At 48.0% G+C, this 59,909-nt stretch overlaps 3 protein-coding genes across 10 annotated transcripts; all 3 read left to right on the forward strand.

The window, feature by feature from the left end:
* The first annotated feature begins 1,116 nt into the window (after positions 1-1,116).
* r3hdm1 (R3H domain containing 1) lies at positions 1,117-35,094 on the forward strand. 8 transcript variants are annotated; one of them, XM_079296168.1, is made up of 27 exons: positions 1,117-1,174; positions 8,453-8,612; positions 11,910-12,111; positions 14,319-14,336; positions 14,941-15,030; positions 17,390-17,513; positions 18,514-18,592; positions 19,606-19,665; positions 19,840-19,980; positions 20,121-20,229; positions 20,418-20,513; positions 20,884-20,909; positions 21,187-21,240; positions 23,200-23,426; positions 23,527-23,796; positions 24,260-24,390; positions 24,732-24,845; positions 25,575-25,937; positions 26,023-26,149; positions 28,136-28,293; positions 28,402-28,535; positions 30,138-30,241; positions 31,152-31,339; positions 31,918-32,077; positions 32,618-32,715; positions 32,826-32,910; positions 33,755-35,094. In XM_079296168.1, exons 3-27 carry the CDS (start codon positions 11,950-11,952, stop codon positions 34,027-34,029), a joined length of 3,393 nt encoding a protein of 1,130 aa, XP_079152294.1. In that variant the 5' UTR covers positions 1,117-1,174; positions 8,453-8,612; positions 11,910-11,949; the 3' UTR covers positions 34,030-35,094. The 8 variants fall into 8 exon arrangements, 7 of the variants coding, with proteins under 7 accessions (XP_079152294.1, XP_079152296.1, XP_079152295.1 ...); XM_079296170.1 differs by having other exon boundaries at positions 28,405-28,535; XM_079296169.1 differs by having other exon boundaries at positions 24,735-24,845.
* A 487-nt stretch (positions 35,095-35,581) lies between these two features.
* LOC306797312 (uncharacterized protein) lies at positions 35,582-37,970 on the forward strand. The gene is made up of 3 exons (XM_079296612.1): positions 35,582-35,723; positions 36,270-36,364; positions 36,468-37,970. The coding sequence occupies exons 1-3, from the start codon at positions 35,600-35,602 to the stop codon at positions 37,743-37,745; spliced, it is 1,497 nt and encodes a 498-aa protein (XP_079152738.1). The 5' UTR covers positions 35,582-35,599; the 3' UTR covers positions 37,746-37,970.
* A 10,033-nt stretch (positions 37,971-48,003) lies between these two features.
* Positions 48,004-59,635, forward strand: rnd3a (Rho family GTPase 3a). Its single transcript, XM_079296607.1, has 5 exons — positions 48,004-48,280; positions 48,652-48,739; positions 56,144-56,253; positions 57,182-57,316; positions 57,493-59,635. The coding sequence occupies exons 1-5, from the start codon at positions 48,131-48,133 to the stop codon at positions 57,739-57,741; spliced, it is 732 nt and encodes a 243-aa protein (XP_079152733.1). The 5' UTR covers positions 48,004-48,130; the 3' UTR covers positions 57,742-59,635.
* The last annotated feature ends 274 nt before the right edge of the window (positions 59,636-59,909 follow it).

A 59,909-nucleotide genomic window follows, 5' to 3' on the forward strand; every position in this document is an offset into this window, starting at 1 on the left:
AGAAGTCAGAGAAACAAGCTGTGGCTACAGTAAATGAAAAAAGTCCTATGTTTAGTGTATTACGCACTTAATATACCTCAAAATAATAAGAATACATTTATAATTCCATGTAATTGCAAAAAACACAAATTATATTTAATAGTTAATTATCAACCAAAACCACCATATACCTTTTAAACTTTATATACCTTTATTTAAAATATTTAAACTTAAATAAATCAGCGATGTATTAGCGGACCGAAAGAACAAGTTGCCAGTTTAGGGGAAAACATCTACTTAATACTCACTTAAGTATGCAAAAGTTATAACCACCTAAAGAAGTCAGGTTGTAGCGCATGGCACTGGAGCTAGCAACTCAAACCGGAAGTAAACAAACGTGCCTATAGAAATAAAAGCACCACTCGTACTTAAACCCACAGATTCATTATTTTATATACCGGATACGCATTCATGTTGTATTTGACTCTCGTACCTAGCTACCATGCGAGATGAAAACACGTACCGTTAGATGTGTAGAGAGGAGGAAACTAGCAAGCTAACATAAATGCTCTGCTTTTACGTAATGTGTGCTATAGCTACATGTCACGTGCTGCTCTAAGCAGAGCCAGACAGACACATGCCTCGTGACTCAGGAGCAGTACTCGGTCACTTAACAATACACGTAAAAGTAGTGTGCTGGTAAAGCTAAATATCTTTTGTTGGTGTATGCGTGGTTTGCCTACCCGGTGAGACGGTGCAGAGAAGCGCAGCAATATAGTTGTTAATGAAACAGCGGACTGAACTGAATCACTAAAAAAAGTTTCGCGGGAAATGTAAGGTTCACTCGGTTTAAACCACCGGGGCAGCACGCAGTCAGTCAACGCTGAGTAGTCAATGCAACTTCCTTGCACTTTACGAACTAATGTCATCACAAATCACATAAAACAATGAAAGGCGTCAATGTTCAATGATATGTGCAAAAAATGACGAAATTGTCAAACAAACCGCGAGCATGCGTGCTGCCACAACACCAGCAACGACGAGACGTGACTTATTTCCAACACCCTACGTATCGGACGTGAGGATCTGACGCACTGCCAGGCTGCTCGACTCCTCCGTGTCTCCTTCACTCCGCCACAAACACTAGCTACTTCACCCTTGGTTGACGGCTGAGCACCGATTGTAAAGCAAAGCGGTAAGGCAACATTAGATATCTGCAGTATCTTGTCTTGTCTAACCGGGTTGTTGTAATCATGTAACACGAGCTCCTTACCAGTAAACATCTCTCGTGCTACTGCGGGACAGCGCAGGTCGCCCGGTGTTTAGCCGTTTTTAAGCGTAATGGTCGTTAGCTTAGCACAAGACACGACACAACGCCAAATGTGGCTCACAATGTTGCCTTTTGCTCTTCGGCTAAACGCACACACCTCGCAAGAAAACGCCGTCTCCAAAATGTATGCGACCGTTCTTACATTCGGCGTTCGTCCGAAAAAAAGCAAATGGCAGCAGTTGAATGATAAAGCGTAATTCAATAACTTTCAGGCCTGGTACGAGTGTTTCTCTGCTGCTAATATGCGGCAACGAGCAGTGTGCACTCACGGTTAGCCATTTCAATACATTGAGCTTTCATTGAGCTGTTACGCTGCTTGTGCAAATGTCTTATCGGCCGAATTTTAGTTACGTGTGTCAATTATCAGATTGAAACGTCAAATGTTGTCCGGGGTTCGTGGCTTCGACGGTACCGAGGAAACGATAAAAATGGCCAAATTTGTAATGGAGTCTGGTGCCACGAGCTCGCGGTGTAATAGCGAGCGGACAAAATCGCTATAAACGATTAATCAAATGCATTTTCTTTCCATTCATTCAGCACACCTTATTTCTGATATGAAGCCACTCATAATGGGGTCTTCGTGGCAGATACGTGCTTGTCAATGAGACATTTTAATGGTCGATGGAAGACTACATAGAGAAACAAGTCTCACGCTAATTAATCAAGCCCACGTATTAATAAATGGCATATGACGCTAAGTAGTTTACCAAATAAGGGCAAAAGGCGGTTAATATTGTGTTTCTGCAGTGACATAAAATGCATCTATCACTAAAATAGGCTTGTCGCATGAAATTTAATTGTAAATATGAGTTTTAAAAAAAAGAATGATGTAGTGCTGCTTTGCACACAATCAACCACCAACACATTTGATGGTTTTAATATTAATAAAATAAAAATAATGCCTTTTATATAGTAGCATCTTAACATTGACATATACAGTAGTTGAGCAGATCTCCATGAGAGATTATAAAGGTGGACATTGAAACCTGATTAGAAGTAGATTTATGTTCGTGAAGGCACCATAAATCATACATCTAACAACTCATTTTTGATACACGTGTATACTAAGTGACCCACGCCGGCTGTGATTCCGATGCACTGACCCCGACTGTCATCTGTAGGCTTGATAAGAGACGGCACCGAGAGTTTACAGGTTGCCACCACTGATGGTATCGTTTTCATGAAGGCACCAGCGGAGCCTGGTGGGTGGAGAGTGGATGCTGGCTCAGTCCCTCCGGCTGCTGTTCTGCAGAGTGGAAAGAGATGATGCGTTAATCTTTGCCGGGGCTGGCGGACTCCGCCGCTGCACATGCCGCCGTTGCGTGTTGTGACCGTCATTTCGTGTCGGCTAATGTGGAACTTCCTCGTGTTTGAGGGATGTGGTGATGCAGATAAATGTGGGGTTTTTTTGTCACAGAAAAAGTACACAAAATCTTCGCTCTAATTCTCGTGCGATTGTCTGCCCTCGGTGTCGCACCCCTCCAGAGGCTCAGAATAAACGCTAATAATTGTTTGCCATAACCGTTTTCACCCCGCCGCCACTCTGTTGACCGTTCATTACGCAGGTTAGGGCGCATTTGGAGCTGATGACATTATCAGATATTGAAAGGGGGGGGGTTGAGGATGCTGTGCAATAGCTTTCGCCCAAGATGTGGGCCCCAACGGCTAAATAATTCATCGCCTCCCAGGGAGGGTGGGGGGATCTCTCCCGCTCCCATAATATTTGGTCCGGGCCATTAAATAATTCATCCGCCGATCCGTAAATTGTTTGTCCAATCGGTAACCTTTTTTCACGAGATTAAGGGGGATAAATAAATTCATCAGAGGCCACGGCGTAACGAACGGGAGTCGCGAAACGGTGCCGGTTGCTAAGTGACAGCGGGAACTTTTTTTTTTTACGCCCACCGTGTTCGCTGTTAATGACCTGAGTGACGGAAAGGACAGAAAACACAATCACGATGTGGCGGTCTCCACTTGGGGACACAGGACCTGCTTGCGAACCCCAGCGTCTTTGACAGCCTGTCAGTCACTTTGCGATGGAAGTGCGTAGATTATCTCCAGAGTGTGTCTTTGTTACGCGTACAGACCGAATTCTTGGTCTTTAATGACATAAACAAGCCACGTGAATTCTGGTGGGGGCTTGATCCGATTCACCCCCCCCCCCCCCCCACCGTTAAATCGTCTAAAGGCAGATTTTGGTGAACTGGAGGTGGAGCGGTTTTGATCGTGCACAAGCAGCTGCTCTCCTCCCTCACTGCAGTCAGCGCATTGTTCTCTAGCTGCTCCGCGGAAAAAGCTTGTGTGAGATTTGCCGAAAGCCGAGTGTCTTTATTGCAGTGTTTTACTCGTCTTGTCTGGGTAATGGGTGGGTGTTTCAGGTGGTGTCTCTCTCTCTCTCTCTCGCTCTCTCTCTCTGAGTCGGTGGGATTAGCCTTGCGTGTGAGGAGCAGGGTGCCAGCTTTAATGGGAAGGTGGCCCAGTGAACAGCTCGGCCTCTCAGCGCCCAGCGCCTCCCCATCGACTCTCCACCTGGTCTTTGAGCACCTAGCTGGCCGCGGACGCATCGATCCCGTCCCCCCATCCTCCTCCCCCGTTTGTCTTTTTTTTCCTCCCTCTTACCGCTCTACCTCCCACCCTCCCCGTTTTTTGCTCATCTTCCTCTCGTTCTCCTTCCATCCGTCCCATGTCCCTGGCTGCCCTTTCCTCCTCCTCTTCCTCCTCTTCCTCCTGCCCCCGCCTCCATCCTAAAGCAGAGTGGCTAATGAAGAGCCCCATTTAGCCGGTGACTTTGGTTCAGTCGGCGCTCCGTAGCGCCGGCCGGCCTCGGGCCGCCGTGACTGGCTGTTGAGGCTCTGACATCACACGGGGGCCAGCTGTTGATTTGCCGCTGTCTCCAAGGCTGGCTGGCTTGATGGGTTGTGGCAAGTAGACTTGTGCTCGCGCAGCACTCTCCCTCCCTCCTTCCCTCTCTCTCTCTCGCTCTCTCTCTTTGTGACACCCACTCTCCCTCACCCTCTCCCTTTTTACACTCCCCTCTCCCCGTGTTCCGCTCTCACTCAGTCGAGCGGGCGAACAGGAGGCAGCAGGGAGCTGCCGAGGAGCGAGCTGGGAGGCGACTCCAGCCTCCTCTCCAGCAAATAGTGCCTCCTGTACAATGGAAACTAAACGGTTGAGTAGCAGAAGGGATGGAGGGCAGAGTTGCCGGGGCAGGTAGGTCCTGCAGCTTCCAACCTCACGTGCTTTTTATTCATTTGTTCATCTTCATATTTCTTGTTTATTGTTTAGTTCTGCTTTTTCAACATTGTCTTTGTCGTATTGATTTTTCTGCCTTAGGTGAGCGCTTATTGTATTCTTGGTAATCCATGAGAAAATCATTTTCTGCTCCCTTGTATACCATCGCATGGCAGCGAGCTAGTAAGCGAGTGTTCGGCCGTGAGATCCGGCGAAGCCGTCATCGGTGGCCGCGTGTCGGCTTCGCCGAGCCAGAGCTCCCCAAATCCCCTCGCCCCGGCTTGCCAACGCTGCCTCTGCTTTTCATTCGGAGGATAATTAGCCGAGATCAGCCAATAAGAGGCTTCGCTTCCGCATTGTTCTCCAGCCAAGCTCGTGCTCTCTCTCTCTCTCTCTCTCTCGCGCTCCCCTGTTTGTTCTGCAGGTGTTGACTGCAAATGGACTTTTAATGAGTCTGGCAGACTTTTCTTTTGCTTTTTGAGTTATTCTCCTCTCATAGGGATCCATAGATTAAAACTGCTAGACTTGCATGTTAGTTTTTCAGTGTTTATTGTTCCACCCCTAATTGCCTCGATTGATATTCCCTGGAATCTCTCCTGTGGGAAAGGTAATGGATTACCTTCGCTCTGCTGTGGATTTAATTTATTAATGCCAGCTGACGGCGCCTCTAGCCTCATGCGACCCGGAGGCAGAGCGAGAGGCGCAATTAGAGGCTCATTTGAGCCTGTTTGTTTTTTCCGGCGAGTTCAGTCTGAGCCATTAGAGGCAGTTCCTTAAAAACCGCCGCTCGCCTCGGTCACCTCGGAAATCGAGGCAAGCGGCATGTGAAAGCGATATAATTTCATACGCTTTTACACTTATCGTTTTTTCAGGTCCAATTACACAGCTCCCCTGTCAGCGCTCGCCTCGCTTCGCAATTAGCAGGAATGGCTCGAAAAAAGGGGAGATTAGTCACTCAGTTTAGCGAAACGGCGAAATCAATTCCGTCGCAGCGTCACGAGTGCAAACCGGCATCAGCGAGCTCATTAGCTGTTTATTTGATGTCTGATTTGTATCAGTTTGCGTCCTGCGCTCCATCGATTCCACTCCAATTAATTGCGTAAAAATGTAAACGCGTGGCATCACTTGCTGTGTTAGCCTGTGTTTAGGAAATGTACGATTTCAGAACTCAGCCGAAGCGTGAGTGGTATTTGTTTTCTCCCCAATCTGGAGCAGGTGAGGTGACACCGAGCTGCAGACCCCCTTCAGCCACGGCATCACCTTTTGTATTCGAGTCGCTGCTTTTGTTTCCCCCGATACTCCGTTCAAGTTTTCTACATCTCTGCAGACAATATCACAGCTGTTTGAGGCTCCGCTTTCCCAATTTTTTTAATGTGACGCTCGCAGTAACAGCAAAAAAAAGCTCATCGACGGCAATACAGCGTGATTCTTTTTTTTTTTTTCAAGGTGCGAGCCACTTCTCGCTTAGAAATCAACGGCGGATTTGCTTCCTGATCCTTCAGAGGCTCTCGAAAGGTGACTGCTACCCCCCCTCCCTCCCTCGTGCTAGGGATGGAGTAGCAGATAGAGGGAGGGAGGGAGGGATTGAGGGTCCTCGACTTCTGTTGAGCCGCGTTTTTAGCTCCGGACAAGAGCGCCGATCCACGCAGGGCAGAACGGAGCGGAGGGAAAGGTCACCCCTTTTGCAGGAGAGAGAGGGAGAGAGTGAAGGGGCAAAATAAGTGTGTTGAAGTGTGCTTGCTCGCCTGTTCCCGTGTGTGCGTGTGCGTGTGTGTGCGTGTGTGTGTGTGTGTGTGTGTGCGCGCGCATGTGTGCCATCACCAGTGGGCTTCGCCGTGATTGAAAAATTTCTCATCAGCTCGCCGCCGAGCGTTAAGAGCCCGGTGTATGATTAACTCGGCTCAGTTGTCGGCCACCCTCATGACCCCTTTGTGCGTTTTTGTTTTTTGAGAATTGATTTCCATCAAGAACATGCACGCAGCGGAGGCTGTGCGGCGTCGATCAAATCGTGTTTTCTTATTGTCTTCCGTTTGATTTGTGCGACTTTTATTTCTATGTATCCTGCATTGCCCCCCGTCTACTTGAGCATCTCTGGGTTTCGACACATTCATGTGTTTGTGCTGGTATTGCGTTCAGGTGTGATGCATCAGTGTGTGTGTGTGTGTGTGTGAGAGAGAGAGAGAGAGGTTGCACAGTGATAAAAGGTGGCGTTAAGGGGCGGTGCAACTCTGAAAGACGCCTCAGGGAGCCTCCTTTAAGGTTGCTGCGCTCTGCGGCGACTGCAATACCAATGAACCACTCCCTGTTCAGCCACAGCACAGTGCTGGAGGACGCACCGGTTCACATGCTGAGTGTGTGTGTGAGAGCGTGTGTGTGTGTGTGTGTGTGTGAGAGTGTGCGTGCGTCCTAAGGTGTGTTTTTAAGCAGCTGAGTACCAATCAAATGTAGACGCTTCCCTGCATCTGTCAAAACTTCTTTTTTTTTTGCAGTGCATTGACATTAGCATTCGCAAGACAAGTCTCCTGCGCACACACACACACACACACGCACACACACAGAGGCTCAGTGTGAAGTCCCGAAGCCCGCTCAGCAGCTCCGGTCATAAAACCTGGAGTGCCGACGGCCGGACTCACGCTGTCAGAACAACTTTTTCACTCTGCGTGCGTTTATAGCTGCAGGACCAGCACTGGATCACAGAGCTGCCCCCCCCCCCCTCCCCTATTTTCTTCAGACATTTAGCCGGCGCTTTTATTCGCAGCGCCTCGAATTTGGCAGCGCTTTTGCAAATCCAGAGCCACGGCAGCGAGACGACGCTCCCGCGTCACGCCAGAGGAGGGAAGCAGGAGGGTAACGATAAGAGGGGGGAAAGATGGAAGCTGTCTAGAGAGCGCCAACGCGCGGTGCTCAATTACCGCCCACAAACTGCGTGTCCTAGGTTGTGTACTCTCCAGATGTAAGTAATTATAGAAATGACATCAACATTGATGGATGAGTCCTGCCTCGGGCCTCGCACTCGTCCGTCTGCCAGCGCCAGGGAGAGACGCGACAGCCCGACGAGGACGTTTTCTCCCCCCCCCCCCCCCCCCCCCCTCACAAAATTTGCTGAAATGCCAAACGGCAGTCGGAGAACTCAACGTTAAGCGGTCCTGTTTAGGTCACTCGTGGTGATCGTGGTTGGTCAGGGCCGCTAAAAGCACCAAATGACGCCACGTCGCTGCCAAGGCCCCCGGCTGCTGCTCCCAACACAGAGCCGGATTTGTATCGATGTTTCGTTACAATGTTTAAGTGAAGCCATATGAAAGAGTGATCGGTGTCACTTCCACACAGCGAGGCCTACAGCTTGTTAATCAAACACGGTTATCGGGTCGGTACTCGGTATCGACCCGAGACCCAGATATCGGGACCTGAACAGTCAGATCGTTGCCTCGCTACACTAAAGCAGTTTGGGGTTTGGACTGCTGGTCAAACAAAACAACACATTTAAAGATGCCACCCAAAGATAGCGCTGCAGTTCAGCTGGAGGGGAATTTGCCAGAAAATAAGAGCTTGTTCGCCGGGCGATTTGCAATTCATGTGCCACCAAATGGCAGAGGATTTTTGAGCTGAGAAATGCCATCTTCCCCCCTCCGCTCCCTGAATTCCTAATGCGCAAGGTTTTTTTTTTACGAGGCTGGCGGGGGGGGTGCCTCAGCCGCACTCCCATCTCTGCGCTCATCAATTATTCATGGGCCACATGCACGCACAGTCCCAGAAATACACACTCCCAACTTTTTCTTTTTGCTCCGACGCGCTGATATCTCAAAGAGTTGCTGACGTCCAGAGCCCCCGCTGTCAGTCCGCTCGACCCCGAGTGTCGGTGCGCCCCTGACCTCTCCGACCCGGCTAACCCCCCCGTGCCTCTCTCGCCCGCAGGTCAGCAGGGGTCATGAGGGCGTCGGAGGCCCCGGTTGCCGTTCAGAGCAGCTGAAGCAGACATGGGCAGAGAAGTCTCAAATGGCACCGGCAGGCTCAGCCTCATCGACCTCACCAGCAGCATCCTCCTTCGCCGCGACCACCACTGGCTACACAACAAGTACGTCACCCTCTTTACTTCTGTTTGTCAAGAATAGGCGGTGAGACGCTCATTTCCTTTAAACCTACACCATTCATTTCTCACCTGATCTGATTCCCCAAATGCACATAGAGCCCTTTTCCCCACCAGTAGTACAATGTTATCAACAAAATAGTTCGATCAAAGATGACCAATACCCAAACAAACATGTTCAGCCTTAAGACCAGCATAGTGACGCCGAGGACTCCGCTAGAAGCACAGTGATGAAGTGTTTCTCAAATAAATGTGCTGTAAATGGAGAAAACTTTGTCAAATGTTAATGGCAGCCAAGCGTTAAACTAGTTTACAGCAATGTGATATGGTTTGTGTATCTTCAAACTAATGGTTTGTGTAGTTTCCCTCCTGCTACATTATCGCATCATGAAAGCAAATAGCACGATATGACATTACAATATTAAGGGAGCCTTTTATATATATGTATATGTATATATTTATATATATTTATATATACATATATATGAAAAATGTGGTGATGTCCGTTTTCCGTCTCGCTCATAAGAGACCAATTTGCGGCTCCTTTTTTAAATTCCCAGCCGTTCCCTTAATGCACCGCTGAGGATCAAATGATGATCCAGATTACTCATGCAGCCAAAAACATCAGGGATTCTGAACAGGCACGCGGCGCAATTACCTGCGCCGCGAGGGACGAGGAGGCGAAGTCGCAATGCATGAAAGTCTGGAGCCAAATTTAGTCCGACGCTCCGGTCCCGTGATGAAATAAGAAGAATGAATGATTCGGCGAGGGAGAAAACGGCGATCCGTCACAAGGCCCGGCTCTTGGAAAGAAAATAAATATAAATTTATATCTGTATATCTGTCCCAAAATTGCAAATCTACACTCGAGAGACTTCACTCATCAAAATGTCAGCGCCAGATACTAAATATTCAAAGGCAGCGCGCGGCGCTCTGGAGTATTAAGCTGTTTTTCCTCTCCGAATGTAAAAATAATGTAAAGCAGCAGCAGCCGGCGTTGCTTTTTGTCAAACCCTCTGACAGGTCATTGAGATTCAACATCTGACTCTCCTGGTGCCCAGCTGCATTCCGGCTAACCTCTTAGCGCCGGCGGAGAGCGCCGGGCCCCGGCCCACAAGTCAATCACTCCCACGTAGAGGGAAATCTGGAACGCTCGCCGTCTCGGCCCCTTTTGGGACGGAGGTAAACGATCGCGATGGTGAGGGGCCGGAAACGCACCGGTTGAGCACAGAGCAGGCGCCGTCGTGTGCGTTTCCAGGTTTGATGTGAATTGCGAACGAGCCCGTTTCTAATTAACCTATTAATCATCGCTCTCGTGTAGCAGATGTCAGCCCCTCCCTCCGCCTGTCTGCGCGTGTGTTTTCGCTGCGTGGGGGCCCGACTGCATAATGAGGGCGCATCGGCAGGATGCGCTCGCACCACGACTTCAACACACGGAGGTCACGGCATTGCACAGTTGTTTCACGCAGCGGGCCATAGGTGCAAAGCCGCAAACGTTAATGAGTTATTTCATTTTTTATTTTTTTTTATTTTTAACTCGCTCGAATTAACTTCTCAATGTTTGAACCCGAGTCATTAAATCAGCCGTAGTCTGGAGTGCAACGTGCATGCTTGAGCTGCTCTTCTTCTTTGGTAAAATCTGAAAGTGGACTCTTTCACCTTCTTCCCGCCTTTACATACTGTGTGCCGGTAATTCACGTTTTTTGGACGACTGCACCCAAAAATTCAATTGGAAACGTTGCCTTTGCGACTTCAAGCTCATGAAAGCACACTTTTATAAAATACCTTTTGTAAATGATGTAGGCTCTTCCACATTTCTGCTGTGGAAGCTGAATATTACGGAAAGGATTTCGTTACCAAATTTAGTTTAATACTAAATCAAACCTTTTAATATGGTTCAGTAGGAGTGTTTCCGTCTGTACACGTCGGGGGCGTTTTAAAATTTTTCCAATTGTTGGTGCTCCAAAAAAAACCGCTTGAAGGCGGTTGGGCGCAGCTCTTGACCCTCCCCGCCTCCTTCCGATACTTCCAAACATCGATGTCAAAGGTTTATTTTGAGTGGAGACCCGACGCTGCAGCCCGAAGCTGTCTCACTGGACACTAACTGTGCCCGCCCCCCCGCTGTGTCTTGTCCAATCGCGTCCATTGTCTGCGGCTGAGCAGCTGCAGAGCCGCGAGGCCGACAGAAAGGAGTGACTGATGATCACAGGCTGTGTGGATGACACAAACCGCACCTCTCCTCCTCCTCGCGAGCCCGCCGGGCGACTTCATAGACCTTCCTCTCGGCGCACATCGAGTTTCTCCGCCAGTGAAGATCGTTAGTCGCACCTGTGTTTCCACCACCACGACGACTCTAAATGGCCGCTATGAAATCATTAGTCGGGCGGCATTCCCGCTGCAGTGTTGTGGCTCGCTCTTTCAAAATAAAACCCGCGAGAAAAATGACACTGAGCGCGCCGCGGATGAGCAGGTGCTTTGCTGCGGGCCTGATTTAATGATGCAGCTTGAACAAGTAAGTTTGATTTATTACTTTATGGAAGAATATCTTATTTCATGTCAAGTTTATCGTCTAATTTGACTTTTATAGACCTTAATGTCATTGTAATACCTCATGTATACACTATACCTTTAACGTAGGCCTGTGTTATTGTATGTAATGATTATGCCGCTGCTTCCTACTCTACAGTATCCACAGATTGTAGAAAAGAAGGGTGAGGACCGTGACTGGAGGATTCTACAGCCGTTGGACACACCCAGGATTCTCAGTGTTATAGTGTTTATGTTTATTTCTGAATGTACAAAGCAATTTGGTTATTTGTGTAAAAATAAAATCTGACAACTAGTGAAACGGTGTATTATTGTGTTGGTATATGCATTCAAGTCTCATCTTAGTCAAAGAACTATTTTCGTCTAGTTTTAGTCAATCGCATGGGAAAAAAGGTCGTTGACGAACATGTTGTTAGTTTTCGTTGACGGGATGAACACTGACCGATATCAAATCTTCTTTCATTATCATTACACGCACACTTAACTTATTTAACATCTTTAAAATGATTTTGTTCAATGAATCATGTGATAAACTTGACTTTGCTCTCTGCTCTCAAGCTATGTTCATCTGTACCAACGTATTCATTGAAATATCTGCTTCAAGCTAATCTCCAATTAAAAACTACTTGACCGTCTCAGAATAATATTTGGTCTCCAACTGTCTGTCCCCGAACATGCAACCAGTCTCAACGTTTTGTAGAAAACGCCCCTCACGGACATTCCTCCCGTCTCTTTCAGGTTCTCCGCATTCGCCAGCATCTCCCAGTAAGACTTTGCAATGAGAATGTCCGACACAGCCGACACTGAAACGATGAAGGTTTCCGAAGCCGCCGACGCGGCCCCGCCCCCGAAGGACAACGCCACCAACTCTGAGCTCGCCGACCAGAGCCAGGGCGGCCGAGACGAACACGGCAGCGGCAACAACAACAGGGACGCGCAGGTAAAGAACTGAATGAGCCGTCACGCAGTCATCTACTCGGGGAGTTTAGAGGAGCGGGAGTGATTTCCACTCTTTCCTCCACACTCGTCTCCATGAAAATTCAGCAAACGTCAAACACAAACTGCCCCGGGGATCTCCTGTCACCCGCGCCGTTCAAGACGGATTTTCTCGGCAGCTTCGGCTGTTATAATAATATTATTATTCCCCGGAAAAGCATAACTGCACGGACTGAAGATAATAATGCGGGGGCTTGACTGCCTCGTGATGGTCGGCCGCTACCGAAACCCGAATGTGGTAAAAGAGCATTAGGTTGTGGAAACTGGTGAATCTCATTTATCCTCTGCGGGAGTGAGAGGGGGGGGGGGTCCAGGGCACCTGAGATCACTTTCAAATAAACTGCTAATTAATTCGGTCTTTTTGTCATTGCAGCGAATGTGCTTTGGGGCCGTGAGCAAATTTGCACTTTTTAATTTGCCCTTTTCAAGTGAAAAGAGGTTTGCACTCACAGGTGGCGAAAACGACGCGCAATGCCTCCCGAGTGAGGAAATCCAGGAGGGGGAGAAGGATTTGGTCTTTTGGTCGCAGCCTAAAAATAGGATTCAGGCCAATCTGACCCTCGTGGTTGGAAGGGAGACGTCAGAGCGAGGGAGACCGGCAGGCAGATAATCTGGAGCTCAAATGCTGGCTTATCTACCGACTTCCTGCGTCTACGTTACCCCCTGGCGAGGAACAGAATGACAGCAACATGGGGGGGAGGGATCAAGGAGAGGAGGAAGGTGGGAAAGCAGGAGGGACGCGGTATTGAGGAATGAAGGGGGAGGGAAGAATAAAGTCATTTGAAAGGCGCATCCATCCAGAACAGCAGGAGCAGAAAGCGAGCTTAAATTTACACTACGTTAAGTTTGTTGGATGAAATAACACAATCCTCCTATTGGAAACATATAAAGTTGACTTCGTAAGCAATAAAACGCACCATTGCTCAATTCAATTCAATTTGCTGCTGCAGCCTTACCTGGTCTGGTATGACCAGCAGCTGAAAGGGGCTAATGATGGCAGATATTGACGTTTATATGACAACGCCGAGCAAAAACGTCATCTCCCCCTTTTTAGAAAACAAATGAGATTTGAGTTTTTGGTCAAAGTTTACACCAAGCAAGTCGCCCTCTTCCTCAATTCTCACCCCCGAAAGCAAAAGCTTTGTCCCTCTCCTTTGCACATCTCACCTGAAATCGACTTTGCATGCACCCCTGTCTCCTCCCCCTCGTGTTTTTCGTGACCTCTTCTTCTGCTCGTTTCCCCTCAAAACTCAGCCTCCGCGGTCACACGGGGATATACGCCGCAGGGACGCGCCGATGCTCCTGACCTTTTCCCGCTCGTCATTTTCCACAGCGGCGGAGGAGCCGAAGTTATTTCCGTTGCGTCGCTGTAAGGGCACCGGTTAAATGCCTGAAATGTTAAGAAATAGAGGAGGTAAGAAACGGGGGAGGGAGGGGGGAGCGGCGGTAGGTGTAACGTGGAAAAGCATTCCGACAGAGGAGAGAAAGGGACTGGGTGACTTTGCCACCATCTGCCTCCAGCGCTCCAGCTCCTGTCCTCTGCGGCAGGACAGGTGGCTGGTGGCTGTCCTACTTCTGCTGACTTCAGCCCTTTTCCCCCCCCCCCATTCTTTTATCTCCTGCCGGCATTGTTCGTTTCCCCACCGGCCCCACGCCGCTCAATTAGCCGGTGTAGCGGTGCGCTCACAGTCCCGGCCCTCTCCCCCCCACCTCCCTCTCCTCCATCCATATGTCCTTTCTGATTTCAGAGGACAGGTGGGAAGGACAGAGGTGTGTGTGTGTGTGTGTGTGGGCGCCACAGTGCAGCCGCTTTGATAGCATATGCTCTGCAGGAAACGCCAAATGCTCAACTTGAGGATTTCATGCTATAGGAATTTTTCACAGATCAATGCGAACACAACAGGAACACACACAAGTTATTTGTCTTCTTTTTTTTGCTCCCTTGGTATGAATTTGTTTAGTTCTTTTTCTGTTTTAAGGAGCAAGTAGCGCACACATGCACAAAATGCAGGCCGGTCATATTTAATTCAAACTTCTCCACTTTCCCGAAGTAACAATCCTGTTTGCCCGAACCGAGCTTCTGTGGTTTGATTGATTTCTCCTCCTGTGCATCCCCCCCCCCCCCCCCCCCCCCCCCCCCCCCATGGACAGGCCGTGAAGTACTCTAAGGTACGGTACGCTCCGACATGTGCATGCTGTGCAGGGATGCTCCAACCCGTGTAATGTGCACTTTGGATTGCGTTGTGTGCTGGAAGTTGTACCCGTGTGTCCTGTCGAGCACGCTGCTCCGGACGATGTTTAAAGACGAGCTGCAACGTGTTGAGATGCCATTACACGAGTGACAGTGGAGGCTGTGGTGTGAATCATGCCTGGGGAAAAAAAAAATGGACATGTCCCGTGTGCTTGCTTGCATTGCTTGTTGATGTTCCCACAGGGGGGAAAAACACGACACAGCCAGTGTTTATGTGAAAGTGAAAGTGCTTACTCCATCTTTTTTAAATTCAGAGTAGTTTGATGAAGTTATCTGCAGCCAGCTGGTCGACAATCATTTCAGCCGTCAGTCACTCGAGGAAAGACTTTTGTCAGCTGAACTGTGAAATGTTGAAACTGTATGGTGTGCCTGCAAGAATCGATCGAGCTCGCCGGCTGTTACTTGTTTTCACTCTTGGCCTGTCACTGTGATGATATTGATTCAATGGTGTGTGGTGCAGGCGTGTGTGTGTGTGCATGGTTTTAACTGTGGCCACTTACCTGCACCCTCCCCCTCCCTTAGTCCAACCCCAGGCTAAAGCTCGTGCGGAGCCTGGCGGTGTGCGAAGAGTCCTTTCCTTGCCCTATCCCTGAGCCTTCAGCAGCACCTCAGGTAACCGTCTCCGAACGACCAGAAGTGTGTTCTCATGAGGGATGTGCTGGTATGCAAGTCACTATCCGGCATGTGAAATATGCTGATGGCGACGATACCCGGAAATACGATAGCTGCTAAACTAGAGGTGGAGCGATTTAGAGAGGTGATTTATTCCCTCAGTAAACATTGTAAACATGAGTTTATGGTCTCAATCTCTAGTTTCAAGTCTTCTTCAATACAGCATGATGTTCATTTAGTACATTATGGTCCATTCATGGAATGTTTTTGTGCAAAAATTGATACCGGCACATCCCTAACTCGCATGCAACCACATCCGGAGCAGAACTCATCCCAGTCATCTCATCCAAACCCCGGCGTTCCGCCCACGTCCCCAAGCTACAAGCCCACACGCTGAAGTGCTGACCAGGGATCAGCCCTCGATTACAGCGGCTAGACCTCCGGTGCTTGATTAGCGGCCTTCGTCTGACAGCTGTGATTAAATACCCGCCGCTCGATGAAAACATCACGTCGGCGAAGTGCAGAGCGCCGACAGCAAGCCGGCCGTCAGTTTGCGAAATCAACTCTTTTATATATTTCTTTCCTCTCTGGAGGAACTTTCTCCATTACATGCCACTCTGCACAGCTCCTGGCATGCTTTCACACACACGCACAGGTGTGTTTGTTCCAGCCGTTTCAGCCAGTCAGCAGCGAGCGTCCCACAACCAGAGGGCGGGTTTTGTTCCCACAGAGGTCCCGCATCGCCTGCGCTCACACGACGGCCCGTATTACCGCCATCAATCATGTCGGGGAAATTACAATTTCCGCACCTCAGCTGTGGAGCACTCTAATTGAATACTCCCGATATTTCCCCCCCCCGCTACCCTTATTGGCCCCGGAGTCGAGACTCCTTCTGCGGCAGACTAACCTGGAGGGGCGAGGTAAAGCAATAAGGAGACGAAGAGGGAGAGCGCCCTGAGCTGTAACGACACCGATATTCATTCAGACCGTGATCCAATCTGAACATGTCCCCGTAGTTTGCATTATTGTCTCCGATGTCGAACTGTAAGCGGTAACAATAGGCTGCACGGATCTAAAGACCGTCCGAGGCATCTTTCCTCCCCGCCCCCCAGCTGTCAACTCCCACTCAACGGCTGACAGTCGAGTTTTTTTGTTTTTGTTTTGAGACTGACAGGGCGTTCATTACATATTCGTCTTCACGCTGCTTTTCCTTTATCTCGAGGTAAATGGGTGTCAGGGAACAAACGAGGCAGCTCGCAACAGCTGCACATCAACCGGGCGGCTTCCTTGTGATGCCGAGGGTGGCATTGAGTAGCAAAACATCACCGCTTCGTGCCAGGGGAGAACAAGAAAGAAAAATAAAAGAATCCTTTGGCTTTGACAAACACACACACACACGTATGAACTGGCTGTCACACAGTTTTTTCTCTCTGTCTCGCTGAGGCAATTAGTCATTTGCGTTCCTCATTAGCATATTACATTTTCACATATAGCCAGGAACGCAGCATCTCATTATCTTGCTCCGCAGCTGTTACGGGGATCGAACTCGTGACCTTTTTTTTTTTTTTTACAACCCCTGGTCATGCGCTGCTGTCCCTCCACCAGGTCACCCTCGTCTCTCCTTCATTCATTCATTCATTTCCCACACACACACACACACCCTGACCTCGGCCTCCCACAGTTGTGCGTTTAATCTACTTTGCGGAGCGCGCCTCTCTTCAGCTTTCCTTTCTGCCTTTTGTAGGATCGGCTGAAAAGCAAAACAGATTCTGCTCTGTGTGTGTGTGGGTGTGTGCGTGTGCGTGTGTGTGTGTGTGTGTGTGTGGCGAGGAAGACTGGGGTAAATCCAGGCCATTTTTAATAGATCTCACCAAAACATCTTCCATTCAGATTGCAGCACAGTCAATTTATTGTATTTCTTTACAGCGGAAAAGGGATTACAGCGAACTCCTTTTCAGGACTGAAATGTGCCGTGTTTTTTCAGGTGTCATAAAAACACACACGCTAATCTGACACAATAATTGCCATATGTGATTTGGAATTAGAGGACTCGGGCTTGGATGAAACCAGGGGAGTTTATTGCCGTGACCTCTTTCGCCCGTGATATTCCTCTAATTAACCTAGAACCTCCAGGCGAGATCATGGAGAATGAAACGCCTCATGTCCGTTCTTCGATCAGAGCACACTCGGGTCACATTTGGTATTTGAAGCTCTTGTAAAATGCTGCACGTGTGTGTGTGTGTGTGTGTACTAACACAGCATCTAATAAACACCTCGGCAAGATCCGTTTCAGGCGTGAATCTGTCCGTTTTCTTCTTCTTCTTTCCTCAATCTGAGTTTATTTTTTCCCGCCCAACAGGATGGATTGCGCCTCCAGCCCTTTGAAAAGGAAGAGCGAGCCGCGCAGGACCAAGCGGAGAAAGAGGACGGCTGCGACAAGGCGGACAAGCCCGAGAAAACGCAGAGAAAGATGCTGTCGAGAGGTGAGGACATGTTGTCGAAACCGCAGCGCTCGCTTTCAGAAGGGTCCGCGTAGATTTTCGGTTGTGAGGAGACCGCTGCCGGGGCGTCACAGTCTCTGGAGCAGAAATCTTCCCATTAGCACCTCGGCTTCCCTTCACATCAGGAACACCTGGGGCCTCATTTATAAACATTGAAAGATGCATGTGATTTTTTTTTTTCCCATCCCAAAAAAATGGAATTCATACATAGAGAACTTCTATTTTTAAACAGAATCACACTCGAGATCTTTTTTTTTAAATATATATTTTTATTTTGGTCGCATATGTCACTTAAAATGAAGCCAGATGCTTTAATGATAATCAATGTCACTTCTCATCTTTATAATTATATCTTCTACCAAAAGTAAACTTTTTTTCTTTTCTTTTTTTCCTCGGTGCCCTCAGGTTTGTCCGAAAGCGCTCCTGCGTTCGAAATGATATCTCATTACGGGCCGATAATTGCCGTGATTCAGTTAATTGCGACGAGCTCAAGGTGTTAAGCAATTATACGGATTCCCACAGGCGGAGTAAAAGGTGTCCGCTTCGCCTCTGCGGAGCAACACCGCTGATGAGGCAGCCGCCAATTAGCCCAGTCTCCCCGCCCCGGCTCCCACCCATGGGTCCCATCCTTTTTGTCGCTCCTACATGAGCTTTTTTTTTTTTTGGTGTCAACTTCGTTTCCCGACCACTTCCTCATTTCTTAAATGGTTCAGCTGGCAGAGCTCACTGCTGCTGATACAATTTAATTTTTTTTCTTCCATATTGGTCACACCAATAAGAACCACCAAATGGCAATGTCACCCTCAGACGCGTGGTCTGACTTCACAAATAGAGAGGCGTTTTATCGTTCATTTGTGGCGATAACGGGCCGGAACGTATTATTAATATTCGTACGAATGACATTATATTCAGAAAATCACGTTCGTAGCGTGTAACTTTTAGGGTGGAATCTCTCAACGTCATGTGTGTCTCTCTTGGTTAGATTCCAGTCAAGACTACACAGATTCAACTGGGATAGATCTCCACGAGTTCCTGGTCAACACGCTGAAGGGCAACCCCAGGTACGCTCCACACCCACACCTCAGAGACCCCCAGGAGGTCCGGTCCCACCTGGAGTACTGAATGCATAGTCTACCTTTACGGATATGGTACACTGTGATGTTTGGTTCTTTGTTCAGTGTTAAGTATTGCGTGTGCTGGTGTAGATGCAAGCATAGACTATTTATTTATTTTACACACATGATTTATTCATCATGGAGTTAATTTTTTCTGAATCTTTGGTTGATGATACTGACCTGGAAGACGTTGAGATCCCTGACTGAGCTTGAATTTCCTCGGTAGTAAAGGAAAGAAAAAGTCCCAAGGGTCTGAGATGATGTGTTCAGGGTCTGAGATGATGTGTTCAGGGTCTGAGATGATGTGTTCAGGGTCTGAGATGATGTGTTCAGGGTTTGAGATGATGTGTTCAGGGTTTGAGATGATGTGTTCAGGGTTTGGGATGATGTGTTCAGGGTCTGAGATGATGTGTTCAGGGTTTGAGATGATGTGTTCAGGGTTTGAGATGTAGTGTTCAGGGTTTGGGATGTAGTGTTCAGGGTTTGAGATGATGTGTTCAGGGTCTGAGATGATGTGTTCAGGGTTTGAGATGATGTGTTCAGGGTCTGAGATGATGTGTTCAGGGTTTGAGATGATGTGTTCAGGGTTTGAGATGATGTGTTCAGGGTTTGGGATGATGTGTTCAGGGTTTGAGATGTAGTGTTTGGGATGTGGGGTTCAGGGTTCAGGGGGGACATTGCGATTGGGCCTTAGAGGAGCTTGATCCCTGCTGGCTAGCATGCTAGCCGTTAGCTTTCTAGCTGCAGTATTCACCAACTAGCCCTATGAAGATACAGAGAAGGATTTTATTGTGCTACTGTCTGCTGTGACCGGGCCTTTAGGGAACTCACTACTACTATCTGGTCATTGATTGTGTTTCTTATGACCTAACAAGGAATGCCATAAATGATTATGAGCCCAATGTTTGCGTTTCAGATGTCTCAATAACAACCTCAATGTGTGTCATTTATCTATTTAGGGATCGAATCATGCTACTGAAGTTGGAACAGGACATCTTGGACTTCATCAGCAATAATGAGTAAGACACAGTGATTTAGATATTATTTAGCAGCTGACCTTACTATTGCCTATGGTCATGGAAGTCTTCTTTTCGTGAAAATTGATCAACATTACTGAAGTAGTGGTGTTGGTGTAGAACAACAGACTTCTACCACGTGGCTTATCCGTGAACCCCCTCGGTGTCTCCCTCCAGAAGCCATAAGAGAAAGTTCCCACCCATGACGTCCTACCACAGGATGCTGCTCCACCGCGTGGCCGCCTACTTCGGCATGGACCACAACGTGGACCCCAGTGGGAAGTCGGTGGTGATCAACAAAACCACCAACACTAGAATGTGAGCCCCTTGCATTACACCGTCCTGAATTTAAACGGAAAAGTTTGCCTGTTGGTGAACATATGTTCGCTGTCAGCGTCTGCTTGAAACTAAGCTTGTGTATCCCCCCCCCCCCCCCCCCCTTCCCCACTCACCGACAGACCCGATCAGAAATTCTCGGAGCACATCAAGGACGACAGGGCGGACGATTTTCAGAAACGCTACATTCTCAAACGAGACAACTCCAGCTTTGATCGCGAAGACAGCACGGTAGGTGTTTTATTTTCGTGTGTGTGTGCGTGTGTGTGTGTGTGTGCGTGTGCGTGGAAGAATTTTTTTTTTTTTTTCTACCAAGCTGTCACTTTCATTTCTGACATGTTGGTAAGAGTGGGACAATCTGGCGTCCCTGACATTTGTGTGTGCGTGTGTGTGTGGGTGTGTGTGTGTGTCCTCGCCAGATTCGAATGCGTTTGAAAGCTGACAAGAGGAGCAAATCGATGGAGGAGAGGGAGGAGGAGTACCAGCGAGCCAGAGAAAGGATATTCGCACATGAAGTGAGAGCTGTTTGTGTAGGCGGGCGGGGGAGGGAGGAGGAGGAGGAGGAGGAGGAGGGGGGGGGGCTTGTTGCACAAATCTTTGTGTCGTCTCTATTCATGTGCAAATTCAGTCGCATTTCTCGCTACCAATTATCGCTGCTGGATTTATGAATTCATTTTTTTCTCTCTGATGTGGAGCCAAATCCATCAAGTCCACATTTTGCAACCAGAGCTGGTTTTGCAGGTGCGCCGAGGTCAACGCAGCGTCGCATATCTTTACATGCAGGAAGTAAAACTGACTGACGCTGTAGCTCAAATGATCATAACGCAGCTTTCAGCGAATGCCAACACGAACAAACTGAATTGTGATTTTCTTTTCCACCCACAGGGAGATCACTTCATACTAGATCGGAGGTAAGTAGTCACATGATCGCTTTGCTTCACCGCTCACTGACTCGTGATTTTGCTCCATCTACTAAGGATGATATATTGTCAGTTAATTGGCCAATAGGAGAGCTGAAGCTCTTCAGATGACTTCTCCTCCTTAAATGATGTTCCATCCTGTTCTTTTTTTCTTTAAATGCTGGATATCTCATTCTCTCTCTCTCTCTCTCTCTCTCTCTCTCTCTCTCTCTCTCTCTCTCTCTCTCTCTCTCTCTCTCTCTCTCTCTCTCTCCCTCCTTCCCCTCAGCGCTCAGGATGAAGGCGCATGCATGAGCACCCAACAGAGGCGGCAAATGTTCAGGTAGGTCTGCCCCCCCACCACCCTCCGTCACACATCGCTCAGCTCCTTTTCAGATGGCTGCGACCGCAGGCGGAGAGAGCCCTTTGCATCGCCGTGCACCTTAATCGGCTTGTTCAGGAAGCAGGAGTGCTGATCTAAGGATTATTTGGGGGGTATTTTCGCCGCTCGGGGAAAGAAGCTTCTGATAAATGGGATTTTCTGCCCGTGTGAGACGGGCTATTGGAACCCCAGAGCTCGCCGATTACACCATGAGTAGGGCTGGGCGATATGGCCTAAAAAAGAAATCTCCGATTTTTTTACAAAAAATCCGATTCACGATTTAAATCGATTTTTTTCCCCCAAAATTTTTTGCAGATGACAGAAGCTGTTGAAAACAATTTTTTCTTTTATTTTGTGATGATTTTCCCAAGTAGGTTGATAAAAATAAAGTGCAAACAAAACCTGAACATTGTAGAAAGGTGCCTGTAGTATACAAAAAGTATTTGGTCACTCTTTTGTTTGCCTGAATCATTTAAATATAAAATTAAATTAAACATAACATTAAATGGCATTAAATAGTAGCCTTCCATTGTAAACAACTGTGCAAATGTAACTTTTTACAGTAAGCTTTTCTAACTGAATACACTGATACAAACACAGCATGAAATAAAATGTATGTGACCCTTTAACATTCACATTTTCAAAAGTGCAACATCTGATCTAACATCAACATAACATATTTTGCACAGTAAATAAGTGCATGTAAACAAAATCAAGTGCATTCACAACATAACCAACAGTATTAAACAGTAGTGCATGTTTTTTCTAAATATTTTTTGCCAGGAAGACAAGCCTGTCTACTACCTCTGGCTTCAGGCATGCACGGTGGCATGTAACAATGCCCCCCCCACACACTGAAAAGCCTCTCAGAGGGGGCACTTGTAGCTGGCACAGAGAGGTATTTCTTTGCTAAAGTACTTAGCCTTGGAAAGTTAAGTTGGTGACGCTTCCACCAGTCAAGTGGATCGGTGTCTGGGTCAACCTGCTGGACCACAGGTCAGTTGTTGCGGAGTAGAATGACATCCCCTCCAGCTCCGCAGAGATCCTTTGGCGTGTACTATTGTACAGCCGAGGCAAGGCAACGTCAGAAAAATGTTTACGGCTTGGTAGCACGTACCTGGGGTCCAAAGCTTTGAGACGGTGAATAAACCCCGGCTTTTCCACGGTGTATATGGGCACCATATCTTTTGCGATATACATCGCGACTGCATCCGTGATGGCTTTCCACCGGGCACTCTTCTTCTCATGCGGAGTACAGTTGGTGAATGTCTCCAAAATGCTGGGTTGTTGTTGTGAGGTGGCGGCGGCGGCGGCCAGCAGTGAAGCTGCTGGCCGCCATTGTTTTAGTTTGTAAACAATGCGCGCGCACTCTACTACGGGAACCCAACGGGGGGGAGGGGTGGGGGCGATTTTCTCGATTTTCAATAAAACACATCGCCTTAAAGCACACATTCGAATTAATCGATTAAATCGATTTATCGCCCAGCCCTAACCATGAGTATTATTTTTGAAACGGCATCGTTTCTTGATCACGCTTTGCAGAGTGCAGCCTCGAGTCATCTCAAGGCTTTAAAATGCAAATACATCCGTTCTTTCTTGTTTTTAACAGTTTCACGCAGGTGTCTGCTTTAGGTTTTGTGTTTTCCATTTATAATATTGTGGCAAAAGATTGGTACAATTTCAGAAAGCCCCAGTGAAACGGTCGTAACAACGGTTCAGTTAAAAGAGGGATTTTAAATCCAATCCTAAGCATTTCATTGGACCGCGACAAAGTGGGCGGACTTAGAAAGTGGCGCAATACGGAGCAACATAAATATGTTAAATATACAAAGAATTGGATTTTTTTTATATATGTATTGTTAAAAAGGTGCACAATGTAATCTAAAAGGGTTAAAATGGCTTTTTTCCATTTGACATCAGGTTACGGGCCGGCCGGTCGGGCGCCAGCCGCCAGAGCAGCTCCGAGACGGAGCCGCGTCACGGCGAGCCGCGGCCGTGGAGCAGCACCGACAGCTCGGACAGCTCCAACAGGCTCGCCCCGCGGCCCGCCATCACCAAGGCCAGCAGCTTCAGCGGCATCTCCCCCGCCCTCGTGCGGGGGGACAGCACGGCCAGCAGCAAGAGCACCGGGAGGCTCTCCAAGACAGGCAAGACGGAGGCGGATCATTTACCCGCAAGAGATGCTCCTCCTCCTCAATTCTGAGGGGACGCAGATGATAATCTCGTTGTTTTCCCTCCTCCCCTCAGGCTCGGAATCGTGCAGCAGCGTCGGCTCCTCGTCCAGCTCGCTGTCCCGTCCCCAGCTGCCTCTCCCGGTCTCGGCCCCGTCCTGGTCCAGCATCCCCAGCGTGTCCTTGATCCACCCGGCCATCGACACCCGAGGGTCCGGGCGCCCCGAGGTGATCAAGAGCGTCCCGCCGCGGCCCCCGTCGGCCGCGGACGCCACCAGCTATTACGTGTTGCCGCTGGAGGCCTCGCGGATCCCACCCGGCAGCGTTCTGGTCAACCCGCACACAGGTGGGTGATCGGGGAAGATTTCTATTTCCAAAACTCACCTTCCACGAAATCACAAAGTCCCACGAAGGCACAGGAATTCTTTTCTTCTTATTTTTCTTCCTCCTGTCCTGTCATTTTCTGGTTTCCCTGTGAAGTATTCATGAGATGGGGACAGGATCACAGATTGGCATGGAGCTGCACTCGGTTTGTCTTTCAGTGTCCACACCAAAGCATGCTGATCAAAATGCACCGAACAGATGGGAGGAATCTGTAAATATTCATCGCGGGGCCAGTTGTAGACTTTTGAGCCGCAGTTTTCAAACGCTGCCAAGGTTGTCTGCTCCCGCTGCCTCTCCCTCTCTCATGGACCACGTCCGGGCGTGTCCGCCGGCAGAATTCAAGTGTTTCCTTCCGTGTGATGATGAATAGTTGGTGTGTTTGTGTACACATTTTTTATTTTTTCTCTCTCTTCTGAATTGGACAGGCAAGCCTTTCATCCACCCCGACGGCAGCGCCGTAGTTTATAACCCGGCCTCCGTGGCCCTCGGCGCTGGCAGGAACCCACAGCAGGGCAAAACCCCGCAGCAGCAGCTGGCCAATCACCTCCACTCCCAGGTCAGTGGGCGGGGCTACATTTCCTCAAACTTTCCTCATTCTAATTAACTTCATGTAAAGTGTTTTCTCTAACTTCCTCTAACCTCACTAACTAATAGTGTTGTATTGGGAGCTGATAGTAGGACGGTAGGAGCTTCACTAAGTTTGATAAACCCCTCCCACCAGAAGCTGTCCTCAGTCAGGCCTCATCCTAAAGGCCTTTTCCCTTTGCAAAAATAGAAGTGACGACATAAAAGGGGTTTAGCAAACGGTCAGTTGAGGCTCCCACCGATTTTTACCAGCGTCCTTCCTCCTGTCTCATCTCCGTCCCTCTGTCCTTCCTTCCTTCCTTCCTTCCTCAGCAGATCTGTCCTCCTCTCCAGCTGTCCTCTGAGCCCGTTAACAACCCAACGGTCTCGTATTCTCTTCCTCCTCCTCAGTTCCTGCCCGTCTGTCCTAACCAACAGTACACTGTGGTACAGAACTCCTTTCTTCCACTTTATTAGTCTCCCCCCTCCTCCCTCCTGTCAGACCTGGCTCTATACGTGTTTATTATTTGCTTTACAAAGTTATCTTTTTCTGTTTGTAAGTTGTGAATTTGACAAGCAGAGTTTGGTAGCCACATTCAGCGTAGCTCTCACTGCATATAACTGGAGGTCTGGAGTCTTATTACTGGTACCTAACATCAAGCATTACCTCGCCCTCTCAAACTTCAAAGCACACCTTTTTATTATGCCGCCGCTCAACGATTCAGTTGGTGTTTCTGATCGGAAAGGTGCATCTGAATCCAGCCGGCGCCGGCGCCCACGTATATGGATCATGCATTCACTTGACCTCATTTCTGACCTGGTTTTAGTGAAAGACATGCCTCTGCGACTAATTACGCCCGTGGAAAGTTCCATTAATATTTAATTCATCACCAGATGTTGGCTCTGAATAATCCATGACTAAAAAAAAACACCACTTTTTTTTCCAACATGTCAGAAGTGACCCGGACTGGCGCACCGCGAGATAAATAGCTCGCTTTTGGACTCTTGGTCCCCGCAGACCCCGGGTCAGATTTAGACTCCCTGCATTTGTTTCAACCTCCAAGCGAGAGTCAATTCAGCAAATGTCTTTTGCACGTAGCCGACCGTATTGATCGGTGTTCTGAGCGTATTTAACGATTAAGACGTTTGTTGACGCTAAACTCTCTCTCTCTCCAGCCCGACGCGCTCAACGCCCAGTTCAGTCACATGACTCTGGCGCAGCCGCCGCCCAGCGATGGCGGGGCCTCGGCGGCGGACGCCCGCCACTATCCCGCCATGTACCACCACCACCACGCCTCCCCCATGGTGCTGCAGGGAGCGCAGCAGCACCAGCAGCACCAGCAGGTTGCTAGCTACATGGTGGCGGGGCCGTCGGGGGGACACCCGGGGTTGCTGCAGGGTCAGCCCGTCCCGCTCCCGACCCCGGGCCCCAACCACGTGTACCCCGGCTCCACGCCGGGCCCCGCCGCTTTCCCGGGGTCCGCGCTGAACCAGCAGCTGCTCCAGCAGCACGCCTACATCCAACAGCCTGTCCAGCAGGTAGGGGGACGTCTAACCCAATCCTCCACGTGGATTCTAACGGTGTCGCACAGCCCTTGAGTTTCCTTTTGTCGTGTCTTTCCAGATGTCGGCGTGCTACTGCTCGTCGGTCCACCACCCGCACTGCTCCGGCCAGCAGCAGCACTACCGGCCCCCCGTCAACCCGCTGCCCTACAACTGCCCTCAGAGCCAAAGCCTGCCCCAGCAACAAGGTATGAACATGGCCGCTTTAAAGAAGACCCGCGTGAAGAGTGTTTTCTCAAGAGATAATCTTAGTTATTTTCACACAATTTGGTTAAATTGGATAAAAAAAATAATCTGTGAGAAATGAGATGGTGAGATCACACTAAGTTACGCTCAGCTACCCGAAAAACACTTCAATCAACATTAAATCTTCTTCAGAGTTGTGTTTTATGACAAAAATGAGCAGGTTACCCTTCATTTCTCGTGACTCTTCACAAGGGAGTCCGACGGACAAATATTTCCCCTTTTCTTTCCTGTGTTTCTTGTTTTTTTTTACGCGCTCACACGTCTCCCCGGGAATCATCCACTTGATTATTCTGTTTTTCTTTTTTTGAGATTGTTAGCTCCTGCTCGGTCTTCCTCACACACGCACGTGCTCTCGCTTAACTGGATGTGATGTTGCCCACGATTGTGACTCTTGTTCGCACGCTGGTGCGCACACACACACACACACACACACGCGCGCGCTCTCTGTAAGTGGCTGCGGCACTATTCTGTCATCTGTCGGCAGCAAATGCGGCTTCCCTGCTGGGGACCTGGGGAATAAGACGGTGGACAAATGAAGCTGACCTACAAAGGCAAAGGACAGCAATTATTTCTCAGGGAAAAAATGACTTCAGTGCCTTGTTTTTACATCCTTTTTTTGTGCATTAATAAAATAAAATAAAAAGATATATAAGACGACTAAAGGTGAAGATATTGCAGCACGGGGTGCGTGCAATATATCAGTAATCAGCGGGGATTCTCTGCCGGCGCAGTCGGGGGTCCACAGAGACACCTGTGAATGTTTCCACCGCCTTGCATCAGACCGCCGCAGGGCTCCGGCTGCAGTCGTGGTCTTTCTGGGAAAGAATGGTATTCTATGCTGAGCGCTTGTCCTCCTTCCTCTTCACTGGTCGGTAATGATTGACTTCATCTGTCATCGCCAGGAGGACGATGCGACGGACCTTTTGTTTTCTCTGAAGGAGCGATGAAAACATCATCACGATTGAAAATGGTGCTTCTCTAATGTTGGGATTTGTTGCTTTTCTTTGTCATCTATGACAACAAAGTGAATAGTTTTGGGTTTAATCTTAGTATAAACTAAATGTCATTGCTAGAACGAATATATGGTAAAGTGTACTTTCAATCAAAGGGGGGAAAAATCCTTTCAAGGATTGATGAGATACATACTTTAAATGTTACTTGGAAACAGTTAAAACGCGGCAGGTTGTCTGCTCTTTGTTTGGGCCTTCCTCTTGAGTTCCTAACGGCCTCCGGGGCCTGACGTCTGATTGGATACCAGAGGGGAATCACGCCGAGCCCGAGAGGCGGGATGCGGGGCCGGGACGCTGTCTGAGAGACCTCTATGAATCTCACAGTGAACCGGTCTCTTTTTCAGCCCCTCACTCCCTCACCCTCCCAGGACACGCGCCCGTCTCAGTCTGCAACAAGGTAACGGACGACCGAGCAGGAACGTCCTTGGTGTCGAAGTCCCAATCTGCCGGCCGGCTGGAATGGAATGAAACGGGGCGGGGGGCGGGGTTGATATTACCATCAATTCATGCTCTGTTTGTGAGCGAAGGTGGGAGACGAGGGTGGATGAAAATAGTCCCTCCCCCTCCTCGCCGAGCACTCTCATTGTCTTGTTGTACTTTTTTCTCTCCCAGGGCGGCAGACTGTAAAGACACCTTCACAAAAGGACGTCCTCTCCTTTTTGTCCATTGGATTAGTGTGTGTGTGTCACGAGGGATGCTATTTGTCAGATGTCTCTTTGTCACCTTGACATTTAAGCGTTCGATTCCTCCTCCTGCTCGACTTCCACCATCTTTCAATCCTCCGCTTCCCTCCTCCTCAAATGTCCCTTTTTTAAATGAATGTGACAATTAACGGCAATGTCTTTGTTGTCAGCGTTCCCGTCAGTGGTCTCCTTTTCATTCGGTCACACGGCGTTGTGCCTTTTTCTCTCACCTCAGTGCACCAAGCCATGATGCCAAACCCGGCGTCCAGCTACCAGGCCATAGTGGGCATGCAGCCGACGTCCAGCCTGGCTCTCACCGGCAACCAGCAAAGCAATATGGGCAACCAGATGCAAGGCATGATGGTCCAGTACAATCCAATGCAGTCCTATCAGGTACTTTTTGCAAGCTTTCACTTCTGACGACGTCTTAGCCAATATAAAGCCAGTTTTCTCTGGTTTTGTTGCTTTATCACCTACCTTTTGTATTTTATTTTCCCGCAGCAGGTTTCTGTGCCACAGCAGACGTACCAGCAGCCAGTGTTTGTGTCCTGTCAGCCGGGACAGGGGGCAGTGGCCGTGGCCGGCATGCAGCCCTGCTACAGCCTGCTCCCCCCGAACCAGCACACCACCATGAGGTACGGCGTCCAATCAACAGCCGGCGCTCTCGCTCGTTACTAAGGCAACAGAAAAGACTTTATGACTCGCATGAGATCATTTTTATTGAAACAGGAAGTCTCATGGAGATCAGAACTCTCTTTGTGTACAATGGTTCCCCGTTAAATGAACAGTTCCTTCAAAATAAAAGCACGATTTTCATTTCAAACGGTTTCATTCCACTCATAGGGAGCGCAGTATGAAGCAGTTTGAAGATCAAAGTTTTATTGCATTGATACTTTAATATATGGGAGTGATTAGTTTACCATGACCCAGTTTCCATTGATCCATTTAAAAATCATTCCGAAGGACTTTTAATGAGACCTGATAATAAACCCGCTCTTGATTTATGTCCCTCCTTTTATTAAAGACGGTCGCTAACAGCTGAAGTTTGCACGATTGGCTCGCCTGTAAATGTACTTTGTCCCAGAAACCGATTTGCAGGTACGTGATGCTGCAGGTGCCTCTTATTTATAGGCCTGATGGTGACGAACGTCCTCTCAAAGAGCCTTCCCCCGTCTTCCTCCGGTACTCTGCCGCCCGCTCTCATTACGGGCTGATTGATGGAACTGGTTCACCGAAAAGCAAAAACATGTAATTAGCGCCTACCTCCGCGGACCCAATCAATCTGGATGCCGGTGTAGGGGAGCACCGCTGGGACGCGCTTGTACATATGACAAACGCCAGACGTGGAGAAACAGCCATGTACGTTAGTCGTCACCTGCAGAAAGAACAATGTGTGCACACACACACACGGGGGAGAGAGAGAGAGGTCACCCTCTCTCATTGTCCCAGCTGTAAAACGAGGCTGCGTTAGTAGGGCAGTCGGCGTAGAAAAAACATGATTTATGCGGCAGCGAGTTTTCGAACAGCTCAGCGTTCTCCCCCGAGGCCCGGCTGTCCACCTGCAGCCTGCTTTCTCACCAGCTGGACACGAGTCCTTACAGGCGGGTTTGGTCACGGGGCCGAGCGCCTGCTTTTTGCAGATTGAGTTGAAAGTTAAATTTCAAACGTGTACGTCTGCAGGTTTTTAGAAGTCCTCTTTTAATCACAGATTAAGCATCGTGTCGGACTACTTCTTCTTCAGGTGCTCAGGCTCTGGAGTACCAGATGCACTGCTGCTGCCGACAGATTTGGCAACATTTTAAAGGGGACATATATTTACTTTTAGGTTTATATTTGGGGTTTATACTAGAATATGTCTACATGCTTTAATGTAAAAAAAAACAACGAAATATTTCTCACTCTTTCTGAAACGCTCTGTTTTAGCGCCTGTCTCTTTAAGACCCCATCCCGTAAATAGCCCAGTCTGCTCTGATTGGCTCGCGAGAAATATACGGGTCACCATTCCGAAGGTAGTTCTCAACTTGTGGGGGAGATATACAGATGGAGGGCGGTACATTCTAATGAGCCTACATGTGGCATAGGAAGGGGAGCCAAATCTGATTGGCTTGTTGAATCACATGTTTTCTGATCCAGGCCATTAATTGGTTAATCCACCCTTTCAATTCAGTCCCATTTACCTTGAACGCTGCAGAAAGCCCCGTTGTGAAACACTTCCTTCTGTGTATTCTGTCTCGCAGCTCCACGGTGAGTTTCCTGCCCGCCCAGATGATGGAGCAGCTCCAGTTTTCTCAGACCTCGTCCCCCTGCGTCTCCCAGCAGCACCCAGGCCAGCAGTATGCAGGTATGTCCCCCCCACCCTGGAGCTGCGCTGGGATTAAACAGCCAGTAGGTCGACAACAGCGGATAAATGGACCAAGGCGACATATTGGTAAAGTTGTAATAGATATATAGGTTAATCAGGGGCTAGAAATAAAAGAAAAGCGTAGTTTATAGGAATAGAAGTTGCCGTAATGAGCCCTGTTTTCATGTGCTGGCCTTTCCGAGGGCTCAGAGAATGGCTGTCCAGAGGCCCAGGTGGGGCAGTCTCCTTACTAATGACCTTTATTATTCATGCCTGATTGTTAGGGGGGGGGGGGGGGGGATGGAGAGAGCATTCATTTCCAGCCCCTGTCAGTAATGAGGTTGGATGAAGGTCTCGCCTCACTCATGGCAAACACTTTTAATCGGCCGCAGCCAGAAGTAATCCGCCCGATTTTAAGTCCAAACATCTGTTGTCCTTGCAACTGTTGTCGGGTGATGAGTAATAAATCAACAGCGGCGTCGGCTGCAAATTTTACACCACGATTTTTTAGTTCACAGAGCAGACGGTTCGTTGATTGTTTTGTTTTTTTTATTCCCATTAATGCGTCAAAAACGAATAAGATAATCTGGATAAACTGGATCTCCAGCGTTATCGTAGAGGATTTTAGCAGCAAAAGGGGAATGGACCGTGATTGCTTCATGTGGCCTCTTAGAACTTAAATGCTCAGCAGCTGACCCAAAATGCTGAAAAAGAGCTTTTTGGGGCGAAAAGAAAACGCATTTACGCTGTCAGCGTAAATATGATGAATAAATGATGAATTCAATTTAAAAAAGCAAGCAGTATGAAGTGTTTTACCGTGTCTGCCTGACCTCATTTGCCTCTTTTCAACACTATGTTTCAATTCCCCGCTTTTGTGTTTTTTTGTTTTTTTCCATGTGCGTTTGTGCAGGGTTGTTACCCCCGGCCCCCGGCGGCGGCGGCGGCATGGTGATGCTGCAAATGACGGCGCCCTCCTGCCAGCAGCCCCGGGCCCCCTCCCCCTGCCAGCGGAAACAGCCCGCCCACAAACACCCCGGCACCGAGCACCAGCGCAGCCGCAGGCCCGCTGAGCTCCCCACGCCTCCAGACAGCACCCAGGTACAAACGCAGCCCATGTGCATCAGCGTCCAAATGCTCAATAAAACACTCATGAGATTGTATTTATAACCTTTTAATAACCTTTTTGAGGGTTGTCTTGCTCAGTGGCCCAGAGGTTTTGACTTGACAACGACAATTTCCAAACAGTGTTAGATTAAATTATGAAATTGCTCAGGTAGTGTTCGCCACACAGGACAACACGGAATGTGTCGGGAAGTTGAGACGGTCACAAGAAAGCAATTTGAGAGGCAATTTATTTTGGTTGTCTGAGTCTGACAGTGATGCAGGAATTGCCAAAATTCCTCCTGCGGGCAGGTTAAATGTCACAGTAAACAGGCTCCGCAAATGAAGTCGCCGGTGCGGGCGTAGCTTGAAATTGAGGGGGAAATAGTCCCGAGCATTAGGGTTTAACGGCACATTAGGGGGGTACTAATGTGGATAGAACGGCACATTAAAGCGACGACTTTGCAAGGGAGAGAAACAGCGATGTTTGCTTTTTTTTGAATGAAAGTGTCTCTGTGTTCTCCCCCCCCCCCCCCCCCCCCCCCGTCGCCTCACCGCCGGTGTGTTGCGTGTAGAGCAGCCTGCCCTTGTCCCCGGCACTCACTCCCTCGCCAGGCCAGCCGCCCAGCTTCAAGGGCCTCCCGTCAGGCATCTCGTCCATCCCTGGCATGGCGCGCCACCCGCACCACCACCACCACCCGCCACTCCCTACAGCCTTCTGCCACAGTGGACAAGGTGAGACGCACAAGGGGCCGCCTCGCAGACCAACATCATCATCGGGATAATCGAAACTATAATAATAATCAAAACTATCACATTATAGGAGGAGGTAGTTTCTGATTGGCTATTATCTGCTACGGAAGCACTGGTAGACTGCTAAGCAGCCACACTTACGTAGTTTATACAGTTTTGTGTTTCATATTTAGTCGTGAATCTTAATATCAGTCATATTTTTAAGTTAGTTTGTACTTTTATTAGCTTGCATCCGAGCCGTCTTAGTTGCTAGCTAGCTAGCCGTGTAAGCAGTGGCTGACTAAGCTTAGCTAACGTAATGTTAGCTGACTTGCTAAATATCATTAACCACCTTATAGCGTGCTGTTAAACAGATTTTTGCTCACTCTGTCCAATGAATGTCATATCTTAGATTTGAATTGTTTAAATTTAAATGTAATTGCCCAAATCTTACTCCGTATAAACTCACAGTAGACGTTCAGCTTGTTTCGACTGACCTGAAACTCCACAGCTTGTGATAACTTTTCTTTTTGTGACGTCCAGGTGAAGCACACTACTCTCTACTGGGCCAACCTCTGCAGTACAATCCCTCCATCAGACCTCCGCTGATCCACACCGCACACATAGTGGCCAAACACCAGGTCAGGCGCATACAAAAATATAAAGTATAAAATGTTCTAACAGCCTTCGATCAGTCATACGAGTCATTCCCTCCACAGATGACCTCACTGGTTTCCTCTTGTCTCCTCAGGGTCCACTGGGGGTTTGGCGTAGCGGTCATGGGAGGAAGGCCAGCAGAAAACCTCTGTCTTCAGATCTCAGTGTAGGTGAAGCAGGTAATAGGAAGTCCAGAGGGAGGCTTGAGTTTAGTGAACCTCGAGCTAACGGCGGCCATTTTTCTATTTAATTAAAGGTCACAACTGAAATTGGACCTTCCCTGTATAGAAAGACGCATGAAAGTGATTTATATATTGCTAGAAAAAATCCGGTTTCATTAAAAAAAAAACAAGTCCAGGAGTGAAGCGTCAGGTTTTGGCTGTCAATCAGAAAACGTGATCAACTCAACTGCTGTGTGGTCTAAAGTGAGCAGATTGAAATAACGTCAGTTTTTTTTTTTGTTGTGCGTCAAAATGTGCTTGCTGCGGAGGAAAGCGTCTTGTTTGTGAATGTAAGCAGAATAAATTCACAGACGGGGCAGAAATCACACCTGGCTGTGGAACCTGCAGCCCCGGCGGTATTTGTGCCGAGAGTACAAATGTGCTGATTATTTCGAATATGGCGTCGTATTTTTTTATTTATTGTTTTGGGAGATTATTCAGGTGCTTGTACAATCATCGGGGGGGGGAAGGGGGTCGGTTGAAAGTTCAACACTTACAGCGCTGCTGTAAAATGTCAACGCTGTCTGGGAGTAAGAAAAGCAGCGTTGTCTTTAAACTGACAATCGTGCATTTTTGAAAATGTAACCCATCAGGAAATTGGCAAATGAAAAACACCAAATTTGCAGGGTGTTTGTACCGATTCTCCACCTGAAGCTTTAACGCTGGCAGCAGCAGTTTATTGAAGCCTCCCGATGGTGCAGGTCTGACTTCTCTCTTCACCCGTGACAGTTGTTTTATTTACTGGCTCTGCTGCTCACGGTGCCATCTGTCTGTGTGTGTGTGTGTGTGTGTGTGTCCGCAGTGAGCAGTCAGATCCTGGAAGTGACGGGTCCTCCGGAGGGGATCGGCTGCACAGACTCCCACCACCTCCTGGCAGAGTTCTGCAGAGGGGGCCAATTGATCCAGCGGCTGTCGGACCATCAGCCCCGGCTGCGCGGCGCGGCGGCCAGAGACGCTCCCGGCGGACGCCTGGCCTCGTCATACTCCATCTTCGCCATGCTACCCCCCAGACACGCCGCCCCGAGCGCCGCGCTCCACCACGGCGGACCCCAGGCCCGCCTTCGAACTCCGAACTAGCGCCGGACACAACGGGGAGCCGTGTGGCCTCGGACAAGGTCCGGCTCATAGCTGCTAAAACATCTCGGGGCGTCTTAAAGGGCCGCCACGCAAACGCACATCCAACCACCTGCCTCTGCTGCCTCGGTCTGGACCGCCTCGGTTCAAGTCCCAGACTCTGTCCAAATACAAAAAAAAAATCAAAATGTTTGAAGAATGAACGTTCACTTTTATTTTATTTCAGTTAATTTTATCATTTTATCATTTTAATTTTATCGTTTTTCTGGCCAACGGGGCCCCGAGTTTGGTTTTATTTGTGAAAAGCGTCCGCGGCTGCTGAGCTGGCCCCTTCTCTATCCTAAAAAAAAAATAAAAAAATCTTGTTTGCTGTTCAGAAATGAAAGTGTTTGGAGATCGAGATTCCACTGTGGCTCTTTCGATAGCAGGTCTGTGAGCATAACGGCAGCATCTCAAGCTAAACGTACACATAATCGACTAGTTTCTGGTTCGAGAATGTGTCTGTTCCCGCTTAACACGACGTGAAATTGGGGCCACTTCAAAGTGTTTTATTTTTATTTAGCATTCATCAATAATTCCATCATCCGTGTCCAAACCCCCCTGAGTCGTGACACTGAGCGGCATTTATCTCCCGACAATAACGCGCAGCGACACTTGTACAATGTTGAGCCCATACAATAATAAACACTGAATAATAGATGTACTACCTGAATTATTTAAAGTCACTTTTACACACAGTGAATGTTGGATTTGCACTGAAGTGATGAACGGAGATTTGATCGGTATCAGACAGGGCCTGGATTTTCTTTTATTCCCCCCCCCCCCCCCTCTCTCGTACCCATTTGTTGCACTCGGCCAGGCCACTTTATTTTATATTTCATTAAAATGTTTATATGCACAACAAAAATGCAATCGACTTTGTCACTACTTGGCTTATTTTTCTTTGGGGGAGGGGGGGGGTATTTTATTTGTGTGAATCTTGAGAGGTGTTCTGTGTCTGGTGTGGCTTTTCTTTCTTTTTCTTTTCTTGTTTTTTTTTTTTGGACTCCAATAAATGTTTGCACCACACGTGTTGAGAAAACTTTTTCCAATGTTGAAAGGTCGAGCAGTGACATGAAGCTGAGGGTGAATTGAAATGTTCCCTCAGTGTGGTGTGTGGGGGGGGGGGGGAGCAACATTATGAGGCAACATTATGAGGCAACATCTTGGGAAATGTTGCTCTAGGTTTGTGTCTCTGCCTTTAGGGCATTGCAGAGATATTTGCTCAGCAGCCTCATTTCCGTCAGCACGAAATTACCCCTTTTGAATGAACCGTCTTCTCGGTGGGTGAAACAGAGACCCCTAGTGGACAAACGCTGTTACTGCAGCGTGTGACCAACACACATGGCAGGGCGAAAGTGAAACGACACTGTTCCAAGTAACTTTGTGTTCATAGCAACGGTGCGGAGTTAGCAGTTAGCTTGTGTTTGCTAGGCCTCGTGGTCTGCGTCCTGTGATGGAGACCGACCGCGGGGAGGGAAGCTCCAGGATGGTGGTCGTGTCCGGGGTGCCCGACCCGCTACCCGTCAGCAGGATGGTCGACAAGCTGACGATTCACTTCCTAAGCCGCAGGAGGAGTCGAGGAGGAGACGTCGAGTTGGTCACGTACCCCACCAACATGGACGGAGTCGCTTTTGTCACTTTTGACAAAGCGGAAGGTAAATAAAACGGGTTGTAGCTAAACGCAGGCTACAAGCTAATCATACTACAGCGCGTGTGTCTGTTATCTGTGTCCACTCTGAGGAGCGTAAGTTAACAATAAACAGGTTCATACCTGTTTATCGTTGAAGCGCCAAACTCCATTTAAAGAATGACACTTTTTAAGTTGACATCCTTGTCCAGAAGGCCCAGTTTGTGCCTCTCATGTTTATCATTACATTACTAAGCATAAACACCCGGCCATCTTTAACACTCGTCTATTTATTTATTGACGCTTATTAGCTGCGACTGGAATGTGACTGCAGGACAAGAGGCTCAGCGAATGGACGTTCAAATGCGTAAATGCCTTAAAATCATTGTCTCCTGCTTTTACGCTCTAATTGGCTCCCATGGGAACTACGTACACAGCGTGCAGAGAGCTGAACGTAGATCAAACGTGTCAGGATGGTACGAGTGGTTTAACTCGCCACATTGTATACGACAGCAGAGAGGCCTCATGAAGCGATCGCTGTGATGTTGATGGAACAGCACTGTACTCTTGGCAGATGCAGAGAGGGTGGTGCGGAAGAAGCGGCAGCTCATGAAGGACGACGAGTTTCCAGACGACTACCTCCTCACTGTGTTCCCCTTCACGAGAGATGTGAGTGTCAGCGGTGCTTTGCTCATCTGTGATTTATACGAGACTGACAATCACATGTTTCTCAGATGTAAGATGTTTCTTTGAATGTGCTCTTGTGCTGCAGATGTTTATGTACGTCCACAGCGCTACGGTCGACCTCTCCGTGTTCGGCAGAGATCCGTCGACGCTGATCCAGAGTCTGCGCTCGGCTCACAGGTCGCTGCATTTCCGGCCTTCCCCGCCGCAGACGAACGCCACCGTGGAGGGGCCCTTCTCCGCCGTCCAGGCCCTGAGGCAGGACCTCATCCTCAGGGCCGGCCAGCTTGAATCCGTCAAAGTCTCGGCCCGAGCTGCAGCCGTCAAACCGAGAGAATCCCCTCTTAATCCGAGGGCAATGGCTCACCGCGAGGTCGTCGGCTCCGTAAACTGCGGCGGTTCTGAAGCCAAGCCGGGACCGGGGGGGAGCTCACGCGGCTTATCGACGCAGGCCACAGGTGAGGCAGCCGAAGTCCAAAGCCCGCTCTCGAATGGGAAAACTCCAACCGCCTCCCCGAGGCGAAAGGTTTCTCCTGAGAGTTTGGCCGCCGCCGGGAGCTTTTGCGACACACAAGAAGAAGAGCCGAGGGATCGGTCCAGGAGGGAAATGCCCGCAGAATATAGGACAGAGCTGCTGAATGCAGGGCTTACCTCTTCCTTATCAGGCCTGGACCTGCACAGAACAGAGGAAACATCAGCAACACAGCCAGCAGCAGGCGGCACTTCAGAAAAACGCACCGGACCAGACAGGATTTCAGCGCCCGAGATCAGGGGAGAGAATCCGACGAGCTCCTTCTCCAGCAGAACCGACGATCTGAAGGAGCCGGATCAGAGCAGCTCAGCCTTGACTGCTGAGATCCTCCGAACCAAAGATGCCTCGACGTCCTCCAAGAGCCATGCGGAGGACGCGGAAGAGCCGTGTGCTGAGGGGGACGCGTGCGTCTGGGTCGACTCGTACATTTGCAGGTACATCGAAAAGTTTGACAAGCGGGGGTTCGACAGATGCTTGAGGGGCCTCGACGTGCGTGTCGTCCGCGAAAGCGCCGACCTCACGCGGATATCGTGGACTGAGACGGGCTCGAGGACCTGGCAGGCATCGGAGGACCTCAATAGTTTGGTGCAGCATTGGCTGCTGATGTTAAGAGTTCATCGGATCGACTTGGACGAGCAGCTCGAGAGACGCAAACTGATTCAAATCTGCGACGATGCGAATGCGCTGTACAGCGACGTTCTTTACTTGCTGGAGGACTCTTGCGTCAAAGTCATCGGCAACCCTGTGTCAGGGCCCCGGTTCTGCAGGTGGGTGGAGGAGAGGGTCGCTCTACTCAAAGACCCTCTGAGGATGGAAAGAACGGGGCATGAATAAATGTCGTATTATCAACGACCACAGGGTGGTGCAGTTGCGCTGCGTGTCTCAAAACTCCTGCAGTTTGTGTCTGAAATCTACATTCCTGTTAAGCTCACGGTTATTTTTGAATTTTTGTCGTAATAATTACAACTGTAGAATATAATAACATCAATTACACGTGCGTCAATTACTCGGACAACTCAGCTTCCCTTCTGTTTGTTGCTGGGTTAATATCAGCTCTTTAAACAACCGGTGTTAATCCACACGGTCTTAAGTCTTAATTAACCTCCTCACACCTTAATCACAAAAGATAATTAAAAGCAGAAATTGACGGACGACACCCTGTCATGTAATCACATCTTCCTACTCTCTTGTCTACAGGTTATTTAATCATTTGTTGGCAATAAATCATTTTATTTGAAGTGTTTTTAATCTGATAAACTATTTTTTTAAGTTTCTGTGTTTTTATGTTTCATGACAAAATATAATTCGAAGCCGAAAAAAAAGGAAAATCCCCCTTTTGAGGCTTCGTGGTTCAGTATGTTCTGAGTAACCCCACTGTGGTTCTGCTGTGATCAGTATCATGTACCAGCGTTGGACAGTAGGGGGCGGTGTGACACTTTCGCCCGCATGCTGAACCGGTTAAAAATAGAGCCGCTGTAGCTGCCACAGTCCTGCTCAGTGAAGCTATTATGGAGGCCGGGGTTTGGCAAGCAGGGAGCGGATTGGCAGGCAAATGATGTCAGCTGGACGTCCCATTATACACCCTATCCCCTCCCCACACACACACACACACACACACCTTCTCCAAGGGAAATACTGATCCGTACATGTGATGTGTGAAGATCCTCAGTGAGATCGTCTCTCTCTGTCTCTGAGATTCTTCAAATGAGCTCGCTCCACAGCCTCGATAATTGATTCATGATGTAGAAATGAGCCACACAGCCGCAATGAACACAGACAATCACTCATCTCCCAGACACACACACACACACACACACACACACTCTCTGGGTTGTTACCATAGGAACATAGTGGAAGAGGTTGCTGGGCGTCGTTAGGGGGGAGGCTCTCGAACACAATGGAAACATCCAGGAGGACCCTTCACAGGAGACGAGCGGAGGAGGGAGCGCTGCCTCTTAACACCCGGAACTCTCCGCGCCCCCCTTTGATGGCACGTTTTCAACGACTGCCCATCACTCGGGTGGGGGTCGTGGGTTAATGGAGAGGAGGGGTCAACAAGCTGGAAGCGTGAATTTGTTTTCCCCGGTCCTCCATTACGTCCCTTTTCATCCTCTCTCCTCATTATGCACAACGTATAATTAGGTAATTGCATTTTTGAATAATAACGTGTATGACTTTCGTGATGGAGGTCAAACAGCAGCAGGCCAGAAAAGGAAGCCAAGCATGTTTCCCTCGGGGGGCGGGGTCTGCTGTGGATCAAAGCTGTGATTGGACCGTAGGCGGATTACTGAACAGGCCTCTAGGGCACTAGTGGCTGGTGACTGTTGACAGTTCTTATTGGGAAGCAAGCGAGTACAAAGAGACACAAAACGACCAAAAAGAGACGCTAAACAACTACGAAGAGACTCAAAGCGACTGCAGAGACACAAAATGCACACGAGACTCAAAACGACCACACAGAGATGCAGAACAATCACAAAGAGGCGCAAAACGACCACCAAGAGATGCAAAATATCACAAAATAGACACAGACAGACATAAAACAACCACAGAGACATAAAACAACCACAAAGAGACATAAAACAACCACAGAGACATAAAACAACCACAGAGACATAAAACAGCCACAGACAGACATAAAACAACCACAAAGAGACATAAAACAACCACAGAGAGACATAAAACAACCACAGAGACATAAAACAGCCACAGACAGACATAAAACAACCACAAAGATCCATAAAACAACCACAAAGACATAAAACAACCACAAAAGGGTCTAAAACCACAAAGATGCAAAATGCCAACAGAGAAAAGCAAAACGACTAGAGACGCGAAACGCATAGAAAGAGACTCAAAACAACCACAAAGAGATGCACAAAACAATTTACAAAGCAATAACAAATCCAGGCATGATTACAAGAGGTGCTGGGGGACACACCATTCCGTCCGTGGTCCATGATTGGATGGTGCCTATCGCCACGAGACCACCTATTCTATCTCTGAAGTGTGTAAGTGTGTCACGTTCAGGCACACACACCTTGGAGGTCAGAGGTCGTGCAGACAGGCAGCAAGCCTCCGCGTCACATTTCTTCCCAGTGAGGAATGAGGGCCGCCGGCTGATGAATGATCTTCTCCAGGCGACGTGTGTGTGCACGTTGCAGCCACAAATTGGATCTTAATGATTCTCTTTGCAGACCATCACCCTGCCCGGGAGGGGTAAGGTGGGTAGTAATATGAGTTGCACACCTGTCCCTCATTCCTGTCATCACACCTGCTTCTCGTTACCCCATTATCCCCACAGCACACATGTACAGTATATATATATATATATATATATATATATATATATATATATATATATATATATATATATATATATAATATATATGTACAAGCCACAGCAAGAGGATGCCATTGTGGGTCTGCTGTGAGGGGAAGAGGGCTCATTGAAACAGTCAGGATCAGCAGCTGAGGACCAACAGACAATAAGGCGTTGCAATGAAGCGGCTCCACATCTGCCCGGCCTCACTTACGATCCAGGATGTGCCGGTGCAATTATCAGTCTCTCCCCCCCCCCCCCCCCCCCCCCCCCCTGACCCCCTGTGAGGAAGAAACCCAATTGCCTGTTAAACCTTTCGACACCGCAGGCTGCAACACACGGATGACATATGTGCCCCCCCCCCCTGAATTTAGAACTATTACTTTGCAGTTGGACATTTAAAGACATCGGTCTAATAATTGAGATTTGTGTGAAAAGCACATGTGCGCTTTAACGGTCACGGACATTTTCGGAATTGAAGCCGCAGCAGAAACGGCAGCGGTCGAACCATCTCGTAATCCATCCTCAAATTACGGCAATAACAAAAGAAATATTTACATGATTGTAAAAAAGAATCCCTGTTCGCTCTGTCCGGTAAAAAGAGACGTGGCAGATGGAGGAGAGAGAGAAGAGGTTTTCGCGAATACATCGGTGGCCCAGCGAGCCAACAGGATGTGCCAGCATGGGTGCGTTTGCACATGCAGGTGTGTGTGTGTGTGTGTGTGTGTGTGATGAGTGATGAGTGCGTTTGTATGCTGTCGGCAGCTGAAATCAGTCGCGTGGGGAAGATGAATGGCGCTGGCTATAAGTGAAATGTTAATACTTGGACAAAGCACATGGATATATCCAAAGGAGGATGACATTTTATCAACATGCTGGTCGGTTGAGACGCTCCAAGACGGCTAAAGGTACTGGAACATACGAAAGCATTCTGATTCTAGAAATACGTCCACGAAATGTTCAGCATACACATGTTCCTTCAAAAAGCACTTAAACACAGTGTCTCCTCATCTCCGAGCCAACAAACAAAAAGCACACTGACCGCATACGTGCTACCTGACCTCGAAAGAGAGCGAATACACGCTGATTTGATCAGCACGACTTGAGTCTTTAAAGGTCTCCTGGAAATGTCAGCAGAATTCATCAAAGCGTCCGTCTCCTCCATGAAGCCCTGATCAAAGGCATTCCCGACATACTGCGCCCTCTGTGTCGTTAGCTCACTGGCAAAAACGTCTGCATCTGCACAGCATTATTGGTTTCATGGGAGTTTTATAAGTGGAGACAGACCCAAATCGGGAAGAGACAAGTGACATCCCCCCCCCCCCCCCCCGGCAGCCCCTCGGCCCACCAACTCTGCTGCATTTGCAAACGAGTAGGCTGCAAGGAATTCCACTCTGTTTGGCTCATATTACATCAATGCACTTTCTCTGTGCATTACCGCATTCTTTCTCCTTTTGCGTGATAAAAAGCTCCTCAAAACGTTGCTCCACAGCGCTACTAGTGGTCAGAAACTCCACAGCGTGCCTTTAATTTGATGTTGAGTGGAATGTAATTGACTGTATACAGGCATAGCATTGTTTTAAGGCGTGTGATTGATAATAATTACATGTGAGGTTGATTATTATTGAATTACTTCCTTATTACCTCCATTGAGAACCTCCATTATGAACTAAACAGCCTCTCGTATTAATCTCAGCCGGACCCGTAATCTCATTAAAGCGATTACCTTTCAATAGCAGGCTGTGCACTCCAGTGTTTTCGTGTCTAACTTTGGTTTAATGTGTTGAATTACACACACACACACCTCCACCCCACCTCACCCTACACACACACCCGCCTAACTCACAGCAGGCTGCTCAGACCTCAGGCCACTTCAGTAGATCAAAGACATGTTGGTGTGAACCCCCCCCCCCACTTAAAACCTCTCAATCCCAGCACCACAGTGGCTCAAAGTAACCCCACAGCACACCTCTTGCTTTAAGTACTCTTTCCCTTTCTGGAAGGCCGAACAGAAGCCCCGAAAAAGACCCAGCTGTGAGAGATTCAGATTCACTCCTTTTGATTTCCATCCCATTGTCTGGGACGTCCCAACGGTTATGAAATATGCTCGCTTCATGTTTGTGTGGCACGCCACAGCTCCCCGACCGAGAACTAGTCCGGCGTGTAAACTCCTGTAACACTGAACCGCGTGTCATTTTTACAACTCTTTTTTTTGCACGGACTTAACAAGATATTATGTTATGTTGATGTGTCGTATGTTAGCAAAGGGGGACTGTCCATTGTCCCCACGGCCCATTATTCCCCAAAGCCCGGTAGTCCGAAAAATCTCCCTTGGGGCCGAAAGCCCATTTGTCCGACAGCCCGTTATCCCGGAAAGCAAAAGCCTGTTGCTCCGAAGGCCCATTGCTCGAAAAAATACAATGTCTGTTACTTTAGAATGTCACCTGGAAGCTATGAAAGAACACATCCTCATGTCAACATTCACATCAGTCAATGGCAATTCATATTTCAAAGCGTTTCATCAGAACGACATTGGCGACAGCAGTCGTGGCATTATCTGTCTTTTGCCTTTGCATTTGGTATCAGATTAAAACCAAGTCATGTGGAGCCTCTCATTTATCATCACTGTGATGACACCGGAGGCTGTCAACCTCATCTCCACCTCACACGTCACGCACACAAAACACACGCCGCCAGATCTGGTTCGCCCTGTGATGTGATTTGACTCATTGGCACGACTGTGGTGGGTCCGCCACGGTTGTTCAGTCAAACAAAAAACCACATCCTCGCACAGCAGCCGCACATTTCCGAGGATCATGAGGGATTATACAGCAGGCGCTGGTTTGGATCACAGACTACATGACTGGAAGATGCAGCCAGAACTGGGGTGAACCGGCCAGTGTTGATTGCGTTCACACAATGTTTTCCCCTTTTTTTGCATGACCAAACACAAAAGATCAAAGTAAAGAACCACACTTATACGTTTCACGAAAGATTTTCGCGAAATAATATCGTGAATAATGGACAAATGGACAAATAGTACATTAGCATGCATCCTGCAAAATCACACACATTGTAGTTCCTGATTGGTATCCTCCATTGCCCAAATATATCTCTTCTTCAAAAGTTGATTGCGTTGCTTTTTAGCTCACATTTCAATCACGTCAGTAACTTTAGCTAACGCTACCACTTCCTGGAACTAATAAAGTAACAATTTACAAACTAAACGCGTTAACAATTCCACTATAAAATAGTTAAGAGGCGGCACAAACCACAAACACAAGCAAGCTATAAAAAGTTAAACTGACGTTACATAGAGCCACACACAGTATGTCGGCGGAACGTGAGCGTAACGTTACGCTAACGTTAGCGTAATGTTAGCGTAACGTTAGCGTACTTCCAATAAGCTTGAAACAGGTAAAATGGGTTCATCATTTTTTCCCACTGTTGTCATTTAATGGTTCCACTCACAAATACCCTATGTTCCTGTCATGTAACTGACAGATATGATGACTGTCCCATCATGTGGTTTTGTCTCGAGGAGATGCTAATGAAGACATAATTTCATGCGCCATTAACCTCCAAACACACACACACACATACTCGAACCTCCCTGAAGAAGCAGGTCATCCCTAGAATGATTCATCCTTCAAACTATTAAACGCACACACAGACTGAACACATTCACTGTGCCTCATTACGTCAGTGTGTATCCATGCCTGAACCGACCTAATGACTGACGGGAGACACTCCGCAGACTTACTGTACTCTTGTCAAACGCGCCATTGCCTTCCTTCTCTGTCAGAGTGCCGTGCCCTCGCTGTCCTACCGTCCATTCAGCAGAGGATATTAAGCCAATGGTTTATTATTGCCATGGCCATACTGAAGTATTACTCATAATTACTAGAAATGGAGATTCAAATAGAATAAACCATCCCAATAGAGTTTACATTAGAAAATCAACAAATCATTAACATGCAAAAACAGTTTTTGATGTTAATTTCACCTCTTTCGTGCCTTTCTTCCCTCCACGAAAGCTTGAGCCAAAAATGCAAGAACAGAATTAACTAGAAGGGTTTCTGGAAACAGGATGAGACATTTCTCAAGATATTTAATGCTAAAAGGAATTTTGGAAATCTTCCCAGCTCAGCAATGTCCACGATGTTCCAATCCAAATTCAATTTATGTTATACCAGATCATAAGAAAGTACAAAAACGGACAAAGTGATGTACAGTACAGTGATCACTAAAGTGATTTCACAATACAGAAAAATGATTTTAAGTAATTACCCAACAGTGACATGTTTCTACAGCTCCTATGGCGCTTGCACTTGTTTTTGAATAAAGTGGCGTCCACCGCTATTTCTCCCCTGAACTGTTTTGAATCTGCCCTTAATTTCCCAGTCGCGGTGACTCACCGTCGAGGAAAACCCTCTCCAGCTGAAGCAATGTGCGCGTGTAAATGTCAGCGCTCCGCTGATCGAATGCACGTCGACAGAGATAACTGTGGGGCAGCATGCTGCCACGTCCGTCAGGGTGGAGGGAGAGCGGCCCAGTGACCTCGACTCCTCGCACACCTCCAAGCACTGCCGGCCCGCTGGCTAAAACCAAACCACTTAAGATTCACTTCAAATTGCATTATTTGTTACTCATTCTTCATCATCTTTTGTGACCTGTTGGGAGAAACTGTTTTTAATCGTCATTTTAGAATGGTTACCGCACCTGTGATTGCTTAAGGTTTCCTGGAAATCCTTACAACAACCTGACAAATCCCTCTCATTGTGACCCAGACCTGAACCGGGCTGGATACCACAGATAACAATGGGCGCATGCCATTCGAAACACACAGGGGATGTGAGCTCGTCATTGGAAAACTACAGTGTTGCTGCTTTGAGGTACTTTCCGTGTGAATAATTGTAATTATTTATGGCTTTGAAAAATATCTGTGGCAGATTTCCCGGATTGTTTCCAACATTTACCGAAGCCAACACACTGGACTGCTTTAGAAAATACTGCGAGGTAGATGTGTGCTGACCTAGTTGTGTAATAAAGCATTGCGGGACCTCTAGGGTCATCTAGGGACCTTTAGATTTGATGAATTTTAAATTGGATTTTGAACATCCTAAATGGTTCAGTCAAGGACTTAAATTCTATGTGCCACAGTTGTAGAGTACATTCACAGAGCTGCTAGAAATCCCTCGCTTTGCGAGGGAATCTCTGCATTATTATATGTGTGGGGCAGCGAGGACGGTGGGTACAAACGTGGTGAAAGGATTCCCAAAGGAGAGATGCAGTATTTGAGCTTATTGACGTTTCCGTCAAGGATACCTCAAGATCATCTCTGGAACCCAGCTATGAGCTAAAACTTCTGTTCACGCACACTAAATAAAAAGATGAAAACCAGTTGGACGCCACTAAAGATTGAAAATAAAAGAAGTACATTTTGGAGGGAAATTAACTCTAATTGGGGGTAGTTAGCGTTTTGCATTCCCTCGTGGAGATTTACAGGATGTTGACAGCAGCATGTGACCAGAAACAGGTGGTACCCTCATTTCTATTCTGGGAGCCGTGTACAGTATTCAGGCAACTGCACTTTGTCTGCCAATTCCATTCACACAAAGATCCACTTTCATGTCGACCACTACGCTGTATGTTCTGGGTCCGCTGTGCTATCTATATCAGCATCAATCATGCTGTAGATGCAGGGGGCAGGGAACCAATTTAGTTTTATTGACCCAAGACTCAACAGACCTCAGTACACAACTGAATGATGATGGCAAATATTGCAGCTTTTTCTTTACCAGACTCTTTTCTCCGGCAAGTTTACACCTTTTCTCTTTGGTTTGCTGCAAGGGATTTTGGGTAAAAATTAGACATGGCAAGGTTAAGGGAACACACGGAATTAAGATGCTTCTGCAGTCTGCACAGTCTCACTTTGGCCCAAATGTGTGGCTGCACCCAAGTGAGATTGGCAATGCTGCCGGCTATAGCAGAATGCAACACACACGCACGCACACACACACACACACACACACACACACAGGCAGCCAGCCTGGAGAAAACTGGAGAAGGTCACAAGGGCACAGTGTGCAAACACCTCAGCTAATGTGCGTTTGTTCACTGTCGCCTCTGCTGTGTCCGTTTCAATCTGAGAAAGCCGCATTTATTTGAACATGAAGAAATATATCAGAGGAAGGACAAAGGTTTAGCTAGGGAGGATGTTTTTATTTATTTCCATCAACAAAATCTCAAACGGGCTGTTTTGCAACCCATGCAGGTAGAATCTCTGTCATCTCCTGATTCAGACAGACTTTGAATGAGGTCAAATGCATACGGTACAGAGACAGCAGCCAAATAGCAGAGCTATAGTAGTATAAATCCCCCCTGTCCCCCGGCCCCCGGCCCTTTTCTCCTGGCAGCGTCGTGTCCTGGAGGCAGAGCTCCCACACAACAGACGGGACTCCCACCACACAGCCTGCAGGGTGGAGCTGTCTCACTGTAAAGGCAGAACGCTGCCAGCAGCACAGAGAGTCCAATCACTCCGTCACAGAGGGGGAGAGCTGATGCAGAACGCTGCTGTTTTCCCACTTTTTGTAAAAAGAAAAAAGAAAATGGTGCTGCCGTGTTGGGAAGGAAGCCTGAAGGCTGAGAGACGAGGCCTTGAGACCAGAAGGGTGTCTGCTCACACTCACAAAAAGATGGAAAAGCGTCATCAAGCCCGAAGGGCAAACATTGTCATTTGACCCTTTTTTATCTGTCTTCCCAGAAGAATGAAAGCTAATATGTTTTCCCTGGCTGTGTGTGCCACAATAAGTATGTGTATTATTCACTGATAATGAGGGGAACTACCAAAGCTGCTTGCTAGAAATAAGCAAGCACTTGTTACTGGGTTCACTGGGTTTTATTGCTTTTTTAAAATGAATTCGCTCCTACAGAAAAACCTCTGCGCCTGCGAGTCAATCGATACCCGTTCAGCTAATTCGGCGCCGGAGGGCTCATTCACCGTAGAAATCGAGTCAAATGTGTGTAAAGAAGAATAAAGATAACACGGCGTGTTGCTGCATCACTTTGGGATAACTGGGAGTCACAGGGGCCTTTGTTGTTTTTTAAAAAGGGAAATTATCGAGTCAGAGTAATTTAGATTTTACGTGTTTCATCAGAATTTACACAAAGAAAACTATCTAATCAAGAACATTTGTCATAATGACTTTAAACATATATGTTAATGAGTAAAATGCAATTTAATAGCCCAAGTTTATGTTGAATATTAAGCTGCTTCGCCTTTTCTTTGTTGCCTCAAACTACAAACAAACACATTTCCATTCGATCACAGTTGTTTTTAAGAAAGGGCCATGACTAAATGACGGTTTACTCTTCAGTAATCTTCCTTCAACTGAATGCTAATTGTAGTTAGCAGCTCAAATCAAACTAACTAGTAGCATTGTGAGTTTATTTACTTCCTGTCATGTTGTGGAAACAGGAAGTAGTGTTTCAAAATTGTTGCATTTGTATTTTTTATCAATTTGTACATGTCAACACAGAACAGTGAAGTTCAATTTCTTTCGAATGTTATATTGTTAATTATTATTTCATGTAAAAGTTGTGGTCGTCCGAACGGGGGCGCCATGACGGAGGGAAGGTCCTGCGGGCTGCTGTGTGTGGCTCACGCGTAGGGCTCGCGGGAGGGACGAGCTTCGTCCTCGCTGCCATTGGCTCCCTGCGACGTTATAAATACAGGCAAATGGCATTTACCGGCACAGAGCAAGCGGAGATAACGGGCGAGGCGGACAGAAGACGGACAAGCAGGGAGACGCTTCTGTCGCTGTACGACGACGACTCCACGACACACGCGCGCGCAGGATTGGACTTTTACGCTTCATTTCCATTTCCGCAATCAATGAAGGAGAGACGCTCGTGTCAGAAACTATCTCTGAAATCCGGCATGGAGCCCAGTCAGAGCGTGAAGTGTAAGATAGTGGTGGTGGGGGACAGCCAGTGCGGGAAGACCGCCCTGCTTCACGTGTTCGCCAAGGACTGTTTCCCCGAGGTGAGACCCGGACTGATTAACGTGATGCCAATTAACCTGGTGTTTAGTAGCACGCGGAGAAAACGCCTCGCGCTTGTGTGGGAACGTAACGTTATGTGTCAGAAGGGCGGGTGCTCCAATAATGAGGAAGGACATGTATTGAATGTTAAACCTATATTATATGATTCATGCATCTGTATTAGTATGTGTTGGAGCTGTAATGCTTACAACAAATGCAGTTCTAGTAGTGGTAACAGTGCTATATGATACTAGTTGCGTATTGGCACTAGTTATTAAAAAGGTATAATACTTTATAATTATTCCTCTGTTTATAGGCCTCGTTTTAGCCATGTCCAACAAAAGTTCATGTATTTTATTCCTGTTTCCTGCAGAGCTACGTCCCCACAGTGTTCGAAAACTACACAGCCAGTTTTGAAATCGACACGCAGAGGATTGAGCTCAGTTTGTGGGACACCTCAGGTAATTATGCCTCCCTTTAGGGCTGGGCGATATGGCCTAAAAAAAAAATCTCCGATTTTTTTACAAAAAATCCGATTCACGATTTAAATCGATTTTTTTCCCCCAAAATTTTTTGCAGATGACAGAAGCTGTTGAAAACAATTTTTTCTTTTATTTTGTGATGATTTTCCCAAGTAGGTTGATAAAAATAAAGTGCAAACAAAACCTGAACATTGTAGAAAGGTGCCTGTAGTATACAAAAAGTATTTGGTCACTCTTTTGTTTGCCTGAATCATTTAAATATAAAATTAAATTAAACATAACATTAAATGGCATTAAATAGTAGCCTTCCATTGTAAACAACTGTGCAAATGTAACTTTTTACAGTAAGCTTTTCTAACTGAATACACTGATACAAACACAGCATGAAATAAAATGTATATGACCCTTTAACATTCACATTTTCAAAAGTGCAACATCTGATCTAACATCAACATAACATATTTTGCACAGTAAATAAGTGCATGTAAACAAAATCAAGTGCATTCACAACATAACCAACAGTATTAAACAGTAGTGCATGTTTTTTCTAAATATTTTTTGCCAGGAAGACAAGCCTGTCTACTACCTCTGGCTTCAGGCATGCACGGTGGCATGTAACAATGCCCCCCCCCACACACTGAAAAGCCTCTCAGAGGGGGCACTTGTAGCTGGCACAGAGAGGTATTTCTTTGCTAAAGTACTTAGCCTTGGAAAGTTAAGTTGGTGACGCTTCCACCAGTCAAGTGGATCGGTGTCTGGGTCAACCTGCTGGACCACAGGTCAGTTGTTGCGGAGTAGAATGACATCCCCTCCAGCTCCGCAGAGATCCTTTGGCGTGTACTATTGTACAGCCGAGGCAAGGCAACGTCAGAAAAATGTTTACGGCTTGGTAGCACGTACCTGGGGTCCAAAGCTTTGAGACGGTGAATAAACCCCGGCTTTTCCACGGTGTATATGGGCACCATATCTTTTGCGATATACATCGCGACTGCATCCGTGATGGCTTTCCACCGGGCACTCTTCTTCTCATGCGGAGTACAGTTGGTGAATGTCTCCAAAATGCTGGGTTGTTTTTGTGAGGTGGCGGCGGCCAGCAGTGAAGCTGCTGGCCGCCATTGTTTTAGTTTGTAAACAATGCGCGCGCACTCTACTACGGGAAAAAGGGGTGGGGGCGATTTTCTTGATTTTCAATAAAACACATCGCCTTAAAGCACACATTCGAATTAATCGATTAAATCGATTTATCGCCCAGCCCTACCTCCCTTCCTTCCTTCCTCCCTTCCTTCCTCCCTTCCTTCCTATCACCTCTCTTGTGTGCTTCATTGTCAATGCAAATCAATCCTGGTGAAATGTCCAAACATGTCCAAACATGCGGGTTTGCTTGCACAATTCCTGTGTGACCCCTGTGGACATGCTCTCCTGTTGTGTGTGTGTGTGTGTGTGGAGGGGGGTGTCAAATTGAATCAGTTTCGTCTTCATGAGTCAACATTGACGTATTTCCCCTAAAATATGTCCAAATCGTGACATTTAAAGAGGCCCAGGCTTTCATTTTTGAATAACGAAATGAATCTCTGACCCATTTTAATCAACAAAGCTGGGTTAATCCTTTACTCATCGTCTAGAATTGCTGGTCCCACAAACCAGACACGTGCCCCCCCCCCCCAGATTAGGAAAGTGGCTCACCTTCTACCTACATAGAAACGGTTTAGTGTCGCAGTTCAGTGGGAAATGCTGGATTTGATTTATGATTTCTTCCCAGCTGAGGAAAGGCCAAGGCAGAAACGGTAAAGACGGGCTGAACGTATTCGTACATCTGGAGAACACACTTTTGAAATTCTTCCCACTGCGGGGTTTTTTTTTTTGAGGGGAAAGTTTTGTTGTGCAACGTGTGTCCAACAGCTTTTATCACTTGTTTGGTTGGACTTTGTGTTCGGGGTCCAAACCAGCTGCTGTGTCCCCTTGTGTGTGCTTAAATATGCGCGTGTGTGTGTGTAAACAAACCCACTTTACCATCCATCAATGCCCGAGCAGTGAATAGCACAGCAGTGAGGCGTGAGCGAGGCGTATGTTTTGTGTGTGTGTGAGCATGTGGTGTGTGTGTGTGTGTGTGTGTGTGTGTGTGTGATGGGCGGGGACAAGCACACAGCCAGCTGTTGCGGGTCTCTGGCCTGGAATTCCTGAGCGACGTTTGAGCAACTTTGTTGAACTTTAAAGAACGAAGCAAAACCGCAGAATCGATTTTAACAGATTTAGATTTTGCACAAATAACAGCTGAGCCTCCCTTTGAGCTGCAAAAGCGACATCAAGTTGGATGTTTTCTTCGGAGTAAGTCACCCTCGTTTCCAAGCTCAGCAAGCGAGCGAAAGGCAGGGAGGTCGGGTTTCAAATTCTTTCGCCCCTACAGTGTGTGTGTGTGTGTGTGTGTGTGTGTGCGTGCGCAGGCTGGGGAAGAAGAAATTAAAGTTGGCCAGGGTGAGAATTTTGTTTTATTGCGCTGTGTTGGCTGGCCGCCTGGAGCCATTTTTATTTTTCTCTCCGCTTCATGAAACAGCGAGGGTGGGGTTGGGGGGGGAGAGCCGTTCCTATTAGATCAGTGGGTCGGAGATGGAGCCAGACACCCCCCCCCACCCCACACACACACACACACCTTCAATCCTAACCCCCACCCAGCATGCACACACACCCAGAGACTGATTGATACAGCCTTCGACTCGACTCGTCCCCTTTGTAGAGACAACCCATCGGCCGTAGCCAATCCAATCGATCCCTTATCTCCTGAGGTGGGCTGTGTGTGTGTGTGTGTGTGTGTGTGTGTGTGAGACCCCAGCATGCACCAGGACAAAGACCAGGACGCAGAGATGAAGACAAACAATCCAACCCCCTCCCTCTCAATCACACACCGTGGTGGTCTTTGTTCTGCGGTGACGCGTGGCCTAATGAGATGGCTGCCGTGTGTGTTTTAAAAGGGAGGGTAATGGAAGTAATTCAGGTCATTAAGGTAAATGCCTGCCTGTCGTATTGCCTCCCATTTGGCCCCCTCCACCCACCCAGCTTGTCGGCGCTAGCTCTGCTTCCCAGGCCTCAGGGCGGGGCCCGACGGGGAACCCTTTGATGCTTGGCACGTCTCTCACCACCAAGAGGAAGTGGTTAATGCCGTCTCCCCGCATGTCTCAATGTGCTGCGAAGGTGTTTTCCGCGTGAGAGGTAAACGGGAGGATAGGAAGACGGGGAAGGTAAACAGAACAACCCCTGTGGGCCCGTGTGCCCGAGGCCTCTCGCCATGCAACTTGAAATGAGCAAAGATCCATCTCAAAACATGCAAAGCAGGTAATCTCAGGCAGGGGAACTGCAGCTGGCAACTGTTTTCATTATTAAAATGGCAAGAAACTCACACTTTCCCAAACCCCAAGGTGATGTCTTCAAATGGCTAATTTACAGAGAAAAGCAGCACATACTTTTATACAATTTATCGATTCTTAGACCTGCATACAGTTATTTTTTGGCTGCCTGGGGACAGGACGACAAGCTGTAAACACAACACCGACGCACGTATGGCTGGTGAGATCTGACCCCAACTCGTTCCAACTTCCTTGAGGCAATTTGCCGAAGCCCGGAGGAATGCAAGCTTCAATAAAATAATATCAGGAAAAACACAGGAACTGTCGGGCATTTTCACATCAAGGACTCTCAAAGAGACCCACGTGTTGGACCCCGTGGATCTCATTTGGTAATATTTGTCCTGGGGAACCTTCAGGGACGCTTTTCGTTGTGTTTTGTTTAGTGGCTGATTTGAGCAGCTGCCGACAGATTAGAAGACGACCTACTTTGAAACACAGGGGGAAACGCTAGATAAAGGAGTTTTTTATAAAGGATGATCTGTGATGATAGTGGAGCCCAGGTTGTCGTCTCCCTGTGCGCTGTTTCTTGTCATGCTGAACAGTTGAACTGTGGGACTTTTTTGTGCGTTCAGTAAGCTCCTCTGCAAACCGTGCCCCCCCCTCCACTCTCTTGTGTCGGCGGCCATTGTTGCATCGGATCACATTTCTGTGCTCAGCGAATTGGAGCCGCATGTCTGGCATTCCTCAGACTAAAGGTTTCTCCTTCCTCGCCTACAAAGACCCCCATTGTACCCGGCCGGGTTAGATCCTCGGCGGAGTGAAAGAGAAGTGGCGTGGTCCGCTAAAGCCCTACCTCGTTTCCAAGGGGGGAAATTGAATCACGCTGGAATTTGCCGACCGGCGAGCGAGAGCCTTGAGCCGGCGGTGGCCGATACAGTGTATCAACTTGAGGGCAGTGGAATTCTGGGAGAGATGAAAAGACTTCCTGTCTGCTGATGTGTTGGAAGGACTTTCTGTGTGATGTTACACCCGCCATTAAAACCCGTGTCCGGTCTTGACACGGAACACCTTGCCCTCTTGGTCCTCCACATGTTTTTGTAGTTCTAATGTGGATTCCTCCTCGATTCATTAGAAAAATCGCCCCCATAAAAATGGCGACATACTGGCTGATCGACAATATATTCCTTTAATCGCCCTACCCTGTCTTACAGTAATGTATATGATACCACATTGTAATGTTGCAGTGAAAAGTAACACATGTATCGCAGCATACATAAAAGCAATTAGAAACCTTTTACAAGTTTTACACGGCGCTGTTTGCAGCAGCAAATATCTCGGTAACCACAGCAACAACAGCTGACAACGGTTCCTCGCTGTTTGCGTTGAATGCGTCTGGCCGGCGAGTGGTTACTGAAGCTGGATGATGTGTGTTGGGGATGGCTGGCCGTGCCTGTCGCTGTGTTGTTGTTTCCACAGGTGTCTCTGAAGGCGTAGCGCCTCTCTCCCCACACACACACACACACACACACACACACACACACACGCGCGCTCTCACCCCCCCCTCAGCTCAGTTAACTCAGCTATGTGAGCTATGCAGTAAATCAGCAGACCTGTTGCCAGACCATACCTCCAGACTGTCGGGCCGCAGCTGGCTTACCTCACGTGTGTGTGTGTGTGTGTGTGTGTGTGTGTTCGTGTGTTCGTGTGCGATAAAAGTACATTTCCATGTCTGTAAGCCGTTTTTGTGTGAAGGCTTCCAACAGAAAGTGTCTGAAACGTCACGGGATTATTTAAGAACCGTATTCCCGACAGGCGGCATCGGGGAACGTCAGATTGTTTTGTCGTTCGGTGGAAGTCGAGAGAACATCTGTGGATTTGAATATTGAGTCACAATCACGGGAATACAGCAGAATGCATTTTCCGACTAGTTTCATGTGCGTCAAGTGGGGCTTGTCATCCCAGCTGTTGGGGAAGTCAGCACACCGGGAAGGAAGGACATTTTTAATTTTACATTTTGTAAAAGTTTCTGCGCAGTCATGGAAAGACATTTAGTTTTTCTTCAGTGGGAGGTTTGGCATTGTCTCGCAGTGTACTGCTTCCTCGCACGTCGTCGTGCAGTCATTTGCTGTGAGCGAGGCACAAGGGGAATAGGTTTAAGAGTAGGCGAGAGGGCGGGAGAGTGTGTGTGTGTGTGTGTTTAAAGGACGGAGAGGGAGGACTGGGTGTGTGTCTTTGTCCAGATTTAGAGATCCTGTGGGAGAACAATGACAGGAGCTCATTAGATGGCTGTCACCAGGTCTATGGGATGTCCTCTTATCTTTCCGCTTGGTTGGAAAATGACCTCGACGCAGTTACGACTCCGCTGTAAACGATAATCAAGACGGAGAGCGTCTCAAAAGCTCTCACGTCTCAAATGAAAACCATTGACAGACCTGCGCACAAGCTGCAGGCAAATTCTGATCCTATGTGTTGTGAGGCTTGAAATTCGCGGCCATAAATACACAAATCTCCAAGTAATATCACAGGCATATGTACAGAGACGCATCGCAAACACGCACACACTCCACCCAGCCACTCAGTGTGTGTGTGTTCCCCCTCCATCGGGTTGCTCAAAAGAATCAATTCATCGTAAAATGTCAACCGACTCTTTCCCCTTTCAGTCGCGGGGTCTTATTTTTCCAGTGATTGGTTCCAGGCACTCAGGGCTGAAAAAAAAAGAAAGAAGAAAAACCTTCAAACAATGCAATGCGGTCGTGATTGATTGTGAGGCGGCCGTGAAAAATGGGAAATAAATTCTTGCAGGGGATCCCACGTTCCTCCTCGCCTTGTACTTCCTTTTTGTTTAGGTGGTGTCGCCTATCAGACGGCCTCACAAAGGCTCCTGAGGGAGTGAGTGGGGGGGAAAAGCCAAAAACACGTTTATGTTCACGTCAAAATAATTTATTCTGGGTTGTTCTTGGCGCCCATACTTCACTGACTCTCAGTTTTTGAAACGGTAAAAGGCATTACGACACAGAAATTAGCTGCAACCTCTGTTGGCCCGTGTGTATCAACATTTGGGAAAGTGAGACAGTAGAATTCACAGGATTGTTTATTATCCCCGTTGGCTGGAGCAGTGACCTAACCAGCCCATTCGCCCCCCCGCCCTGGCTCGAACACTGGGAATGTATGATTGTGGACATAGATATGGTTCAGATTTCTGTGTGCAGCGGCGGTTCATTTATTGTGCACACATACGCCATCGTCATGCTTTGTTGTGCGAGGCCCGGGCCTGGAAGGAAGCGCAGATTGTATAAACGGTGTCGTCTCCCATCCGGACCGTTTAGGTTGGGAACACTAGATCCCTGTGTGTGTGTGTGTGTGTGTGTGTGTGTGTGTGAGAGAAAGTGCATTCCTGACTTTTCTCCACGGCAGTGTTTGTAGAGGACCTCCCAGGGGCAACCGTCAGTTACCAAAAACAAAATTCTCCGGATTTTTGCCAGCCGATTGTGTGGTCAGCTCTGGCTCGTCATGTGATCTTGACATGAGGCCACCCTCCCCTCCCCCCCTTCCTCCCTCCCCCCCCCCCCCCCCCCCCCTTCCTCCCCGGAGATGTTTCAGTCTGCCGGAGAGCTGGGCGTCTCCCTCACACATGTTTTCAGTTTGCGAGTATTTGGAGTCTGTTCTCCGGGAGAGGATTTCTTCAACAAGTGATCTCGCCGTAGTCGGCACATTTTTCCGACTGATGCGGCATTATTTGTTTTGTTTTCCTCGCCCCGGTTGCTATGGATTATGGCTGAGCTGCAATCATGCCATATGAGAATAGCGGCCAAAAAATGCTTCAGAGTTTAAAGCGAACTTTCGGGCGTGTTCATTGATTCAGAAGAATCTGTTTGTGGTTTTCTCTGTAGATGTGGTTCCTGCCCCTCACTTCAATGCAGCCATTTCCTTTTCAGTGAAGAATTTTAGGCCTCGCAGGGGAAAAAAACCATCACAGTGCTGTTCAGAGACATACCGTTAGATCATGTGTGAATACTTTTTCAACTTCTTAAATCTTCTGTTTCAGGATCTCCGTACTACGACAACGTGAGGCCTCTCTCCTACCCAGACTCGGACGCCGTCCTCATCTGTTTCGACATCAGCCGCCCTGAAACCCTCGACAGCGTACTGAAAAAGGTAAAGGGGGCTCCGGACACGGGGGTTCATTTGAAGCCATTTCGCCGACGCCGTTTTGTCTCACCTGAAAGATTTGGCCATCTCCGGCCAATTCCTCCGCTAAAGTCTTTGATTTTGTCTGATCCACTGACAAAGACCAAGTCTACAGTCGAGAGGTTTTTCTGCGGCCTCAGTCGCGGCAGATCTTGTGCGGTTAGGATGTAGTGTGACCTGGAGGCTGTTCTCCACCGGCTGACTTTTCAACCGAAACGTAGCCGCCAATTACTCACACGGGGTTAACGCGGTTGAGGTCTGATGACTGTGGTCGCGCTGGCTGACTGCCACATGTGTGTGCTGAACCTAAAGCAGGACGTGCCGCATCAGTCAGTCATCTGACTGATAAAAAGGCTCATGAAAACAACGTTTGTTAGTTTTTGTAAGTCGAGTGCGTTTCCTCGACGTTGCGTCAGTCGCAGGTCATGTTTCGGACGATCTAGATTGGAATGAGCATTGGCTTTTTAGTCAAGTGGTGTTTGTGCAGACAGAAAGTGACACATTGTACAAAACAACTTCCTCTTTGGATGTTGGTGATCTTGATCCCCTGACCAGCCAGCCCTGAGGCACATCAGCCTCAGCTTAAAGCCCCTGGAGAAATGCCATCGATCACAGAGCATTTATTGTTGTCCGGGAGGAAACATGAGGATTATTTGTAGTTCCCTTCCAGGGTTGAAAGCACGAGGGGCTCCAGGAAGTGGCAGCTTTAACCTTTGGGGGGGGGGATTCATGGGATGTTGTGTCACGTCATTCAGGAAAACATGCACATTTGATTCCTTAATCGCAGTGGAAAACAGAGCTAAATATTGATTTTCTGCTTATATTATTCTAGCAGTGGTCGACATTGTTTTCTCTCGGACTGTTACGTGATGCAAGCGTTTGTCGTCCTCCACAGTGGAAAGGGGAGATCCAAGAGTTTTGTCCCAACACCAAGATGCTGCTGGTCGGATGCAAGTCGGACCTGCGCACCGACCTGAACACGCTGGTGGAGCTTTCCAACCACAGGCAGACGCCAGTCTCCTACGACCAGGTATGCAGATCCAAAGTGTTGTAAATGACACATTTGTCCTGGAGTCATTCATGAATAGTCGCTCATTGTACTCGACTTAACGCCATGGCTGATCCCGAGGAGAGAAAACCACGTCGTTTTTGTTGCAAGCCCCTTTTTTCCCGTATTGTGACCGCATTCGACCGCTTCCTTCTCAGGGTTCCAGCATGGCCAAGCAGATCTCGGCGCCCTACATCGAGTGCTCGGCCCAGCAGTCGGAGAACAGCGTCAGGGACATCTTCCACGTGGCCACGCTGGCCTGCATCAACAAGAGCAACAAGAACGTCAAGCGCAGCAAGGCCCCCCGCGGCAACAAGAGGATCTCGCACATGCCCGGCAGGCCCGACCTGGCGGCCGTGGCCTCGGACCTGCGGAAGGACAAAGCCAAAAGTTGCTCGGTCATGTGACCGATCAGACTTAGGGGGATCGGACTGAGAACGAGGACCGGGCACAGTGCGAGCAGGGAGCTGTGGGGCGACGCTCTTTCCTGCATGCTGAAGACCCCTTGTTTGTCCGGAGAGGGGTTTTATAAGCTTCAATTCATGTTCATGTCGCTGGAAAACTCAACGCGTAGTAGCATCCCCACCCACGTGAAACGCCCCCCCCCACCCACACCCTGCCCCGCCCCGCCAGACGATGAAGCTATCCGTCAGTGAGCTACTTGCTCGGGGGAAGTGACCCGCTTCCCTCCGGGGAGGACGGAGCGGACACGGTTCGAGGCAGGAAATGAGCAGGAGTGATGTCATTGGTATACGCTCATTCGTGAACGGAAGAGGGGTTTAAGAGCATGTGATCGTTTGAAGTAGAGCCAAAAGCGGCGATGGAGGGGGGATCAAAGACCTTTTGCTCGTTCCTGTGACTGTTAGACACTAGAAAGAGGAACTCCTCAGCGCTGCACAACGGAAACCTGCCGCTGTGTGTCCCGTGTCTCTTGATGTGTCGTCGGTATAATGTGAAGTCGTCGGTGTGTAACCCGCATCATTGTTTTGTTTTTAGCCCCACCCCGTTGAGTTTCAACCACGAGCCGCTGAGCGATCCTTGAGTTGACATCCGCACGTCTGTAGCGGTCTGTAGCCATTCTGTGCCCGTTAATTTCACGCCAACAGCTACAGACAACGCAAAGACGGATCATCCTCACTGTTCTCCACGCTGACAGGTTCATGGACTCCTTTTGTATCGCACGGGGAGCCGCGAGCAAAAGGACTCAGAGCTGTGGGTCGGCCTCAAGGATTTGCCCAATGATTCCTCCATCTTATAAACAAATGCAGCGTCAATTAGTGACACTGAAATAACTGTCATTACACGTTTAAATACCCCTTTAATGGACCCTTAATGGGTCGGAGAGCTTTAGTCTAAGTGAAAATGTGTTTAATTGTGTAAAATCGTCTGTTTTGACAGCTGGTTTGAGCAATGAGTCATTTTCCCACCGCACTTTAGGGAGGGAGTGTATATGCAAGCAACAATTAAAGCTTGTTTATTAGAATCTTAAACGTCAGAGCCGCTCTGCTTTTTCCCTGAAATGTGTAGACTCCACTGCTGGGTAAAATGCTCATGAAGGCCCCGTCACGCCAGCAAACCGTTTGGATCGGTCAACTGTTCGTCGTTTTTTCATTCAACATGTTACAGATTAAATGACTAATCAGGAAGATAATCAGCAGATTAATAAACAATGAAAACGATCATTGGCACTACTTGATTGAATGTACAATACTGAGAATAAAACGGCGGAGGCGGAGTCATTGGCATGGACGGAAAATGAAAAAAAATGACGCTAAATTTGAGTTAGCTAGGTTGGCTAGTGCGTTAGCGGTTAGCTCACCAATGAGCCCTCACATTTTAGAAGAATAAATATTGCGACGACGAGGACAAAGAACTCTCGCTGTTTCCACTCTCTGGTGTGACCGGGCCGTCACTGGAGTCGGATGATTTTATGTCAACAACAAATGGGCGTTAATTTGAAAATGAGCGACTTTTCTAAAGTCTTGAGGAGCAGTGTTTACAGTGTAAATTAGTGTTGTTGTTTTCCTCTAATCTACAGTTAAGGATCTGTTTAAATATCAATGGTATTGATGCGCTTTTAATGTAACTTCCCTGATTTATCTTGCTCAAATGCCCGCGCTGTAACATTTGGCAGCTCAGTCGCCCATCTTGATTTTCTTATCTGTTGCCCCCCCCCCCCCTGCCCGTGTGCGTTGTCATGTTTTCTTGAATGTTGATGTCACCTTCGGTTGTCTTTACCAATGTTGTTTGCGCAGTATTTATTGAATTATATATTTTCCCTTTAGAATAAATGCAAATGAAATTGAAGAGAAGTGTGTTTGCTGTTCATTGAGCGAAAGACGTTAAATTATGAACGGATTGTGTTGATGCCGGCACAGATCGTTCTATTCTAACCATTGCAACATTGGGGGTCCCACCAGATTTCACGCGTCCCTCTGAAAGGTAACGGTAGTAATTTCTGCACAGCTTCAGGCTGCGATCAAGGATTGGTTGGTAAAATGGGGCATAAAATGCTTCATGAAGGGATGCAAAATGTTTCTATGAAGCCACAGCATAGTTACAGGGTGTGCGATAG

Source organism: Melanostigma gelatinosum (assembly GCF_949748355.1).
Source record: "Melanostigma gelatinosum genome assembly, chromosome: 24".
Classification (NCBI taxonomy): Eukaryota; Metazoa; Chordata; class Actinopteri; order Perciformes; family Zoarcidae; genus Melanostigma; species Melanostigma gelatinosum.

What these genes read in the sequence shown, in the direction of transcription:
- LOC306797312 (XM_079296612.1), top strand. Translation starts at nt 35,600, where the DNA reads ATGGTCGACAAGCTGACGATTCACTTCCTAAGCCGCAGGAGGAGTCGA. An exon ending in CACTTTTGACAAAGCGGAAG is followed by an intron (nt 35,724 to 36,269) that starts GTAAATAAAACG and finishes TACTCTTGGCAG; the next exon opens with ATGCAGAGAGGGTGGTGCGG. An exon ending in TGTTCCCCTTCACGAGAGAT is followed by an intron (nt 36,365 to 36,467) that starts GTGAGTGTCAGC and finishes CTTGTGCTGCAG; the next exon opens with ATGTTTATGTACGTCCACAG.
- r3hdm1 (XM_079296168.1), top strand. Translation starts at nt 11,950, where the DNA reads ATGAGAATGTCCGACACAGCCGACACTGAAACGATGAAGGTTTCCGAA. An exon ending in CCCAGGCCAGCAGTATGCAG is followed by an intron (nt 30,242 to 31,151) that starts GTATGTCCCCCC and finishes GCGTTTGTGCAG; the next exon opens with GGTTGTTACCCCCGGCCCCC. An exon ending in CTTCTGCCACAGTGGACAAG is followed by an intron (nt 32,078 to 32,617) that starts GTGAGACGCACA and finishes TGTGACGTCCAG; the next exon opens with GTGAAGCACACTACTCTCTA.
- rnd3a (XM_079296607.1), top strand. Translation starts at nt 48,131, where the DNA reads ATGAAGGAGAGACGCTCGTGTCAGAAACTATCTCTGAAATCCGGCATG. An exon ending in TCGACAGCGTACTGAAAAAG is followed by an intron (nt 56,254 to 57,181) that starts GTAAAGGGGGCT and finishes CGTCCTCCACAG; the next exon opens with TGGAAAGGGGAGATCCAAGA. An exon ending in CGCCAGTCTCCTACGACCAG is followed by an intron (nt 57,317 to 57,492) that starts GTATGCAGATCC and finishes CTTCCTTCTCAG; the next exon opens with GGTTCCAGCATGGCCAAGCA.